This window comes from Coenobita brevimanus, chromosome 70 (genome assembly GCF_032717465.1).
Source record: "Coenobita brevimanus isolate Jiangsu-jjx chromosome 70, ASM3271746v2, whole genome shotgun sequence".
Lineage (NCBI taxonomy): Eukaryota > Metazoa > Arthropoda > Malacostraca > Decapoda > Coenobitidae > Coenobita > Coenobita brevimanus.
Genome location: NC_137023.1, coordinates 37061464 through 37133552, shown reverse-complemented (window position 1 = coordinate 37133552; position 72089 = coordinate 37061464). Strand labels below are relative to the sequence as shown.

At 43.2% G+C, this 72089-nt stretch overlaps 2 protein-coding genes across 2 annotated transcripts; one reads left to right on the top strand and one right to left on the bottom strand.

Annotated features, from left to right (window-relative positions):
- The first annotated feature begins 19781 nt into the window (after nt 1–19781).
- On the top strand, nt 19782–24054 carry LOC145406422 (neuroparsin-A-like). Its single transcript, XM_080277579.1, has 4 exons — nt 19782–19840; nt 20558–20672; nt 22173–22299; nt 23921–24054. Exons 1-4 carry the CDS (start codon nt 19782–19784, stop codon nt 24052–24054), a joined length of 435 nt encoding a protein of 144 aa, XP_080133705.1.
- A 6077-nt stretch (nt 24055–30131) lies between these two features.
- On the bottom strand, nt 30132–71487 carry LOC145406421 (uncharacterized). The gene is made up of 12 exons (XM_080277578.1): nt 71438–71487; nt 59836–60942; nt 58381–59551; nt 57188–58119; nt 49102–49414; nt 45322–45543; nt 43700–44032; nt 36977–37195; nt 35542–35662; nt 34445–34596; nt 30955–31059; nt 30132–30266 (listed from the first exon to the last, which is right to left on the bottom strand). Exons 1-12 carry the CDS (start codon nt 71485–71487, stop codon nt 30132–30134), a joined length of 4860 nt encoding a protein of 1619 aa, XP_080133704.1.
- Between the last annotated feature and the right edge of the window lie 602 nt (nt 71488–72089).

Here is a 72089-nt window from a genome sequence, read left to right as displayed (position 1 = left end):
ACCAATTTGAAAGCAGTCCCTTTCGGGGCTTAATCGTAATCAAATTCATTGGCTGAAACTGGCAAATCTTCCGGGGCTTAATAGTAATTAAATTCATTGTCTGAAACTGGCAAATCTTCGGTGCAACTTATCTGTTGCGATGGCTGCAGTCTCTCTCGTAAAATTTTCTTTTATCTAGGCAAACATAGGTATACAAAGCTTGTTCTTAAATCCTTTTCCATTAGTATTTCACCACAGTCAGGAAAAATCTGCAGTTAAATCAGCAAAATTTTAAATAGTGGGCCAGCTATCCAGTACTGCATGATCACTGGATGAATACAACTGACCAACTAATGCCCATTGAATTCCGCATTGGTGAGAGTGCAGCATTAAATTTCAGGCCTCTCTGTCTTTAAGTTCAAATGTTGCGGAGTTTCTTATATGCAGTGTATAACTGAAAATGAAATTTGTAAATACAAAGTTTCATTTAAATCCGTTCATTAATGGTGGATATTTCTGTCTTAGTGTAGGGCCCTCAGTGGAGTGAATCGCTCTGTATATGCGTAAGGAATTACAAACACAGCAAATGAAGATTATCAGTTACTCTAAGCTTTCAGATATCACTTAACTACTCCAACTCACGTATGCAGTGCGGAAATAAGGGTAAAAAATTTTGACATCTTTGGATAAAGTTTGGTTGGTAACTGTCCCCTCCGCCTTCCTAACATAACGTACCGGTAGTGTTCAGAGATTGAGATAACAAGAGGCTATGTGTTCAGCGGCCGAAAGGAGGAGCAGGAATTCGAAAACAGAATAATGATATATTGAGAAACGTTACCCCAAGTCTGAATTGAGTCACTGTGTAATATCAAATTAAGGCAATAAGTCTGGCGTCACGATCACATTACCTCACAATGCTTCTCTGGCTCCACATTCCATAAACGCGCGACCTCGAGGCAGTGGCAAAAAGCCTTCAGGCATTTACATAATAACTCAGTAATGATCCTTTCAGTCACGACACAAACCACTTGCCCTTGCACAATCTACAGTATATTTATGATTACCGTGGTCAGTGACTTACAAGGGGATATTAAGGGTTAATGATCAGTATACATCACCAAGAAAGAGGTCTTACGAAGTCACCCAAGCCGGCGAAAATACAGCGCAGTGACTCTGGCGACCAGGGCTGCCGCATTTCCTAGTGGCATAATGAAGGCAAGGAAGATTATTAGAGACAATCACGGTCGCTGTGGGGAGTCTGTGTTTATGCCGTGACCACCTTAACTCGCACCACCTTTCACCCTAACACACACGCCTAACACACACTATCCTAACCCACCCTAATACACTACTCTAACCCACCCAAACGCACTCTAACTCACCCAAATCCACTATTTTAACCCACCCTTACACACCCTGCTCTAACCCACTCTTAACATACTGAGACCCTATTCTGTCCACCCTGACTCAAACCATCCTCCATCCTAACTCGCTCTATCCTAACAACTCCGCCTTAACTCACATTGCCCTAACCCACTCCACTCTAACTCACTCCAGTCTAACCCCTTCCACCCTTACTTCATCCTAAACCACTCTAATCCACTCCACCCTAATCCCTCCTAATCCACCCTAAATCATCCTAATTCACCTTAAATCACCCTAATCCACTCTAACTCACTTCATCTTGACACATTCCACCCTTACTCACTCCACCCTAAACCACACTAGCCCACTCCACCCTACCCTTTCCACCCACTTCACCCTAACACACTAACTCTGCCTACTTTATCCCATCCTATTAACCCCAAGGGAGGTACGATAATGCCCACGTGATCACAACCCTTTGTAACATAACTCCTGAACTATTAGAACTGTTATCTTTTATGGGTGTATTTGGGTGTATTTTACGAGCGTGTGTGTTCTCTGTAACGTGTTCTTGTTATGGGGAGACGGACACGCACGAAACCCCTCACAAAGAAAGATCTGGCCTCACAAAAACACTGGGAAGATGTGTGTGTGTGTGTGTGTGTGTGTGTGTGTGTGTGTGTGTGTGTGTGTGTGTGTGTGTGTGTGTGTGTTTAGAGGATCTCAACCCATTCAGCACGAGGAGGTAATCTGCATCCATTTTTACCATTACCAGACGACTTTGTTCACCTTGTAGACACGTATTATTATTCATTTAATTCAAAGAAGAAAGAACCAATGAAAGACGCTAAGGGGAAACTAAGGCTCTATTTAACCTCTCAGTTCTCCAAAAGTATTTTCTTAGCTACTAAACGCTTCACAGAAAATGAGTGTGATTACTACGGTGCAAATAAAATACCGCCGAATAAAATGGTATCCGATAATAATACACCTTTACTGAGCCTTACTTATCATACTGATAAAGATCCGATATGAATACCTAGAAACCTGGGCGATACTTCGAAGGTTTATCATGTACAATCAAAGACACAACAATCTCTCCCGTTCTGTTTGAAGAAGATTTACAACTGCCGAACCACAAAGGAAAACCTGTATCTACAAATGCGCGTCTCACATGGTTAGAAGCTTTCCGTCATATATTCGTTCAACCGTGGGAAAGATATACACTTATTCCTCTGTCTGTAAAGGCTCAAGTTCGATCCCCTCCCTCTTGGACTCTTTCTCATTGTTTGATTAATAGGTGCTTGGAGGAGAGGTGGGCAGCGGACAAAGGTGTATATTTTCACCCACGGATGGATGATAAATAAGCTCCTCAGTGAAGTACGTGTGTGTGTGTGTGTGTGTGTGTGTGTGAGAGAGAGAGAGAGAGAGAGAGAGAGAGAGAATCCAAGCATGTAATTGGGGCAGGAGAGGCCAGTGGAGTTTTGCATTTGACTGTACAAGAGGCGAGAGTAAAATCGCTCCACGTTTAACAGCTCTGAATACTTATGAACTTTGCAAATATTCTGAAAAGTCTGTTGGTCTCTAAGCTTGCACCACTGAATCTCGAATGCCTTTGTTTTCTGTCTCGTTCGTGATCGAAGTGAAGTGGGTCGAAGTCCTTAACTGTACAGGAACGGAAAATAGATACCTTTTAGTCCGAGGTTATAAGAAAAATTGTAAACAGTATTCTGAAAAAGTTCCTGTCTTTCAATATCGCATCATTGGGTTTCAAGTCCTGCTTCGTTGTCTATGTACAGTAAAGAGGTGGATCAATATTTATGTCCCCAACCGCACCTTCTTCACGTCCAAGTCTGTAAAAGACAATAGTTTGCTGGGAATATTTCGTTACCTGAATTACAGCGTGGTTTGGATGTTAAGATTATTTATGAATACTTAGAATCTCTGGTGATATTTCGAGAGAGCATCGCTTACCGTTAGGCAACATTCTCGTAAATGTCATATCTTCACGATAAATAAGGAGACACATATCCTGCCACTTCTTTAAGATAACCAGGGTAAACAGGACATAAATACCGTCACAATTTTACGATACATTTACGAAATGCAAATATCCAGCCACATCTTAATGATAAATAGCCTAAAAGGGACAAAAATATCGTCACTTTTTTACGATAAATTACGAGACATAGATATCCAGCAACTTCTTTACTATTAATAAACGAGACATAAATATCAAGCCACTTCAATGCTATAAATAGCAAGATATAAATATCTGGTCACTACTTTACGATAAATAACGAGACAAATATCGCTACTTTACGTTCGATAAATAACGAGGCAAAAATATTGTTACTCCTTTACGATAAATAACGAGACATCAATATCGTTACTTCTTTACCATAAATAACGATACATAAATATCGTTACTTCTTTATGATAAATTACTAGACAAATATCCAGTCACTTCATTACGATAAATAAAAGAAAGAGAGAACAATGAATTTCGTAATCCAGTTACGTGATATTCCGATCCCAACCAGCTTCTCAGAATATTACGTAAGTGTCTCATATAAATTTGAATAAAAAGAAGTGGATCGATATTTATGTCCGTCACTGCATCCTCTTCGCGTCCAACGTTGTAAAAGGCTCTAGTTTTCTGGAAAGGAGCCGTCACGTAAATACCTGCATAATTAGGTTTAAATAAATACGAATACCTAGAACTTTGGGCGGTATTTCAGGGGTTTATCGCGTTTCCTCTCCACGTCCAACAGCATCGTAAAAGACTGTGGTTTTCCGTAAATGGGTCGTAACGTAAATGAGTGTGCAATTTACAGAGCACTGCAAACGCGCCTCTCGGACACCGTCAGTACCCAGAAGCACTCAAGTTCGCCAATACTTCTCTGCCGACTGAGATGATGGAAGATGTTGCAGGATTGTGTGTGTGTGTGTGTGTGTGTGTGTGTGTGGGTGGGTGTGTGTGTGTGCACAAATATTAACAGCCTATTCCCTGTGGCCCGGCAGTCCTACTCTCTACACACCTTCACACGTTACCACTTCGGCACTTACACCTGCTGACCATACTGAATACATGCTAGGGCTGTATCATTCAGGACTGTGGCACTGATTTAAGTGGGGGTGTTACAATACGAAGCTCGCGCACACACACACACACACACACACACACACACACACACACACACACACACACACACACACACACACACAAATAAAATGATACTGTCGAACGTTCTTGGATGACTGGGAAATATGGAAGGTTGAACACAGCGTTGGGAGGGGTGTCGGCCAACTTTTTTTCAGGATAGTACGCATGGAAAAAAAAAAAAGTAATCGAACAATTCAAAGGTTTTACACTATGACGGACAGACACAACCTACTAAACATGTGAACACAGTCCTTCGAATCTGCCAACACTCGTACATGAAACTAGGATGATTTGGGCTGAAAGTACCATTAGGACAATCTTCATGTACTAAAACACATGTATTTAGGGGTGCATATCGAGGTCTGATATTACCAACCATACCTGATGCTGGAGAGGGACGCCTTCAAGTGGTGACACCAAGGTACCCAGGCGGCTCTACTGTCTGGCTATACAAAGGTCCCTCAGCCCCTCTCCCTATCCCCCAGCAGGAGGATGGTGGCTTGCAGGGGTTCACCGGGTTTCAGATGAGCCAGTGGACACAATAACAACAACCAACCATACCACGATCGCAAAAACGGCAGGGTTCACTCACAAATCTGTCGTACTCAAATTCTCGGGTGTAATTTCGGACGAGAGGAAAGTACCATCACCAGCAAAATTTCGCCGACAATCCCCTGCCAATGTCCTGTGTTCATACTTCTCAGTCTTCTCCAAGCGTTAGAATGTATCCCTTTCTTCTCATATTTTTAGATATTTTATGCTGCTGTAACAAAAAAAAAAAAATCATGTAATGCCTTCGCTCACCACAGTCAGCAGGAAAGTGTAGTGGAATTTATGAGCGTGATAGTCCTTGGGTCTGGTCGTGATGCTGGGTGACAACGTTTCCATACAGTAGTCGAGTTGGGCACTTTTTCCCAGGTTAAGTTAGGTTACGTTAGGGCACATTAGGTAAGATCAGATTAGGCTAGGTTAGATTAGGTCAGGTCAGGTAAGGTCAGGTTATATTAAATTAGGTTAGGTTACGTTTAGATTAGGAGAGGATAGATTAGGTTAGGGTGAAATGGATTAGGTTAGGTAATGTTACAAGGTAGATTATTCGTAGCCCAGCACAGGTAAGCACAGTAGGAGTTCCTTATATAACGCACTGTATATTATTAATCACTGTATAATATTCCGATTATTGAGCGGAGGACGGGCAGTGTTTACGTAAGAGTAGGCTACAACTGCCTGTGGGATATTTGCGTAAGTTAACAAATACACAGATAAGGCGGGCAAACAAAGACTTGAAACAGCAAACAAAAACAGAAATCGACAGATAGACAGAGTTTAGTATAGAAATGCACAGAGAAAAAGAATAGATAAAATACTGTACGTAAGTTATCGATATGACCAACTTATACAAACAGAAAAATGAACAGATAAGTAAATGAGTAAAACGAAAAGGAAAAAATACGACACATGGAGGAAGCGATAAACAAACAGATGAGAGAGAGAGAGAGAGAGAGAGAGAGCGAACACACAGGTGCCGGCTGGCGGAGGTTGGGTGGCAGACTGGTTCATGTGTGTGAGAGGTAAAGCTAGCTCACTCTCACACTGCTCCTGCGCCCTCCCTCACTCATACCCCCACCCTCACCTTCATTCTTGACTCATTCTCACTCACTCTTAAAACTTTCTTCGCTCTCTCCCTCTCTCTCTCTCTCTCTCTCTCTCTCTCTCTCTCTCTCACACTATGCCTGTCGCCCCACTTACTGCTACTGGGAGAACTTTTCGCAGCTCGCTAAGTTATGAATTACCAACGATCTCACCGCTTGGCACAGGCAGATAAATGGTTGGATAGATAGAGACGTAGATGGATGGATGGAAAGTGGATGAATGGATGGAGGGATAGATGTAAGTTGATTAATGCGTGGATGAATGGATGAATGATTGGATGAGTGGATGGATGAATGGATGGGAGGATGGATGTGCACATACATCTCACTCACACACACACACACACACACACACAAACGCCATTCAGCAACACTTGAAGTACCACTGCTACGAGGTATAAAATCAACCCCACGCTGGCACAGCACCTGTCGAGTCCACAATGCGGCAACAACTTCCAGATCTTCAGTATTATTCCTTCAGTGACATCTAAAGGCATAATCGAAAACCATCCTTACTGTTTCCTTCAATGACAACATCAGAAAATATCCATCAGAGACAAAGCCGTAAACACAATTACCTTTTCTTCGCTGACAATCTCCCTCCCTTAAACAAACAAACAAAAAAAATCGTTATTCTTCCAGGGACACCAACCAAAAATATCTGCTAAAAATGAATATATATAAATTCACTCATTTTTTGTGCATATATTGGTGACAAATCCAAAAAATGTCCATCACCATTCCTTCAGCCGAAATTTATACACAAATCCTTAACCCAATAACATGAACCAGTTCACAGCCTAAATTAGCTTAACTTAGGTTTTAGTAAGGTCAGGTTAGAATGTAAAGTGGAAAAGGTAAGGCTAAGTTAGCTGACGCGCTACATGTATGTTAGTTTGTTCGCAAAAATGAAAAAGATAATTTAATTAAGCACTGACTTTGATTCATAAGGATTTTTTTATGGAAAATCAATGCAGACTTTTTTTTTAGCTTTATTATTCATCGTAAGATTGCCTGCAATTTCAAATCTCGCCATTCGTTTCCTTATTTTACTGCTCTGCCCCATCTCGGCAATAAAAAACGGACCTGGATGTAAACCGACACAAAAATAACAAACAGAACTTAGCTACGAGGGGGAATTGGTCGAAGGTTTACTTGTAAAATCAGACTTTGAGAGTTTGTGAATGCAAGTGCCACCCACTTCCCGCCAACCCAACCCCTCTGTGTTTTATTTCTTCCCTACATCCGCAGTGCAGTTAGGGAGGTGGCTGTTAATCTGCATGTAAAAGAAAATAAACTAGATATGAGAGGGAATTTATCGAACACTTACTTATCATTTCGGATCTACAGAATTTATGAATATTTGCGCCACTCACTCCCCTCCAACCCTGTGTGTGCAATCTCCCCATCTCAGCAGCCCCGCCCCGCTGCTATTTTGGGTCAGACTCTTGAGTGGGAGAAGCAAACTTGTGTCACGACTAGACAAACTTTTATCTGAGGTGGCTTGCTTAACTCAGACTCTTCACTCAGAAGGCATATATCAGCTTTAATTTTATTCTTGCTATGTTCTGACCATTTTATTACGATTTTCGTTTTCTAATTCACTGGGTTATCTGTAGCCTTCATAAAACGTGTGGATGCAGAAAGAACAAAGTAAATGGCACTGCGCATGACAAAAGAAATGGCTTTTCAGAGAGATGGTACCTCTTTCAGGGATGTCATGTGCATAGAGAACGACTTGAAACGGTGAGGGAATTTGAGAACCTCGATGCAGTTAACAGACAAGAGGTAAATATGCAAAGGAAGGAAAAGACTGAGTAGTAAAGTCCGTCATATTGATTATATGATAACTGCTTAATTGATACATACGCTGATAAGGAGACGGGTAGATCAAGAATTGGAACAGCAAATAAAACCAGAAATCGATAGAGAGATAGATAAAATTTACCACACAGATGCATTGAGGAAAATGTAAATAAATACTGTTCGTAAGTTATGTAATAGTATACAGGCATTTACAGACAAACAAAGATAATTAACTGGTAACAAAAAAACTAAAATTGAAGCAAATAATGACACATAAAGAAAGCTATAAACAGACAGATAGGCGAATGTGAGTGTGTGTGTGTGTGTGTGTGTGTGTGTGTGTGTGTGTGTGTGTGTGTGTGTGTGTGTGTGTGAGAGAAAGAGAGAGAGAGAGAGAGAGAGAGAGAGAGAGAGATCTACCACCTCCACACCACTCTCTCTCTCTCTCTCCCCTCGCCTTTAAGCTTTACGGCCCTTCCTTTTTCCCCTTGCACACATTTTTATGACACTTTTTTGTAGCAATTTTGAGCATTTTTTCCCGCCCACTCAAAAAAAGGAAGAAAAAAAAAATAAAGATAAGAGTTGTTTTGATAGGAATGTGTTAAGTGTATGCATGGGACTCGCAGCATCTTTCTTTATTTTTTTTTTTCTTTTTTGATGTGTTTTATTCCAAGGGTGAATTTCAGGAAGGCGGATCGATTAATATTCATGTTTTGGTCTCGTTTGCTAATGGAACACAGGTAAACGTTGTCCTGTCCTCAATTCTGAATATCCTTTATGAAATTAGAAACTTTCATTTAGCCTGCAACTCCGTGCATTTATTTCGAAAAACAGCAATAATTCTGTTTTTTTGTTTTTTTTTCACATATATCTGTTCGTATTTTTCAGACATTAATTCACTTGTTTTTATCCAATTTATAGTAAATGCATTAGTAGCCTGGTATGTTATTGAGTTTCTTCACTATGAGGACGGGTGCTGGGGAGGGACGCCTTCACGTGATGGCACTGATATGACTGGGTGGCTCCGCTGCCTGGTTATACAAACATTCTTCATTTCCCTCCCAATCCTCCTAAAGGAAAATGGTGTACTGCAAGAGAAGGATTACAGCCTGCAGTCAGCTGGGTCAGATGAGTCTGGAGATGCAGCTTCTACTATTACTACAACAAGGACTTTTTTTTCGCTTTATTCCTTTTATCTGTAGTAAATTTTATTCAGTGAGATTTTTCGAACTAGAGGATTAGAAGCTTCAAAAGTTATGGTAAAAATAATGCATGTCTTCCTTTCTTAAAACCAGGTCTAAGCACGCGGCCATTCATAGCACCCCATTATTTTTCGCCGTAAAATTATAAATACAACGAACAAGGCACTTCTTCACCCTTGGCCGCTTTCTGTATTAGTCCGCACCTACCCTTCGGAGGAGGAGTTACGGTCACAAAATAACCCTTCACCATCCTGGCCATATAAATACTGCAAATAGGTGTACTGTAAGTAGTGAGGGCAGTGTATTTGGGGGGAGGAAGTGTTGGTTGCTTACTGTATGTGCGTCAGAGTCTGCATACATCATCGGTCTACTAAAGAACGTACAGTACTACTCTGCAAATGTCACCGCCACACAAAAGAACGTACGGTACTATTTACATGTAAGTTGTATGTTTTGATTTCGACTCCGGACTCCAGGAACACGCAGCTGGTGAGTCAAACACGCCAACACTGAACTACACAAAACACGTATAGCCAGCCGGGGCCAGTGAGTCACACCTGGGTATAAATTCTAATACTCGTAACTTTGTAACTGAACCAGCCAGCACGTCTTATACCCCAGAAATGATTTTTTAAAAGATATGTGTACCCCATTTAGGACAACATTTTTTACTACCATTGTTACTGAAGAGGCCAGTGGAGATTTTTTTCAACCTTTTCATCCTAGCCTGACTAAATTCATCGTAAGTACCCGTAATTGTAACAGTTCATAGAGTTCCACTGCAAGACTGAACCATTTCCTCGTGGGAAGCATTACTGACCGTTTCCCATACTGGCGAGGTACGAATGGGGAAAGGGATGTCTCTTGTTGGAGCAATGCATGTGAAAATCAGTGTGTTGGAGTGGCTATGTTTGAGTGTGTCTGAGTCGTATGAGAACCAGGATGAAAAACACACACACACACACACAGATCTACTCACACAAAGATAATTATGAGACCGCAAACTCTCTGGCATTCCCCTCTAGTGTAAGTGTGAAGGGGATGTATTGTACGGTACATGCAGAAAAGCAGGAACAAGAGAGAGAGAGAGAGAGAGAGAGAGAGAGAGAGAGATAACACAACTACATAGAGCACACGACCTAACAGTAGAAAGAAGAGGAGCAGAAGCCTCCGCTCCTCCTCTTCCTTCTACTCCTCGTCCTCCTTCCTCTTCCTATATCAACTCCTCTACTTTCTCTTCGTTTCCTTCTTTTGCTCCTCCTCTTCTTACTCCTCCACATCCTCTTCTTTTTCGTACTCCTCCTCCTCCTCTTCCCTCCTCCTTCTTCAGCTCCTCCTCTTTCATCTTATCCACTTCCTCCTTTCGCTCCACTTCCTCCACTTCCTCCTCTCCCTCCTTCCCTCTTCCGATGCTGCTTCTCCGACAACACTATCTCCCCCTCCCTCCCCCTACCCCCTGTCAGCACCAGCCGCGCCATTGTACCCCTGATGCCCCCTAACTTAATTAATCCCCCCCCCCACGTAGGCCTTCCCCCCCCAGCTACACCCCATCTCCACAGGTTAATATCCCTTAGCTGGGGTCCCTAGCTTTTGTCCAGAGTTCCTAGCTACCGTCTTGGGTTCCTAGCTACCGTCCTGGGTTCCTAGCTACTGTCCTGGGTTCCTATCTACTGTCCTGGGTTCCTAGCTACTGTCCTGGGTTCCTATCTACTGTCCTGGGTTCCTATCTACTGTCCTGGGTTCCTAGCTACTGTCCTGGGTTCCTAGCTACTGTCCTGGGTTCCTAGCTACTGTCCTGGGTTCCTAGTTACTGTCCTGGGTTCCTAGTTACTGTCCTGGGTTCCTAGTTACTGTCCTGGGTTCCCTAACTATTCTCCAACGTCCCTAGCTACTCTTCAAGGTCCCTAATTACTCTCCAAGGTCCTCAACTACTGTCTAAGGGCCATAACTACTGTCAAGTGTATATAACTACTATCTAAGAGTCCCTAATTACTGTCCAGCATCCCTAATCACTATCCATGAGTGTCTAAGAACTTCAAGTGTGCGTACAGTAGAGGGGTAATGGAGTGTAGGACGAGAGGTGCATAGTTACTGAAGTTAATTTTGAGGTGGCTGCGTCTGTGAGAGAGAGTCAATCGGTCGTATAATCAATGCTGAGAGGGGGAAGGGGAAGCCAAACCCTTGAAGTCTCTTTTTGTTCATCTGACGTAACTGGGCCACTCCTACAACATGTATACAAAAGCCTGTGTTCACGTCTGGTAAGGAAGCTCCTCAACACCTCTCTCTCAGCGATTTGTTTCTGAATATGGCTGGTTAATATCCTTTCGTACGTCATTTATGCAGAGTAAGGCGATGTTGAAAAGATTTATGCAACAGAAAAGGACAGCAAGGTGTAATAAGCAAAATAAACAGCTTAGGAAAAGGTGTTAGAGAGCTTCTCCAACCGACGAGAATACGGGCCAAGGTCGTGGTTGCAAGAAATTCTACAAACCTTAGTTGTGGGGTAAGAATGGGTCTCCTTGGTTACTAGTCAAATTTACCCTTCGAGCTACCTGTACACCTGGCCATTAGCTAAACTGGAAGGGGTTAGGGATTCAGGTTACGTTATAGAAATACATGATAGAAAATTTAGGGAGTCTGACCTGTTTTCCTTCTTGGTGATTAAGTTATGTGAAGTGGAATGCAGTTTTACCATTTCCCATCCCACACGTGTTTTAATATTGATAGAGGTAAAAAAAGGGGCTCGCCTACACTAGGGTCTTATTCTAAATCTCTTTGGTTTTCGTAACGCCTCTTCCTTAACGATTTAATTTGTATGTTGCACCTCAGTATCCTCATGCTAATATTATAAATTATGGTGATATTAAAGCTATATAAATAACATATATATCAGGGAGTACTTCGCAAAATAATCTCTAAGGAACGTACCACGAAGCCTCCGATGCCATTTGGAATACAGCCCTACACTGGAAAGCAATCAGCGAGCACCTAACTCCGCCAACGTCAATAAAATTTACGTTTTACGCTATAATTTCTCTTATCTACCAGACAAATACTTTAATGGCATCACATAGTCACTTAATTCTACGGTCTAGTAAGCCCTGTTACACAGTCTCAAAGAGGGCATACCTCCGCCAACGCCAATAAAATTTATGACTTATTCCTGCATCCGGGAGCCACCTCAAAATCTAACAAACTTTTCCTTGACCCACTGCCCACCTGTCCACCACATTTCACTGAAATCCGACTAAACCTCGTTGAGATCTCATTCACACAAACAAACAGATAAGGATGAATACATAACCGCCGTCCACCTTCGTTGGCAAAAGATAATAATGTGGCCGTTCATGACAACCTGGGAAGCTCGACAGGACGCAAACGTTTCAAGATAAACAAGGGTTGCCTATCCTGCCGATCTATTCCATGCTCTTCAGTAACGGGCAAGGGGAAGAAAAAATTAAGATGAGGCTTGAAAAGGGTTGATTAAAAAGTGGAGTCGGGAGGGAAAAGAAGACAAGGAGGCGAAAAGGGAAGACCAGGTGGAGGGAAATGGAAGACAAAGGATGGCCTAATAGCGAGGAAGTGTCCCTTGAGGGCGGTGAAAGGGCTGGGGGAAGGGGGGCGGGCAGCTTTATAGCGGGGCAAGGGCAGGTGGGGCGGGGCGGAAAATGATGCGAGAGAGAGAGAGAGACTGTGTGTGTGTGTGTGTGTGTGTTTGTGTGTGTGTGTTAATTCAAAAGTCTAGTATAATAATAATAATAATAATAATAATAATAATAACAATAATAATAATAATCAGAGAGAGAGAGAGAGAGAATACCGACCCCATCCCCCCAATAAAGTGAGAGAAACATATATGGTGGAATATGAGAGTGAACAATTCCTCCATTTACCTTGGGGAGGCATCAAAGTATCCCCCTCTTTCATCTTCCCTACAATGGCCGCCATATTGCCATCTCCTGCCACAATAAGAGGAAAAATAATAGACCTGGGTATTAGAAAAACACAAAGATCGTTATTGTACTATCAAAATTAGAAGCGAAAACACGGCCAAAAAACTATTATGCAGGAAAGGCCAATCATAGTAAATAACACCGCTCGAGGTGGACCAACACTGATATATTTTCACTGGTCTGTCCATATGCTTACAATACTGCATGTGGATATGACTGAACTTGTCTCTAGCAAATGGTATAATGTATCCTCATGAGGGCAGGACTACTGATGTGGGTTGGGATAAACGGGCATTTTTAGTACGAATCGAGAATGATCTCAGATTTTTTTTTTTTTTTTTCGTACGGAATTTGCACCGTAAACTTTTTAAATTAGATGAACATAACTTTGACTGTCTCACCAGTCTATAAACAGTACATTCTTTTAATCTCTCTCTGTCTCTGTGTGTGTGTCTGTCTGTCTCATATATATATATATATATATATATATATATATATATATATATATATATATATATATATATATATATATATATATATATATATATATATATATAGACAGATAGATAGACAGACAGACAGATAGACAGGTAGACAGATAGATAGATAAATAGATAGAGATAAACAGATATATAGATATAGATATATAGATATTATTGTGTGTGTGTGTGTGTGTGTGTGTGTGTGTGTGTGTGTGTGTGTGTGTGTGTGCAAAAACCTTGAGTGTATGTTTTGGGTCTCAGTACCCACAATACACTACAATTCAAGAATCGTCAGGAGGAAGGAGTGGAGAGGAGGGGGGTTTGCAGAAACAGAAAAAGAACTCATGGCATTGCAAGAGTTAACCCAGCACGTCTCAAGAGGGGGAGCTTTCCTACCACACATAATTTCCCTCGGGTGTGTCTTACAGAGGGGCTAATTTGCATAAGATCATCATTAGCGGTAGTGGTGCTAATGTTGCACTGGCAGGGCGAAAATATCATGTTGAAAAAATATACGGAGATCCCTGGTGCGACAGCGTGACATTGGGTATTTACATATTTTTTCTGTGTGCGCGTGCATGAGAGAGAGAGAGAGAGAGAGAGAGAGAGAGAGAGAGAGAGAGAGAGAGAGAGAGAGAGAGAGAGAGAGAGAACAACTCTGTTATGAACACAGCCGAACGATTCTATTCACCCGGAGGAAACCCTAGGAGTCAAAAGGTAAGTGATCATTATTCCTTCTTACCTTCCTGCACCTCAGAAAGATGGGGTAGCTGTTTTTATCCATCACATTACTAACAAAACACTGTATTCACAAAGCCCCTGTCTGCCGCTACATCGTGCGTCCCTGCTCCGAGGACGACTGATGTGATTCGGAGCATCAGGGGTTCATTTGGTTCGGGTGGGAGAGTATGAGCTGCATGTGAAGGTGCATCCTTGTCACATCATTCGAGTTTCACTTTATTTTGATTATACTGTATTATGTTAACTTCACCACGATTTAGCCTCTGAGCAACTGATCTCTTGTTTGACTTCAATGGCTTATTTCTGTCGTTACTTTGTCGTGATTAAATGTCAAAATCTATATCCTTTCGTTCTCATAATTATTTTTTTTTTCCAAGTATTAGTGTTCAAATCTTATTGGGCGACAAACTACAAGGGTCAGGTTGATTTTTTAAAACCTTTAGATGATGTACCAGAGGCGCTTTATGAACCTTTTTCCAGAATGGCTCTTCTTAATCTGATGTCAGCTTCCTGTTCTAAAGCACTCAAAACTAGTCAGGGGAAACATAAGAGTGATGATGGCTTGCTTATCAGACAGGAGTGGCATACTTACTGCCTCACGTTAAGAAACACGATATCTTTTTGTTGTTTATTCCTGTGAACCCAGTTAACTCTACACGTCTTAGGTGAGATTTCTGGATTTCGATGGGTTACTTAGAGCTTTCATTAAAATTATTCATTACTAGAGGTCTAACTTATGTTGCCAAAAAATCTGTTCGGTAGCCAGAATAAAAGACGTCGCCGGCCTGAAGGGGCTGTCGACTATAACACACACACACACACACACACAATACCATCACCACCACCACCACAAGATGTATCCAGTAACAAAAACTTCGCACGGTGTTTGCAGGAAATGGATAAAAGAGATTAATTTTAGCAAAGGAGGGGAAACAGAGGTCAACTTACTCTTACACTATATATTTTTTTCTTTTAATCTGATGGAATCGTGCCAGTTCCACAACTTGAATTATAAGTTATAATTACTAGAACCTCGATGAGCCTTAACCATGAGGTACGAATGAGTCTCCTTGGTTCCTCATCACATAACCTCACCGGTCTGATTACACTTGGCCATCAAAAAGGCTGAAAGGGGTTTTGGCTCTTCGTTTGATGAGAACAAACGCGCTCTAGTTATTCTTGTGCACATTGGAGTTTTCTTTGGTAACATGAGTGGTCCTCGTAGAAAACGTGCCACGAATAGCTAGGCGACTAATATTTTTTCTCCTGTCCCCTGTTTACGTCGTTACTTCAATCCCTCCTCATCCTTGCCTCCCTCCTTCCCTCATTCACTTCTTTGCCCTCGTTCCCTCTCCACCTGGTTTCTCTCCGCTTCATGCCCCCCCTCTTTATTCTGTCCTCATCCCTAGATGCCCTCTCATTGTTCTTTAAAACTGAGCTAGGCAATCCTTTCCTTAATCCCCGCACTCCTCCCACATTAACACATGTCCCCACATACACATTAACCCTTTCAATCCGATGACGTATTTATCATGTCATTACGTCCATGAGATTTTAGTCAACTTAGAAATGGCCTCCCATGGTTAATTAAGGTGCTACTGAAGGCTACATTTAACTACTGCTGGAAATATTTATCCTGAGCTAACAACAGTCGTCTGAAGATGTCACGAGTAAATACAGAGATGTCCTTTTCAGAAGTGGATAGCCTTCGCACCCACCCTCAAATAAAAAAAATCAATTCAGAGGGTCCCTTTTACGAGTGTAGTTAGCTTAAATGAATAAGGCTTGGAAGTGACTACCGAGTACACGAGGATCATTTATTTATTTACTCACAATCTACCTCTCAAATAAAGCAACAATCGATTTTATATCCAGGTCCCCCAACTTTACTGCCCGGTGAACAGGGATACACAAGGACACAAACTTTGCTCAGAAGTCTGTCCGGCCCTGAAACCGATCTCGGGTCTGTCCAGTTGCAAACTGAATGTACTAACCATTCTTGGTGACAAAGAAAACTTCCTAGCACCATTTCCTTTGCGATTTTTGCTTATTACACTGTCATATTCTCCCGTCTGTCCTTAACATCTTTCCATTATTAACCTTGTGAATATAAACTGCATAATAGCGGATATTAAGATGTAATGTAGTGGATAAATCTCTCAGCAAATGGTATTACGAAACCCACAGAACCAACAACCGTAGTATCGTCCTTTTTTACCTCCCATGTACTCCTGACCCATCCCATTCAACAGTAACCCTCGCCCATTATTTCATCGCGCAGTAGTTAGTCCTCCTGTGACGATCCACTACACACTTTTTACTCTAAACTGACCTAAGCTTGCCATCCCTCTGTTCTGAATGCTGAGTTGGAATAAGAGATTAACACTAGAATATGGTGCTAGTCAAGAAGTGTTATGGGAAGGATGTTAAGTATAATGTTGTCTTTTTCTACTTCTGGGCACCATTAAATAGGCAGCAAAAAGAGGAAAATCTGGGCAAGTTAGTGTGTAGGAAATATAGCCACGCTTGTCTGAACTCTGTCTGTATTCCTTTCCCGTTAAGGAGGTCTCGCAGCATCCGTCTAGCCACACACACTCTCGTCCCTTTTATGTCTAATTCTAATACCACCATTAACCAGTTCTCTCAGTCATTCCTGTGTACAGCGGGTCAACTGTGGATCTGCCTTCCTCTGTTTCTCTCCTTCTGTCTATGACTCTAGCCTGACAAATGTGATAAGCCCAAAAATCACGAAATAAAAGGGTATTGGATACAGCCTTATTTTGCTCAGCTTTCTTTGGTACTTATTTCCCATGAATAAAAGGAGCGAAGGAATGAATGAAAGATGGCGGAGGGGAAGGAGCCGGGGGGGGGGGATGTAAAGGAGGCAGTGGGAGGGAGAGGCAGAGAGGGAGAGAAGAGGATTTCAGTGCTCGAGCCCTCTTACTGATAATGCCAACCGGAAGTTATGAGGGAGGAGATGGTGTGTGTCTCTTTGGGTACGGATTATTGCGTATATACTGTACGTAAGTTGATATAATCGGAAACGTTACCCCACCTAACTCATTCGAATGGTTTTGTGGAAAGCATAACATATATATGTTTGATGGTGTGTCATTGCTGGCAACTGCCCACAGGTCCACTAGAATGAGAGGTTCAATGGAACGTTATTTAAGCAGGGATATGTACATGTACAGGGATGCAGGGATATGTACTGTATATGTGCCTATATCACTGCAGGGTATATGTGTGTGCAAGCATGTACGAATATATCTGCACTGTAAATGCATTTACATGTATATATGTGTTTGTAAGAATGATATACAGTATATATATATATATATATATATATATATATATATATATATATAGATAGATAGATAGATAGATAGATATAGATATAGTATATATATATATATAGATAGATAGATAGATATAGATATAGATATAGATAGATAGATAGATAGATAGATAGATAGATAAATAGATAGATAGATAGATAGATATAGATAGATAGATATAGATAGATAGATATAGATAGATAGATAGATAGATATAGATAGATAGATAGATAGATAGATGTGTGTGTGTGTGTGTGTGTGTGTGTGTGTGTGTGTGTGTGTGTGACGTCATAGGTTATCTCAGTGGAGGCTGGTCGTCTGGTACAACACTGGTATCTTCTTCACTTGCTGCCATATCATTTCATTGTTCAATAGCTTCTCGACATTCGCATGAGAAAGCATCATATTTTATTTTATTTTATTTTTAAGTCAGAGATGAAAATATATGAAAACAGTAGCTTTTTATTGTATATCTCAAGATTTGGCAGCAAATGAGAAATAATAACACATACCAGAAATATTTGTGTGGGCTTCCTATTAGCATGGACATGTAACAAAGAGTAACAAGCTGGAAAAAAAAGTCGTGAGGTATTTTTGGTAACTGGCTGGGGGAGGTGTTGACAGGCGAAGCTGATAGAGGAGGAGGCCTGGTGTTCGCAAGGACCCCAGACCGTCTCCCAGCTGCTAGAGTCAACAGTTTGAGTCTTTGATATCCATTAAAAAGTTATTAATTCTCATCCCTAAGTCCCCTCGACACTTAAAAAAAAAAAAAAAAAAAAAAAACGCCACACTGGGCCTAAGTGACATATCCCTAGTACATCACAATCTAGACAAAGGGTGTTAAAGTAGGCTGTACATTGGCAAACGAGACAACTACCCTTCCCCATACAGAAAGTAAATGTCAGTAATCGTAACTTATGCTAACTAACAGAGTGCAAGCAGGAGTAAGTGCTGAATTTTATTTTTGCTCGTAATAACTGTCTTTTTTGTTGCACAAAGGACTGATGTTAAATGTCTCATGCCAAGAAGGAGATTTTATACGCAGATGCATCAGAAAGGGCAATTAATTATCAGACGTTCCAAAAGTAACAAACAGTGGCAGTTTATGCAAAACAGTTCAGCCTTGCTCATGTAAACAGATGTTCGAGAATCACTTAAGTACGAGTATTTTTCCTATTATTTTTATATGCAAACTGGTATGGTACAACAAGCTCATATATTAACTTTCGTTCACTGTCGATAAACTATGCCATTTACGCCCAGATATAAACAAACAATGAGGCCTCGAGTCCTTCCAGCCTTGACCTCCAGACTGAATGCGCTGTCGATGCGTCTCAATTGTTTTATTACATCCTCACTCCGACGGCTTTCATTTAATTCGTACCATTTATATATATATATATATATATATATATATATATATATATATATATATATATATATATATGAATAACCTCTGTACGTGGAGAAAGTTAACTAGAGCTACCTTTATATCTTACCTTTTCAATTTGAAGTCTTTCCAGTACTAAGTAAATTATAAAAAAGGTCCTCAGACTGAATAGATAATGGACCGGGGCGTAATACTATGCCAGTGATCTGCAAAAGTGTTCATATTAAGTTCTGCGACTTACAAACGCATACACGTAACTAAAAAATACACTACAGTACAGTTATTTGCGACAAAATCACTGGACTCCATGCCCTCTTTGCAAGCGCGCGAGCGCGCACACACACACACACACACACCGCGTGCATGTAACAGATGAGGCCGAAAAAAAAAAAAAAAAAACACGTTTGTTTGGCTTAAGGGATGCTCCCTATATTCAGGCTTGAGAGGACGGAAGGAAGGTGAGAGATGGAATGGTAAGAGAGAGAGAGAGAGAGAGACCTGCGAGTTACAATCGTGAGAAAACATGGCGCGTTTGTTTGCCTTAGTGAATGTCCTCTGTATATTACGGTGTAAAAGAAAGACGGCGAGAGGAAGAAGTAGATACGAGAGAGAGAGAGAGAGAGAGAGAGAGAGAGAGAGAGAGAGAGAGAGAGAGAGCAGCGTATGCAACAGAACAACTCAGTACCCGTGACCACAGACAACTCAAGATGGCCTCCACTTGTACCCTCTTACCGTTGCTTCTGTCCACCCTCGCCGCCCTCCCATGGTCAGTTCATGACGAGAATGTTTGCCCAGTTAACCCGAGGATGTGTTTTTCGTTTTATATTTGCCATTTCTTGACGATTTTTTTCAGCTTTGCGCCACAAACTCCTACGCCACCTAGTAAAATTCTCTGACGTTAGCTTGAACAGAATTGAATCATGACAGCGTTAATTACAGAAACGTTATTACTGCATTCTTCCACTTCATTTGCATATTATTTAATTTCCGGAAAATTAATGCCATATCCTGACACTCTCCTCTGTATTAAAACCTAGGAAAGGATGGGGCTTGTTTTCCCCTCTGTGATCTGGTTTAACTTCAGAGGGTCCTCAGACGGCACACCGACACCGGGCCTGAATTTTGACCTTGACTCGTGACTTTGACCTTCAATCGATCTACACTAAAATCCAATCATCTCTTCCCATTCCCCCATGCAATCTATATACCGGAATGAATTTTGGTCCAAATAGGATCTGGCATTCCTGAGATAATCCCGCACTCTGAACGTTGACCTCGACGCATGACCTTTAACCTTCGATCGGGCTACACCTAAATCAAATAACTTCCTTCCAGACCTACAGACAGTGCATGAGCCAATTTTGATCCAAATCGGATTAGACATTGATGAGATACTTCGTTGACATACAAACATACATATACAGAAGCCAAAACAACGTCAAGTTTCGTCTTTGTCGTCAATAATCCGGCCGTCCGTCCCCAGGGCGGTGTCAATCCACTGCAACTGTGAACACGCAAAGTGCACCGCCCTGAGTGAGGAGGCCTGTCCTGCCGGCACCACCCAGGACCTGTGTGGCTGCTGTACCGTCTGTGCTGGGGTCTGTACCTGTGTGCCGGAGTATACCGTGTGTGTACTGTGTGTGTTGGATCTGTATCTGTGTGTTGAAGTATACTGTGTGAATACTGTGTGTGCTGGGTCTGTACATGAGTGTCGGGGTGCACCTGTGTTGTCTGTGCATCCATGCTGGTGTGTACCTAAGTGTTGTGTCTGTGTATCGGTGTGTTGGTGTGTGTTTGTGTATCGGTGTGTTGGTGTGTGTTTGTGTAACAGTGTGTTGGTGTGTGTTTGTTTATCAGTGCGTTGGTGTGCACCTCCGTTTTGTGTGCGTATTGGTGTGAACCTGTGTACTGTGTGTGTATGTGTGTTGGACTGTATTTGTGTATTAGGGTGTACTTGTGTTTGTATCTGTGTGTGGGATGTAGCCGTGTGTTTGGGTGTACTAGTGTGCTGTGTTGGGATGTACAGTGTGTTATGTTTGCATCAGTGTGTTGGAATGTAACGTGTGTCCACCGTGAGTGTTGGAATTTGTACCTGTTTCTTAAGGTGCAATCAGGGATAACGTAGGCCTAGCACTCCACTGTGTTTACTTCACGCTTGGGTCCTTCTCACTGATATCTTCTCAGGCGCGTAATATCAAAGAGGATCATCTATTGACAGAGAAATATGCCATGCCTCTTGCAGCTTAGGAATTTTAAACAGAAATAAACAGCTACAGATGACCTTCCAGGCAAATTAGGTCTCCCTTGCAATTCACCCATAATATAATCAGCAACTTTAGCTCCTTAACAGTTGAAAGTTACACCTCTATTTGTGCAGCATTGTTACACTTTTCCCGAGACACTGAATATGAACTCAAGTGGAGAAACAGCAGTACTTGAGATCAAAGACTAAATGGTCAATTAATAGCATATATATATATATATATATATATATATATATATATATATATATATATACACACACACACACACACATACTCGAAACACACACGCACTCACACAGAATTTATGGTATGCAACACTACTCCCACACTGGAACACAAGCTATTATTGCCACGAGTCTGCTGTTCACTATTAGGGTATTAAATTTGTGAGTTCACTTGTTAATGCTCATAATTCCGACCCTGAACACACACACACACACACACACACAAATAGCTACTTCGTACAGTATGCATATGCTCATAAAACTTCACGTATCAACCACACGTACTGTACACACACACAAGCGAGAGCAAAAGCATACTAACACAAACATGCATACTGTTTAATATACACACGAATACAAACACACACACACACACACACACACACACACACACACACACACACACACATTCATACAGGGTTTGAACTTTGATGGTTGTATTTCTATAAATTCTATACCTGGATGTGGTGACATTTGGGGCATACACTATTTTTTACCTTCACTCAAATGACAGTATTCAGGGTCGGCCTCTCTCTCTCTCTCTCTCTCTCTGTATGTGTATTTGTATGTATGAATGCATGTATTTCACTGCCCCTTCCCACTTCCCCAGGCTGAAGGTGAGGAGTGTGGAGGGCCCTGGGGTATCTACGGTGATTGTGGTGTGGGACTCGAGTGTCAACAGGAACACTGCCCACCAGGAGACGAGACCCTTGAGTGCTACCACTACTATCTTACAGGTCAGTATTAACTTAGCCCAGCGTACCCTAGCCTAACCTAACCTACCACTAGAATCTCACAGGTCAGTACTACCTATCCCTGCGTATCCTATCCTAATCCAACCTACCTTACAGGCTGATACTAACCTAACTAACCCTACCAACTATAAACTAACCTGAACTGAAGAGAGACATCCTCGACTGCTACCACTGATGTTTTTAAGGTCAGTACTATAACCTAGCTAATGGTACCTAACCTGAACTACTTTAATCAACAACATGCCCCGTGAAATGAACCCGACAGGCATCCACCTATCATTTAAACCCTTGGAAGCCTGGCTCCATCTCACAGATGTAAACATCTGTGTATATTTTATTTTTATGAACAGATGTGCTTCGTACGCATCTGCTAGATCGTATAATAATACACCCAACTGTCTTTTTTTTTTTTTTTTGCCACCAGACACCGATTATTTTTCCTTTCTTTTTTAAATATCAGTCAGGTCTCGTTGTGTAGAATGTATGGGTGTTGATAATTCTGCTGAGGGCCTTACAGATTGGATAAGGGGTGAATAATAGGGTGAAAGATGGCGAAAGGGCAGAATCCTCATGAACACCGCTGTCGACAGTTCACTCTCATTCATTCTGGCACTCTGACATTTACTCATACTTTCTCATTCACTCACTCTCGGTCATATTCACTCTCACACTCACTTTCTGAAATTTTCATATTGTTTCACTGACTTTCACACTCACTCACTCACTTTCATTCACTCTCTCATCCTCTCAAAGATACTCATTTGTTGACACCCCTTCATGATCTCATTCACATTCATACACCATCTCCATTACCCTCCTGCTCATTCTCATTTCCACACATTTTCACATTTTCTCTCACTCCTCGTACTATTTACACACTCTCACACCCCTGCTTCTTCATTTACTCATTCCTACACTGCCACAGACTCTAATCTGTTCTATAATACCTACATTATTGCAGACTCTATTCTTATGAAAGTGTGGGTATACTTTTACGAATATGTCGTGTAGCCTACAGTATATACAGTATATTATACTACATTTCTATTTGCTGTAGAGCATTATATCATACAGTACATTCATAAAGATACAATACTTAGTCAGTTGTTCTACCTATGAAAGCTAATGAATATTGCTCCATACGTTAAATAATATTGTCGCAACTGGATACGAAGAGTTGATCTGAGTTCAGATTTTAGTTTCTGCATCTGTTATACTATAAACCCTCTAGGAGTTCGAAGGTCAGCCGATTCTCCCTGGAGCCTGGGATATTAATTTGCCTCACTTGGTACCCTCCCTCACCTCCTCCATCCTTTTCAACAGAATCAACACTGTCCTAATGACTCACTTCTGCACAAACCGTATTTCATGCCCTAGGTTTTAACAGATTTATAGAACGGTAGACTTCATACGAGTATAATAACGAGAATGTAAAACGGAAGGGTTAATACATACGGGTATCATGCACAGGAAAACACCGAGAGGGTAACTTTATGATCATCTTCATTATTAATTTTCATGTTAATTTTGCCTTCTTGTATCACGGAACCATTTGCATTCATAATAATCACGAACCGTTATCCTCCTTCGTCCTGCCCCCCAGAGCCAGGAAAGTGCATACCGCGGCGCCATCGGTCTGTGATCCTGGACGTGCTGGCCGGACCCGATAAGACTGAGAGCATGAAGCAGCGTCATCGCCAGCGTCTCCTGCGGCAGCTGGAGTTGTTGATGAAGTGAACCAAATGCACACCACGTCACGCCAGACCATGCAACACCACACCACAACACGCGCCTTTCCGTTACCCTACACAGCACTACACAACTGCCCAGACCACACCACACAGCACACCATCACACCTCTACCATACATGGCACCACACTACTACACAGCACTACACAATTGCCCACACCACACCACACAGCACACCACCGCACCTCTACCATACACGGCACCACACTACTACACAGCACTACACAATTGCCCACACCACACCACACAGCACACCACCGCACCTCTACCATACACGGCACCACACTACTACACAGCACTACACAATTGCCCACACCACACCACACAGCACACCACCACACCTCCACCCTACACGGCACCACACTACTTCATCCGAGGGTCAAGAAGGGGACGTACAGGCATTACTGTCTCTACTCATTACCGGAACTTCCTCCAGCTTACCTCTTTTTTCCTTATTCATCCACATTGCTCTCGGTCTTCCTCTGCTTCTTCTTACAGCTGTCCTTTTCGCATGCAGGAGTCTGACCTCAAAAACACATAAAAACATAAATAAAACAGCAAACAACAAAGTTGTTGAAAAAATAAGAACTCTAAAAGAAAATATGTAATTGAAAATGATTATAAACATTTTTCGTTACCTGACTATTCAAGGCTGTGAAATGAAATGCCGAGAATATCGTGACAAATCGCCAAAAAAAAGGAAATGAAAATCCCTGGAACCAAGAAACAAAGAAATATGAAAATCCTGGAAATTTTTTAAAACGGAAATGGAAAACATGGATAATAGTGAAATATCTGAAAAAAAAAAAAAAAAAAAAAAGGGAAACCCTTTTAAAAAAAAAAAAAAAAAAAAAAAAAAAAGGAAATAAAAAGATTCGAAAATGAAAAACCCTGGAAATGGAACAAAACAATCCTGGAAATGAAAAGAGACGAAAATTAAAAAGTCTGGAAGCGGAAAGACAATGAACAAAATAACAATAACAACAACATTACGACAAAATCATGAAGAAAAGATGTTGACTTTTTACATGATTAATCCTTCCATTCGATGACGCATTTTCCAATAAATTCAGACTACCTCCAAGCGTCCTGATGCAACCCCTCCTGCTCGAAGTCTCGGCTGGATTGAATAAAATCGTCTGGTGGCAGCAAGAATTATAAGAAAAAAGACGTCCTCGGACTAAAGGAGTTAAGGCATACATGTACAGTTGCGGACAAAAATACTGTTCCACCTTTTAGTTGTTCCTAAAAATGGATGAAATCTACCCATCCGAGGGGAAAAATTGTTTGTTGACATACAACAGTTTAGACCCGACTTGGACTCACGTATGAAAAACTATGAAACCTTTATATCTTCTGAAAAGTCTAATGGGTCTTGAACAGCGGGATTCGAAAGTCATTGCTCATTGTCTCCTTGTGTTTCGGAATGAGGTGGATTAGGATTTATGTCAGCCACTGTTCAATGGACTTAACTGCCATCATGTACTGTACAATATTAAAAACATGAAACTGATTTGCTATGCTGTTCATTTACCCTCTATAGAGTGAAGCATGAAGAGTTTTGTGGTGTGTGTGTGTGTGTGTGTGTGTGTGTGTGTGTGTGTGTGTGTGTGTGTGTGTGTGTGTGTGTGTGTGTGTGTGTGCATAAGTATTTGTACTTATTCATTTATATATAAATCTATTTAAACAACAACTATAGTAACAATAACGATACAACTACTGCTGCTTCTACTACTACTACAACTACTACAACAACAATAATAATAATAATAATAATAATAATAATAATAATAATAGTAATAATAATAATAATAATGTCTGACCTCTCCTGGAGTTCATAAAAACACCATATTATCACCACCTTTATTATTTAACATCACAGTCAACATTTAAGACACGACAAAACCTATCATTTTCCCATTCAATTTTTCCCATACAATTCTCTGATAATAGTTCTCTTGATGATGATGATGACGATGTGGAAAACCCAAGATAATCATACCGAACTTCAGGTTATTATTCGACTAATTTTGAGCTATAATTGCTGATGATCTTGAGGGTGATTTAAGAGGGAGATTATTTTCGTCCATAAAGTTATCAATAAACACTAACTCAAATACGGCTGAGAATTGGATCCATGACGATATTGCAACATTAACTCAGAATTAGGCCAAAAAGAGCCTCTTGTATTTCGGCACAATTTTTTCTTATACTTCCTGAATATCTTAGACTGATGGGTATTCAGGAACTGAGGTGCTACTGGTGCTGAAGACAGTGATGATAGTGATAATTAAGCTTACGTATCACTCTGTTATTACTGATGATGATGATGATCATGATGATGATTTATGAGGTACGAGAAAAATATAGTGGATTCAAGCTGAGTTCTTGCCATACATATACTGCTTTGATGGCGACAATATTAATAATGATGACGATTATTATGATTGTTATTAGTATTATTATTTGGTTAACTATCCATAATAACGATAGTGATGATTATTTTCTGATCAATAATTGGGTTCAGCTGCCGTTGACGATGATGATGATGATGATGATGATGATTGGAAAAAATACTATGACATCTTTGTGAAATCTAAAATAGGCTATCAGTCTGTTATTTTGCTTAGCACCTAAATTAGTGGATTTAAATAGCTGATGTAATACAATGATAGGTCCAAGCAGTCTGAGTCAATGGTAAAACACACACACACACACACACACACACACACACACACACACACACACACACACACACACACACAAGTAACTTCCACCTATTAATATTGCTATCCCTCAACCAGTAGTAAGTATACGTAGACTATTCCTCTCTACACACAGGAATGCGCACACGAAAATAACTTCAAATACACAATTTCTAAGCAGCCTAACAAAATTACAACACACACACACACACACACACACACACACACACACATTTCCATCCATCTTTCTACCCTCTAATACCACATCCCAAGACATTATTCTAATTTAACTGCAGCCTTTCATTCTGTCTCTAGGATCCTTATTATTTCTCATCTGCAGTTCTACATTCTAACCAAATCCCCTTTTCAGCATACACAGTTCACTCTATTTTTGACCTAATGTAATCTTCCATTCCACTTCAAGCAGCCTTCCAGAATGTGATCCTACTCTTCCACCCACTCTAGACTCAGCCAAAGTCCCTCATTTCATCTCGAGTCACCTTCTAGCACATACAGCACAATCACATACACTTTCACCTTGTTAACAGTAGTCTTTCATAACATCAAAATTCGTTTTCACCAATTGTCGTTCACTACATTCTATTTCATGCACCTTCAAAAATATACTCTTTCACATTATTCTGACTCTTCTATGCTTCTTCATTCCATCCTAATTCAATGTTTGATTATGCTATACAGTCTAATCCAGGCTCAACTTCTGTCTTTCATCTCATCCATACCCACCCTCTACCATTTTCTATTTCGTGCGTGCTCCTTCTTTTCCATCCAAATCTGCCAAGCAACCTTTAGCTAAGAAGTATGGAGGTGATCTGAATAATGAAGCCAACGAAATCAGTCTCTCCTCGACATGAATAACATAACACAGAGTAACAGCCTAGAACTAAGCTAACAGACAGACAGAAACACACACTCAACACACAGACTAACACCGTCCTTCAGTATAGCACCGTGCTGGACAAATCAGATGAGGTACAGCCGCGTGCCATTGTTTCTCTTCCCCTTCTGCACCTGTCCTGGCTGAAAAAAAGTCGAAGCCAGACATCATGCTTCGACCTGGTGTTGGTAGTTCGGGTTTTTTTCTGTGCTTCACGAGTAAGGCCGCGTCCAGATCAACGTCTGCCGGCGTGGGCGGGAGTTCAGCATCACTGTACCCCTGGAAGTTCTGGCCAACACCCGCAAATGATGCAAAACTCCCGTGCCAGCAAGGTTTTGGTGTGGACGCGACCTAACAGTGTCATCGCCAACTGTTCCTCAAGCACTAAAAAATCTTCGAAACATCACCTTAGTATTTAACAAAAGGCCTTCGGTATGAGATCCTGGCTACCAATTCCCTCCAGCTGAGGGTAGGAAAACAGAAACCATAGCTCAGGAGTGTACTTGGACAGTATATCTAACTCTTGCCAGACACCTAATCCCGGAGTGCATCCAGGGTGGCGGTGACAAGATCTCATTCTCGTTCTGTTGAGAGTTTTCGCCAAGCCCCTTCGTCAGCGATTTATAAACCCTGTTACACCTGCAGTACACTCGTATGTTACCAATATCCAGTATGCTGATATTGGGAAGATATACATAAGATACTGTACAAAAGTAAGATGTAATACGCAAAACAAATCGCTTCAAATGGAGTTACAAATCCTCCCATGCCAACGAGAAATGAGGCCACAGACTCTCTTAGTTCTCTCTATCCCAACTGCCTTATTATACGCGCTACTACAAGTTAACAAAATCTATCTATCTATCTATCCATCCATTTGTATTAATTTATTGATACCTAAACCCAGAAGTCATCCACAGTTGTTCCAACAAGAACATTTTCCTATTATTACATCGTGACACACTCAGGTACTATCCCATTTTAACATTTACCTATCTAACTACGGTACATTATTTATTGTCAATCGCCTAATCCCAGAGTTAACCCAGGGTGATTATTGTAAAATCGCCTGAAAGCTTCTACCACAATTCATGACTACTCCCTGCCACCACTCGAAGCAACCTTGCCTCAAGTAATCCTTCACTTCAACATTTGCCTACCTAATTATGTTTATCTATTGTCAGATGCCAGTACCTAGACTGACCCAGTATGGCACCAAAAGAACTTCAAGTCTCTCTAAGGGCCTGTCCACACGATCACAGAGCATCTGTGGTGTCCGTGCACGCTTCTCAGCAGTTTTGAAGCATGGTGACGAAAAACTATATAATCACTGGATCAAATCAGGGATGGCGCGTCGCTTCATCACGTCTAGATGTTCAGTTTTCATGCAATCTTCACTGTCCGATTTTCACGCATACTTCACTATTGTATTCCAACATCCCAGCGGCCCGCTGGTCGTGTGGATGGGTCAAACATCTACACCAGTTGGACAGGCATCCTGTAGCCTACCCACTTCCCTCTCCCTCCCCTCTCTTCATCCATTCATAACAGCCATTACAGCACTCCTTCCCATCCTCATAACAGCACCACAGCACTCCTTCCCATCCTCCCCCCCCGCCATCTCAACACACACAAGGCAAGGGAGCAAACAGGTACGGTATTCACCGGTCGGACAAAGAAATAAGGTCAGTTTCGGTTCAGTGAGATGACGATACATGTACACTATGACCAGGATATTAAAGAAGAAAGGGTCATCCGCCACTACCCCTTCCCTGACTACCAGTCCATCCAGTAGGAAAAGCAAGATGGAACAATCTGTCGTGTAGTAAAAGCTAATTTGAAAGTTTTATAGAAAGAGGCATTTCTCGATGGTCTCTAACAATTCAAAAATGAGAAATTCTGACGCCCACCCGTCTAATGTGAGTTCTGGCATAAATTCTGGTATTATACAAAAAAAAAATAATAACTTAAAACCTTTACTTCGTCCACCTTAACTTGGCGGAGATTTTCTCTATTTTGCAGCTTACTTTCCGTAGGTCAGTTGCAGAATAAGACATGTGACGACACTGCATACTTTTCATAAACTTTTTTATGGTCAGCGCTATACACTACGAGTTAATCTCCTTTATTCAACTCAGATTCAAAATGGAGAGATGGCATTTTTAGATCAAGTTATAATGGGCGGAATATAGGTGTAAGTATAAACACTGCTTGGATATGACCAGGAGGCAAAAAGCTCCCTGTCAGAATCAGAATCTTAATGCCTAGTAAATGTAGAGAGGATTTTGTTGCAGTTACAAAAAAATAGGTGTATTTCAATGTCTGGAGGTCCCTACGGATATACGCTGGTCCCTTTATGTCTCTGCGGATCTATCCATACCTCCACAGGTTCCTACAGGTATTTTCTGATCTCTACAGTACTCTACAGAAATCCCTACAGGTCTCTCCAATCCCTTACAGGTGTCTACAGGTCCCGGGTCATGGCCACGAGGAGTAGGTCATGCGGCAGGTCAGCGAAGGGACGGACGCCACGGTGCAGGAAAGAGTTGACCCTCACAGCCCCACGTCTCTCGTAGCCCAAGTAGTTCTCACACAGCACCTGGGGGAGTACACCCGGTTAAGGCTGAATGATATGGCTCGGATTTAGCCGGAATACTTGCGCTGTCCCGAATATGAGAGAGCTAAACCACCAAAACAGGCCAAGCAGTTCTCACACAGCACCTGGGGAAGTACACCCTGTAAAGTCAGCCTGCCTCTCATAGCCCTGGAAAAATACTCCTGACTTGATTATGGCGGTGTCATACGAGCGGATTTTCTGGCTACATTTTTTCAGGAAACTCGATCATGAGGGCGACTTTCTCGAGGCTGCTGGTGACTTTCCCGGGCGACTGTGACTGCCAAGGCCCGTAAGACAGTATTTCATTTAAAGTTGCCAAGAGAATCTCACGAGGGAAAAATGCCATGGAAGATATGACGGAAGAAAGAGCTCTTGTGACACAGCCGTTAACCCTTGAGTCTATTCTCATCGGTAAGGATAAGAGTATTAACAAGCAAACTTATACACACAAAGCCTCATGGAAGTGAACAACACGGCACCTGAACGCAATATAGGGACGGAAAAACCAAACTTTTGGAAATCGCTGAAGTCATACTGACAGTATTTGAGGAACGTGTTTGCTAAGCACACATTTACACATGCGCCAGCGCATGTAAACGCACGCGCACTTATCACACACACACACACACAATGAAAATACCAACATAACCTCTCTCTCTCTCTCTCTCACCTGATTCAGTGGATTGGAGTTAAGGGTGACGACGCCATGGTAGTGACGGGACTGGCTCACCCTTATGACTTCTTTCTCCAAGTGCAGGGCCAGACGAACGTTGTCCTGAGAGAGAGAGAGAGAGAGAGAGAGAGAGAGAGAGGGGAACAAGATTAGCTTCCTTCAGTTTCAGTTTAGGTGTAGCAAAGTTAGATTTGGTTATATTTAAGTTATTTTGGTTAAGTTACGCTATGTTAAGTTAGGTAAGTTATGGACAAGTTTAGCTTACGTTAGATTAGGTGACTGAGACGGTCCTGTTATGATGAGGTAAGTGTGGTCAGCGGTCCGCCTGGGTCGGCTAAGTTAGGTAAGGTTAGCTGTAGACATGCTTAGGCTAGGTTAGGTTAGGTCACAGAGTATTATTGTGACCAGGACTCGCATTCCCGTTGGTTAAGGAAGCTTCCGAACACCTCCCCTTAAGCGATTTATTTTGCTAATTATCTTACTATCATGTTTTGTGTTGCTTAAATCATTCTATTATCGCCATACTCAGCATAAGTAAGGTAAAATTTATATTACCCAGCCGGATCCAAAAATAAGTCGCTGAGAGAGAGTGTTAGGGAGCTTCCTTAAATGACGAGATTATGGGTCCAGATATAGGAGTGGCCAGCTGTCCCCCTACCTTTCCGCTTCCATCCCTCCACCTCGCCTCTCCATCCCACCTCCACCCCAACACATTTCCCCCCAAGTTGTTTCCTTTCTGTCCACATCCCGGTTCCACGAAATCCGCAGTTCTCTCTCTCTCTCTCTCTCATTTTCTTAGGTTTCTCCTTGGCAGCATTTTCCGGCACCATCCACTCACAACATTCACCATTTCCCAGCCTGAAAATAGTCGGATTCTGCCTCTGGATTTGGCAAGGATCTTAACCCCTTCAACCTGAGGACGTATTTTTTGAGCCAGTCTCTCTGCTATCTGATTTTTGTTGCTTAAAAGGACTCCATAGGAGAGAGAGAGAGAGAGAGAGAGAGAGAGAGAGAGAGAGAGAGAATCTAATATCTCCCGTTCGCGAATCTGTCAGGTGAATTAAATCATCTGGAGACGCTGAAATAACAAAGATACGTCATCATATTCAAATGTATAAAATAAATTTCAGGACAAACAAGAGACCCAGTAGTTTAGTGTCATCAGAAAGCACTTTATTTTCCAATTCCCTTTTTTAGTTTTACATTCACTCTAGTTTGGTTGCGAAGTGTAAGGTGGGTGTATGTGTGGGGAAAAATAAAGTATTAACACTCAATCTTAGTCACAACTTAACCCTTTTAATCGATTTCGTCTTCTTCCTATTAATCAAGTCAACGCCAGACGATTTTACTCAGCTCGTAGTTAATGGGTTAGACCTTTTCTGTTCGGTGACGTATATTTTGTTGCTGTTGCTGTTATTTTTGTATTTTGTTGTGATTTTTTTTTTTTTTGGTAGTCTTCTTATCTTCAGAAAATTATACTCGCCTTTGAAGATTTTTTTTTTTTTTTTTTTTTATGTACAGAATTCACGTGAAGTATTATTGACCCTTTCACTATCAGTTTTTTCTATCATTTTTTTTTTTCCAAAGTTGAATAAAATAAACTGATCCCAGGAAGAAAATGAGAAAAATAACGTGACCAGATCGATGGAGACAGTGAAGGCTATATGTGAATCATCCAGTTAAATGCGTCTCCCCTGAGCGAATTACGAATGTCTGGAGGTGGCATGTATAAAGCTGTAAAATAAGTCACTGAATTCAAGACGCCAAGCTCGAGAAAGTTGGTAAATCTGGAACCGATTCGTCTCTCGTCCCAAAGCAAACACCGACAGCTGTGGGGCAGGGTGGCAGGATGAAGGGATGAAGAGGAAAAATACTGAAGAATGCATGAGGGAGGGCGGCTTGAAGAGGGAAGGGAGTTGTGGTGGATCTTGAATTTGCCTCACTGTTATCTTTTTTGTTTTTTCTTGGAGGGGACAGTCTTGAAGGTTTCTGGTCTTTGGTTCATTCTTCCTTGTACAAAAAAAAAAAAGAAAAGAAAAGAGGATAGGGGCTATTTTTACCACGAGGATCAGGGATATTTTCACCACCCTGGGTAAACTCTGGGATTAGGTTATGGCAACTGACAGTATACTTTTTTTTTTTTTCCTGTGATGCGGTACAGGGTAAATTTAGGATGGTTTAGGATTTACGAAGCTCAGGGCAATGTTCTAGGTGCCGTGGGAGGCTTCGTGGCACATCATACTAAGAGATTTATCCTGTGTATTACATTTTAACACTGAAATTTATGTTACCTTTCTCTCTCTCTCTCTCTCTCTGCGCTCCTGGTAGTTAATTAACTGGCCTCTGACGCCGCAGTAATATCACTCTAGTCGCGAGACAAATTAACAATAGACCATTAAAGGCCAAATTTCTCACTATATATAATTAAAAATTATTAGCCATATTTTAGTCTTCTTAGGACGCTTTCTATCCCATCTTGGTTAGCGACCCACTTTACATATTACATCTTGTAGTTTTCCCGTCTGAGTTATCGATATTGTATTTATATCTGTATAGATTGCGTAAACAATATATAATGGTATATTAACGTGCCACATGGACATATAAAGTTATAAAGGTGCTGCTAAGGGATCTCCTTATCTGCCGAAAATACTGGGTTGTATCTCTCCAGGTGTCTTATCCCCGAGTTCATTTCTAGTGGTCTGAGCACAGGTTCCCAAACTTTTCTTGGTCATTCCTCACATGTCAGAAAATATCCGATGATTTCCCCTCTTCAACTCCCAAAAGAGTGGAATTCCCCCCTCCCTCTTACAGTTACTTTCTAAGAGTTATTCGCCTCCAACCAGAGTGGTTTTCGTGTTGCAGTACAGGAAGAAAGCTAGCAGTATTATGGAGATCTGTGCAAAGTTTTGGAAAGATTATAGAGATTCTGTACTTTTCTGTCGCATGATAATTATCTGAAAACCAAAATTCTTACTTTACAGCTATATAGCACAAAGTACAAGCCAAAAAGCATTTGGCTATAAAATATATCAAAACTAAAACAAGCAACAAGTCAAAAATGCTACTTTGGCAAGTTTGGCTTCATCTGTTTATTGCCCCTCTGGAATGTCCAAAATTCCAGGAGGGAGGGGGGATTCCCTCCCTCACCCTTTCGGGAACCTAGGTGTTAGAAGCATCCGTAAGCTGTCTTTGCTGAACAATATATGAAGGCAGACAACACTTGACGCTACGACCCGGGAGGCTACTGTGATCGTGAGTGCCCTATATATCGCCCACCTTAACCTGTCGAAGGTCCCCATTCTTTTGCAGCTATTCTCCGCACGCTGACGTCAGAATAGAGCAATACTACGGATTTATATCTTTCTCAGAGCTCTTTTTCATGATCGGCACCATATTTCATTGTTAATATCTTGCTACAGTTCAGCATTCAAGATGGAGGGACGGCAATTTCAGACAAAGTTAAAGTGAACAGAGTATACCCTACCTGTGGCGAGAGACTGACGCTGGTGGCCAAGAAGAGATTGTGCACCCAGCGAGATGGCGACACAATACTTGGGTCCCGACTGTCTCTTCGGTCCCGGCTGTCTCTCCGCCCTGTACTGCTGTCTCTCCGTCCCACGCTGCTGTCCCTCCTGCCTACGCTGCTATCTCTCCTGCCTACGCTGCTGTCTCTCCGGCTGCAGTTGCTGTCTCTCCTGTGAACCGCACTGTCCATCCAGCTGGCAGTGCTACTCCGCCTGGCCATGCAGCTGTCGACAATATTATCAAAACTGGGTGTACGAAGGAGTAGGAAGGCCTCTTAATCCTTTCAGCCCTAGGAAGTAACTGTATATTATCACAGCCGCAGCTAAACTATTTAATTTAAGGGACCCTCTCTGAAGTGAAGAAATTAATGACGGCTGTATCTAACTCCTCAAATTCGGAAAGTAACTCCTAAGATAAATACAAACCTTTGCAAAGAAGAGTAACACTGTATATAGAAAATACATAAGCTTACTGAAGGGGTTAATTATGCCTATCAAGCCCATGAATCAGAAAGTGTCTTACAATATACTCCATTTCTACTACCAGACGATTTTATGCAGCTAAGAAGAGTCCTTAAATAGCGGAGGGGTTAACGGAGGCTGTACCTAACCGATATATATATATAAATATATATAAAAAAAAAAAACGCATCCTAATGTCACACAATCGTCTGGAGGTAACAGGAGTAGAAAATACATCCCAACCTGATGAAATTGGGACCGTATGCAAGGTGGTATTCAACAGCAAAACTATACTATATAAATAACATAATAAAGAATATCCACGCGTAATGTTCAAACAGCTGACAAAAATAACACTGCCATACATTGGCATATGCTACCTGGACAAAATCGATTCCCTCTTGTAACAACGATTATTATTATTATCATTATTTTTTAAAGGAGATACAAGGGATACAGCAATGAGGAGACGAATGTGCTCTCCTCTCCTTGTCATTAATGTTAAAGTAAATCACAGTTACGAAGGAGAATCAACCATAAGTGTGCCTGTGATTCTAGCCCCAGGTAACTACTACGGACCTGTCTCTTCTGGCGCTGAAACTCTCCCTCCTGCTGCCGCCCCCCTCGCTGGCCTCCTGACGCAGCTGTTGACGCACTTGTTCCTCCAGCGGGTGGTGAATGGCGGCGATCACCTCCATACTGGCCGGAGTCTCAACCTGGGCAAGATAAACACACATTATGACGTAACTTTTCCACGTCCATGTTATCTCAAACTTAACCTAACCTAGCCTAACCTAACGTATTGTATTCTAACCCGACATATCTATATATCCACCTATCTTTATCTATTTCTATCTATCTATCACACTAGAGAGAGAGGGAGAGAGAATGAAGCTAATGAGAAAAGTGAGAAGGTTAAGAGCGGATGAGGAAAGTGATCAAAGGAATATTCTGGAACGAGAGAGAGAGAGAGAGAGAGAGAGAGAGAGAGAGAGAGAGAGAGAGAGTAAGGATATTCTAACTCAATTACTGTGGCTAACTACCCGGGCTGAGCAATTTCCTGTGGCTCGTTAAAGGGGTTAAAGAAGTCGGTGTTAATGACGCACCCCAGGAGGCAATTTAACCGGGAAAATTACCCTCATTATCTCTGTCTCTCTAAGTGTCTGTCTGGCTGTCTCTCTTCGTCTGTCTGCCTGTTTATTTCTCTAGCTCCCTGAGTGTGTGTCTATATATATATATTTTTTTTCAACGTCTTTCAATTCTCTTTATAATGCATCTGTTTTTCTGTCTGTCTGTCTTTACAAGGCTACTATCGATACATCTGCCTGTCTCTGTTCGCCTATCCATCTATATACCCTATCTATGGGTATTTCTTTGTCAGTCTCTATATTCATCCATGTCTGTTTATCTATCTTTGTCTATCTACCCCTCAGTCAGTCTTTCTCGATATCTATCTATCAATCTATCAAAGTATCTCCCTGTTCGTTGACGCTGTATCGTGTCAGAGCTGGCCATTTCGAAAAGAAATCCATATAATTTTGTTCCCTACTCACCAACGATCCCCTCATCCCATTACTTACTGCTCTCCCTCATATAACCCTTTCATCTTACCCTTCCACCTCACTCTCGGTCTCCCTTTGCTTCCTCCTCTAATCATCCACTCTCATACACTTTCCCTCACGCATTCATCCTCCCTGTCCAGCCACCTGATGATGTTAATTTTCCCTTGCAGATGAAGATAGTGTACCACATATTTTCCTGTCACCCTTACAAATGAAATTCTCATTGGAGTTTCTCCATCCTTTACAGCAGACTTTCCTACCTTTTCCTGCCGACTTCTGCTGTAGGGATTGGTGGGTGCATGAAGTCGTCCTGCTCCTATCCCTGATTTACAATGACAGATTAGATGCTTTAGCTATGACCTCCCCAATAAAAACGAACTCGAAAGACTGTTTGCATTCCTCCACACTTTTTACTTCCAATGGCTCCATATAATTCTTTTATTTTAACAAGTACCCCGTCTGTCCAACCTGAGGTTCATTGAAGAAGTCCGTGTTGATGACGACCCCCAGTATGCCCCGCTGTGGGTCCTTCACCACGAAGCTAAGGTCGTCGTGCACGAGTCGGGGCCAGAGGGCGGACAGCAGGCGGAAGTGTGCGTCGGGGGGCACTCCTGCGGCCACGTCAAGTGGGTTCCTCTTGGTGAAGCTCTCGGCAACCATCTCCATCACCGTCACTTTGTCCACGCCCTTGTGAAGACAGCGTTAAGCATATTTGCATATCACACAGAGATTACTCTCCTCTCTAGGCGACGACCTCAAAATTAATGGAAAAATCATTTAACTAGAAAGCACTTAGAAAGTGCATACCTCCGTCCATGCCAATAAATTTATGATTTATTCCTGCATCCCGGATCGGATCCACCTCAAAATCTAATAAGCTCTTCCTTGACCCACTGCCCACATATCCAGCAGATATCATTGAAATTCGATTACAACTTTTTAAACATCTTGTTCACAAACTGACAGACAGACACTGGTAAATACATAATCTCCTCCAACGTCGCTGCCGGAGGTAGATGCAAAAAATGGACCTAACATCAAAGCAAGAGTGACTGGCAGCGGAAACAGAGGACTGGAGGTTTAGCTCGTTAACATGGTAACAAAAATCAGCAACTGTTGGCGGAAACAGAAGTGAAGGATTCATTGGCATGCATCGTAACAAAATGCAACTGTGCAGCCGTCCTTTACATGTTATGATTTTAGTGTTCGGTGTTGGTGGTGTTTCAGGCTCAGGATATCTCTTACGTAAAATTGTTGTGCCCTTTCCTCGTCCGGAAATTCGACCTTTATTAAAAACATTTTGTAATTGGTATTCGATGACGAAATCAATGTTTTGTGTACGTATCTATCTGTGTGTCTATCTACACAAACACATACACACAATGCACACACACATACACATACTCACATACATACAAAGAGAGAGAGAGAGAGAGAGAGAGAGAGAGAGAGAGAATACCGAGACAGGGTGAGTGAGTGGCAGGGCTTCGGTTATTGCTAATATATTTTCCGCTCTCGCTGCCCTCTCTCTCTCTCTCTCTCTCTCTTGTTTGACGGCAAGCACAGAGTTAGGCCAGAGGTCGGAGCAAGCTTTAAATTCCTAGAACTGAGAAACTGAAGGGAGGCAGACGGATAGCCATTGGTGACGTGTGTTTGAGGTTGGGCTAGGTTAGGTCAGATTGGATTAGGTAAAGTTAGGGTAGGTTAGCGTTGGTCAGAGAGGTCGTAGTACGTAAGGAAAGACAAGGTAGGTCAGACCAAGTTCGGCTGCGTAGGGTTAAGGTGGGTTAGGGTTAGTCAGGAAGGCTATATCACGTTACGGTAGGTTTGATTTGATGAAGCGAAGGTAGATTAGGTTATGTTAGGGTAGGGTAAGGTACGTCAGCGGAAGTTGGATTTGGGTAGGTTAAGTTAGGTTTGATTAGGTTATGGTAATTTTGGTTAGAGTAAAGCAGGGTAGGTTAAGGTGCGTTAAGTTAGGCTCTAAGTTAGGGTGGAGCGCAAAGGAACACGATAGGTTAGGTTAGGTTAAGTTGTATTAGCTTAGGTTAGGTTAAGCTGGATTAGGTTAGATTAACTTAGAGCTTTCCTGAACAAACTCTCCTGCTCTCACTCAGCTCCCTTCAGTCTCTCCCTTTCTTCACCACAGTACTGTATCACTCTCTCTTTTCTGTTGCTTCTTCCTAAAAATGCATTGGTGTTCGTACCCCAGTAACGAATTCTTCTCCCACACCACACCACCCTCCCTCATGGACTCCCCAACCACATTTTTCCACTTACAAAACCAATATCCTGGAATCTCACAGGCCAGCACCGGGGCGGATCCAGCAGAGAGTAAGAAGTGGGGAGAGGGGGGAAGTCACTGTTTCTTTACCTAAGGCTGTCAAGGCCGTAACCCCTTCGCTCTGTGTGTGTGTGTGTGTGTGTGTGTGTGTGTGTGTGTGTGTGTGTGTGTGTGTGTGTGTGTGTGTGTTATTATCTCCCGACGACTCTATTTAACCTTCATTAGGCCTTTCATTAACAGAGTTCCTTTCGAAGTTGGATTATAAAGTCTGGAGGTAACAAGAATACAGTATATAAACACACCATCGGAATGAAGTAAGGCCAAATGTATGAGAAAAGTGAAAATCATTAATTACTTATTCATTTCAATCACTTTACCTATTTCGTGTTATATGCGAGCTGTCTACGCATAAATGGCAGAAGACAGTCCACAGTCCCTTCTTCTCGACTGGGAAATAATACACTGCACGCGATCATAATAGTATCGCTCAGGAAGGCTCCAATGATACCCTACTGTACATGATCAATAAAGGTCGTGATGGTACAAGATGATGAATCCGGCGTCCGATGATATCCCAATACAAATAATCAATATAGCTAGTGATGCCCCATTAAAATCATTCACTTATCTGAATGTGGATACTGATTAGAGAATATAACAAGCAAGCAATATAAGGCATCCTCATGAAGGCAGGTTTATCATCAAGGGATAGAATCATCAGGCACATCGTCATAACCATCGGTTGTATAATGAGACTCGTCTGCGTAAAGTGTGCTCTGTGTTCCGGGAAGTTTTTAGAGTATCAAGCTGAACAAGTGTTTTCGTCAATCTCGTGACATGCGTTGCCCCATGAAACCGTCAAAGGAAGGGTAAAGAAAAAGGTGTAGCTAGAAAATAAATGAGGGGATGGGATTGAAATGTGGTGGGCGATGCGGGTGGGGAAGGAGAGTATACCCTGTAGAAGTGGGTGTAGTGGTTCTGGTGGTTTGAATGCACTGGAGGTTTATCTCAAAATATGCTCTAACAATGAGAGTATCAGGGCGTAGAAAAATATTTGCAAGGGACAAACAAAAAAAAGTGGGAGAGATGAACAAGAAATGTGGTGGAAAGTGGAGAGGGGCCATGACAATATCCTAAGAAAATGGAAGCAACAGGAAAGTTTGTTTAAAGTATTATCCAATATGAACATAATACGCTCGCATAACTCTCACTGACCTGGCGTCTTCCGAGATAGTTAAAGAGAGAGAGAGAGACAGACAGACAGACAGACAGACAGACAGAGAGGAGACCCAAACCACAGGAAATCCCTTCCCTGCAGATCCGCCACCGAGCACCACCTATTACCCCAACCCACCACTTCCCCAGCAGCGTTTCCGAATTTGCAGAGTGAAAGTTGAGACCTTCCCTCCCCCCCTCCTCACCACCATCACCACCACCACCATCACCACCACCACACCACCACCACTTCCTCCCAGGCAAGCCAACTCTAGGGGCCTTCCATCGATTTCTTTGCACGGGTCGATGTTTCCGCCACACCATTACTTGCTCACCAACCTTTCCCGCTAGCAAGGACGGACCGCAGGGCATCGATTCTTTACCACAGGGACACCGCAGAGACACTTCATCTTAAAAATCTCAGGATGAATAATAATAATAATAATAATAATACTGTAAATGGATATATATATGCGTTCCATTTTACTGCAAACCCTTGTACCGTCTATGGTGCAGGGGAAGAGGGGATGGTACCGTGGGCTTTATTTTTATTCTTAATTTTGTCCCCAAAGGCATCAAAGAACCTTAATTTAGCCTCTCCCCACCCCACGGCAACAGGGAAACTTTATATAAGATGATGGAGGTGATGGTGATGATGGTGGTGATGAAAGTTACAGTATGATTATTTCTATTAAAATAGAAATTATTATTATTTTTTATTACTATTATTATTATTTCCATCATTATTATGAAAGATAAAAATGGTAGGTTACTAGTGGAGAAGGGAGAAAAAGTGAGCAGATGGAGAGAACACTTTAAGGAATTGTTGAACGTAGAGGATGGAAGTAATGCGAGTATAAGTGGCTGGGGAATGGCTAGGAGAAGGAGGGAGGTGAGAAGACAGGAAGAAATCAGTAGGATAGAAGTTGTGGAAGCAATGAAGAAAGTTAAATCGGGGACAGCCCCAGGAATTGATGGAGTGTGTGGTGAAATGCTGAAGCATGGGGGAGAGATAGTAGTAGAATGGATGTGGAAGATGTGCAGATTGGCCTGGGAGGAAGGTAGAGTCCCGGGGGATTGGAAGTCAGGTATAATTATTCCCTTGTACAAAGGAAAAGGGGAAAAAGAAGTGTGTGGTAATCATAGGGGCATTTGTCTTCTTAGTATAATAGGAAAAGTGTATGGTAGGATACTTATAGACAGAGTTAGAGAAAGAACAGAGAAATTAGTTGGAGAAGAACAGGGAGGCTTTAGGAAGGGAAGAGGTTGTGTAGATCAGATATTCATTCTTAGATCTTTAGTGGAAAAGTTTCTAGAGAAGGGAAAGAAGTTGTATGCGGCTTTCATGGATTTGGAGAAAGCATATGACAGGGTGGATAGACAAGGATTGTGGAAAGTGTTAAGAATATATGGAGTAGATGGGAAGTTGTTGAATGCTGTGAAGAGTATGTATGATGGTGCGAAGGCTGCAGTGCGTGTGGATGGTGAACTAAGTGAATTTTTCTCTTTGAAAGTTGGTTTGAAACAAGGATGTGTCATGTCTCCATGGTTGTTCAATCTGTACATGGATGGGGTAATAAAAGAGGTACAAGGTAGGGTAGTGGATGTTGGAGTGGCCCTGGTGAGAGAGGATAGTGTTTGGAAACTCCCTGTACTGTTGTTTGCAGATGATACTGTGTTGTTGAGTGAAGACGAAGGGGAGCTGCAAAGGCTTGGTGGATGAGTTTGAGAGAGTGTGTAAGAAACGGAATCTAAAGGTGAATGTAGGGAAGAGTAAAGTGATGGTCTTTGAGAGAGGTGAAGTCAGTGAATGTACAGCGAGGTTGGATGGTGAGGAATTGGAAAATGTGAGTACGTTTAAGTACTTGGGTAGTGTGATGAGTAAGGATGGAGGTTTGGAGGGTGAAGTGCTTGAAAGGGTACAGCAGGGAAGAAAGGTTGCTGGTTCTTTGAAAGCAGTGATAAGAAACAGGGAAGTGAGCATGGAAGTGAAAAAGTTACTACATGACAGTATTGTGATACCAACTCTAACGTACGGAAGTGAAGCTTGGACATTGTTGGAAGGACACAAGTCAAGAGTGAGAGCAGTGGAAATGAGTTATTTAAGAGGAGCCTGTGGAGTCACGTGGAGAGACAGGCTGACGAATGAGGATATAAAGGAGCGTTGTGGTGTGGATGTGGATGTGATAGGAAGCGTTATGAGGAACACACTGAGGTGGTTTGGCCATGTGGAGAGGATGGAGGGTGAAAGACTGACGAAGAGAGTGTATGTGAGTGAGGTGGAGGGGGGAAGAGGGAGGGGGAGGCCGAGGATGAGATGGAGGGATGGGGTGGAGAGGTATATGAGAGAGGGGGGTGTGAGTTGGGAGCAGGGCAGTGAAATGGCGGGGGACAGGGCGACTTGGAGGCGATTTGTTTGTGGCCACCCCAAACGGGATTGAGGCGTCTGGCAATAGATTGATAGATAGATAGATTATCCCTTCAGTCAGAGTTTTTTTTTTTTTCATATCACTAGGGGAATTCATTCAGCTTCAGCTTTTCTTTAAATCTAATCTAACTCAGCTCAGCCTACACCAACCCAACCCAACCCATCCTGACCTAACCTAACCCATCCCAGCCAAGCTTAACCCAATCCAATCCAACCCATCCCTCCTACTCCAGCCACACCTCCCCCACACAATCAGTAATAATGGAGGGTGACGAGGTGTGGTGAAGATGATGCAAGTGAAGTGTATGTGTTCAGGAGGGCCTAACCTAACCCAACTTAATACCAACTAGTCGAACCTAACCTATCTTTACCTAACACAAACTAACCTAACCTAACCCAACTCTACCTCCACTACCCCTCCAGTAATGATGCAGGGTGACGTGGTGCGGTGAAGGGGATACAAAGTGAAGTGGGTATTCAGGGGGAGTATCAATGGAGGACCGGGTCCTCTGGCTGTGGACATCCAGACACCACACAATCCTAGCGACATGGGAATCCTCTCTCATCCTACCTCTCTCTCTCTTACATCTCTCGGCCTTTCACTCTTTCTTACATACCTCATCCTCTCTCGCATCTCTTTTACACCTCTCTTTCTCTCTTACATCTCTTACATCTTACATTTCCCATAACTTTTATTTACATTTCACTCATCTGTCATATCTCTCTTCTACCTCTCACCCTTACCCTATGTCATCTCTCTTCCTCACTGCCTCTTACATGTCTCACCCTCTTCCACATCTCTGCACCATATTTTAGCGAGACGACCCGAGAATTGTGAGATTTTTCCATAAAAGTATCACCAAGCAATGCTACGTGTGTATACAGTTAAGATCCCCAGTATGGAATGAGTTATTACTGTTACTGGTCATTAAGAATTCTCAATGTGGGTTTAAATACAGAGACTAACAAAAGATAATATTCCTCTCCTGATAAATATTCATCTTTGCGGGGAGACCAAGAGACACTGGATGATTCTCCTTTCTCCATTCTCTGCTTTTCCTGAAAAAATAAATCTCTCATAGTAGGGATTCTGTGGGCGTCGTATCCTCACTGGCAATGGACTCGTCGTGGCAATTTCTTCTTATCGATTTAGCCGTCATATTACAATTTATGACCTCTTGCATGTTATTTATTTTTGCTTTATATCGATAAAATTAAAAAGAAACAAAAGAGCAAAAGCTACAAGAAGATGTGCTAGACTGACCTGCGATATGGGCAGGGTGTGGAGTTGTGCCAGTCGGATGCCCTTGCCACCCCTTCCCCCCTTCTGCCCCCCACCTGCCACCCCTGGGCACACGGGGAGGTCAGGATGCAGGGCGGGAATCCCAAGGTCAGGCACGGCTATGTCCTCCTCCAGTTCCCCCTCCTCCTCCAGATCCTCCACGTAACCTCCCCCTCGGACGCAAACGGGGCTCTCCTCCACGAAGCTGCTCCTCCTCCCGCCGCTCCTCCCAGCCGAGGAAGGGGAGAGGGAGGAGGGGGAGGGAGTAGGGGCAGGAGAGCAGAACAAGGTCATCACTTCTGCCATCGTCTTGGCCTGTACACAGCAAAAGAAACGGGTGAGAAAGCAAACTATGTGATGTTTGGTTAGGGTGGAGTAGGTCTGGTAAAATCTGGTTAAGGTAGGGTAGACCAGATTTGGGTACAACTGGTTAATGTACTTTTGGGCAAGTTAGGGTAGAGTAGGGAGGAGTGCGAAACCTGGATTAGGTTTGCCTAGTAAATTGGTCTCAACCTCGTTTGGCCGCGACCCAACAACTTACACTGAGGTTTGTTAACCCACACATTCTGTCCGTGGCCAGTCACCAGGAAAGTCTGTACTTGCATAAAGTTTTTCTTGCATAAGCCTCAGCAACGAAGGTAGCCAGACGAACGCTTGCAGGCGGAAACCCTGTTATATGAACTGGTACTTATAATGAGGCAAAAAGTAGGGCATATTATAACTGCACCTACATTTAACACAGTTCCAATATCAAGTCAAGAAACCGAGCACGTCAAGATACAAAACGGCGTCCACACTTCCTCACCAAACCTGTTATGCAATAGGTGCAGTATAGAGCATTCAGTCATAGAGTGTGCAAATTTGATCATGTTAAAAATAACAGATTTCAACCATAGATTTAGATCCAATAAGAACTTTATTCTGCAAGAGGTCAGTAAATATGTGGTAAGGAATAAGATCTTGAACTGGTGTGTGAACAAGCGACAGAGAAAAAATAACTTGGCCTTTGTCGACCCGCTCCAAATGACTTGACCATCCAATTTTGTGTCGCGACCAAGGGGTTAAGAACTACTTGTCTAGGATGTACTGAGTCGATGAGCGAAACAAAGCAAAAATGAGGGGACAAAAATTCGTAATATGGGAAAATGTGGCAAATGATAATTAAGCAAGACATACCTAGAGAAAGCTTACATTCCTTTTGTTTTGCACTCCCCATTCAGCTTGACCTCTCACTTACACACTCATTCTCTATAACTCTCATCAGTTTTATCCTTACCTTCATCTTTCTCAGCCTCGTTCCCCATCCTCTCTCACCTCACTCACTCTCATTCTCACCTTTACCCTCAGTATACTCTCACCAACCCCTCTTCTCTGCCAGTCCGTCTGTATGTCTTCATCTAACTGGCTATCAGTTTACCCATCCATCCATTTATCAATCCATCTATCTCTCCACCTATCCGTCCATCCATCCATCTGTTTATCATCTATCCATTCATACATCTATATATCTATCTCATTATCAGTTAACTGTATACATCTGCCTATCTGTCAACGTATCTATGTATATATCTATCTCACACTCCTCTTCCCCCACTCCCACCCACCTTCAGTATATCATTCACCACGTCGCCAATGGTGGTGGCCTTCAGGAAGCTCTCCAGGGTCAGGTCCAAGCCCAGCTCCCTGAGACGCACCACCACGCTGACGGAGGTGATGCTTGTGCCCCCCAGCTGAAAGAAGTTCCGCTGCAAGACGTCGTGAGAGCGGGCCACTCCAAGGGCGCCGCAGATGATACGAAGGACGCGGGTTTCTATGGGTTCCTCTTTCTGAAGAAATGAAATAAAGAAGATAAGTTAAATGAATGATGTAAGGTGATATGGATGTGTGTGTGTGTGTGTGTGTGTGTGTGTGTGTGTGTGTGTGTGTGTGTGTGTGTGTGTGTGTGTGTGTGTGTGTGTGTGTGTGTGAGAGAGAGAGAGAGAGAGAGAGAGAGAGAGGTTAAGGCTAGACAAAAGTACTAACAATTCAGTATTTACACAGATAAACGCTGAAAGGCCAAACCCTCCAAGTTTAATTCTCGGTCAGGCTAACAAATATTCTATCTATGTATTGACAGAACTACACTGAGAGAAATAATGCAGGATAGCCATGACAAAACACCTTCCAGATCCAATATCGCAAAGCATTCAGTCACTCCTGGCCGTCTTCCCTTGGGTATTCCTTAATTTCATCCTTCCACCTCGTTCATGGTCTTTCTTTTTCATCATCCGATCAAATTCACTTCTGTACACTCTTAACGTTGATTAATATTCTCCACACATTCCCAGATCACCTTACCACACTCCTCTTAACTACACTTATAACCAACTCCACTTCATTCCTCTCTGTGCTCACACTATTTCATATCTAACCCTGTCTCTTCAGCTAACTCCACGTACTCAGGTAATCCCGTATGCACTCCAAAGTAAGCCCACATGCACTCCTCAGGTAAACCCACATGCACTCCTCAGGTAAACCCACATGCACTCCTCACGTAACTCCACTTGCACTTCTCAGGTAACCCCATACACTCCTCAGGTAACCCCACATGCACTCCTCAGGTAACCACATGCACTCCTCAGATAACCCCACACACACTCCTCAGGTAAACCCACATGCACTCCTCAGGTAACCCCACATGCACTCCTCAGGAAAACCCAAATGCACTCCTCAGGTAAACCCGAATGCACTCCTCAGGTAACCCCACATACACTCCTCAGGTAAACCCACATGCACTCCTCAGGTAACCCCACACGCACTCCTCAGGTAACCCCACACGCACTCCTCAGGTAACCCCACACGCACTCCTCAGGTAACCCCACATACACTCCTCCAATAACTCATCCCCACTGCCCTCGGGTCTGAAAATGCGTCCCAGAATCTTTCCCGGCTGGAGGTGTCACTTAGGCCACTCCGCTCTCCATCTCGTGGTAATTTACAGGTGGGACGACTCCAGTGGCCGAATATTAGGTGGCATGGCAGATTTCGTGACTCCTCTTCCTTAGCGAATTATTTTACACAGTTCGCCTCCCTTTCCTTGGGGGAAGCAGCCTAGGTATATAGATAGATAGACGCCACAATTTTCTCGCCTATTTATATCATTTTAATATCGACACAGTTTGGATCAACAATAAACATGAGGATAATGAGATGTAATGAGCAGAATAAATCGCTTAGGAACAGGTGCTTAGAATCTCCAAAGCCATTTAGGGTACGACGATGTCAATGATCATGGATATTTCATCCTGTAAGTGCCTGTTTGTATTTACTTACTGTATTCTGTTCACTGATACTTGGCCTTCACTGACATCGTTCCCCAGAGTGACGGGACTTGTATTAAATGGTAAATAATCGAAATAGAAATAAATTACTCTAGTACTCGATATGTAATAATGTAAACCTCCTTCTCCTCCTCCTCCTCCTGCTTTTCCTTCTCCCCTCCTTTCTTCCCCCTCCTCCTCCTCCTTCTCCACCTTCCAGTAACACATCTCGCCGTAACCACCCTGACAGCACCATTACCCCTCGTCCTACACCTCTTCCGCCCAGCCCATTAACTCATTACACCCAGCCCCTTTACCCTCTCACACTCGCGTCTTATCCCCTCTTCACACGATTTTATTCCGCTGAGAACAGCAAACCTCCTGACATTCTCGTGCTCGCGGCTTCTCTACTATTCCAGCTAATGCCAGACGATTTTATTCAGCTGAGAGAGAGAGAGAGAGAGAGAGAGAGAGAGAGAGAGAGTCACGGAAGCCCGACATTGTTTATACTGGCACTATTAAATCCCTCAAAGTCGCGCCTTTTCTTTCATTTTATTTCACCGACAGACAATTTTATGCATCAAAATAACTCACGGAAGCCTGACATTATTATCACCCCTACTACCACGGCGTCTGGTTTAATTTTGATCTCAGTATCTCCAGATTATTTTCCCGAGTTTACATATAATCTTACGAACCAAATACTCCTCACTTACCTAATCTTATCACGTCTTATTTCAGTCTGATTACGCTACGATACTGAAGCCTTAACCTCTTCAGTCCGGGTGACGTATTATATAGTTCACTTTTGCTGCTACCAGACGATTTTCCTTAGCTTGGGAAAGGCCGCTCATACTGAGGGGATTTACTAAGGCTATATCTAACCCCTCCAGTTCGAAAAAATCTATCACAAGTTGAACAAAATCGCCAGAAAACAGGAATAAAATAAAGGGATTTACAAAGGCCATATAAAAACCCTCTAGTTCGAAAAGTCTAGCCTGAACAAAAATAAAATCGTCAGGCAAAATAAAAAATAAAATATAGAGCATATCCCTGGCTCAGTGGGTCAAGAAAATTACCCTGATATCTATGCATATCGACTGCTCGAAGGTTACTGATTCATTTGCAAGTCAAACTCTTCCCCTTGAATATGACTCGTAGTACTCGGTTCACATCCACGGCGGTATTCATAAAGGCTCTTAAGTTTAGCGATAAGTTCCGTAAGTCACACAGTCATTTATTATCAAGACTAATTTACCTTTTGCGTATTTTTCACTTCATTATTCACTGTCAGGATGTGACGCCTTTGGAAGCTGTATGGGTTAAGATAAACGTATACAAAAACAATCTTATAGGCAACTTAGGCTGATAAAAGTTTATGGATGTTGCCGGAAGGTCCCAATTATACTGGTGCGGATACAAACTGGGGCAGATGCTAGATGCTGGATGGAGAGGCACTGGCTGATCCGATTGTAACTACCAAGCCTTGTAACTGTGAGGGATAGAGATAGATAGATAGACAGACTGAAATAAATATATATATATATATATACAGAGAGAGAGAGAGAGAGAGAGAGAGAGAGAGAGAGAGAGAGAGACCTGCAGCTGATGGGTGAAACATAAAGAGAATAGACACCCAAGTTTACTGGACGTACTTCTTTCCATCTTCAGACGATTTTCTTCAACTCAGGAAACTTCTAGCGAACTGCAGGGGTTAGATACAACCTTTATCAACCCTTTCAAACTCGATGAAAGTACAAACAAGCAGTCTTACACACAGCTCAGGGATCGAGAATATGAACACTACCCCCTGCAGATCATACTCTGAGAATAAGGATGCTGGTCACGAAGAAGTGCCGTGGAAGGGGATATAGACCCAGAGTATTGTCTTTTTTACGATCTATCTTCCGGGAATAAGCTGCAAGAGGACGAAAATCTGGGCCAAGTTCAGGTGGAAAGAGTATTATTCAGAACACAGCGCAGGTCACATGAAGTGGCCATGGGAGGGAGGTATATCTACGGGAAATAAGCTGCAAATGAACGAAATTCTGTGCCAAGTTAAGGTGGAAGAAATATATTTCTTACCCTGAGAATAAGGACCCCATCCCTGGAGTCCCTCTGGTGTGCGACCCTCCTCTGGTGAAGCCGAAGCAGCGCCATCCGATCCACCTTCCCGCTGGCCAGGTGAGGAATCGAACCCAGGACCACGACGCGGGGGACTACGGCGTGCGGCAGGTAGGCTCGCAGGCAGCGTGTGAGGTCCTCGCTGACGGAGGTGTCGCGGTCATGGAACTCCGGGCGAAGCGACACGAAAGCCACCAGCACTTTGTCGTCTTCGTCTTCCGTGTCCTCGCCCTCCCCCTCACCTGTCGCCACCACGCACTGCTCGCTGACATATCTGCACAGGAGAGGTACAGTATATTATCGTTGTCATCATCACTATCGAAATCATCATCACCAAACATGTCACCACCAAACACTGGTTGTAACTGCACAGGGGATATCATCATCATCATCACCATCATCATCATCATAACCTCAGTGTCCCCGCCTTCGCCTTCATCTGTCACCACGGCATCAGCCCCTAACTAGCAAACAATAAAATTCATGATAAACAATATATAAAAATGTGCCAGACAGTTCGGCGGTAGAGTCATGCTCCCTCAGTCACTCCAGAAAGTTAGTGTATTTTACGACTGAGTATAAATATGCCACAGACTTATTTTTTCAATTAAGAGCACGAAGCGATCGTTAGGCAGGGGTGTGGATCTACTAGGAGGGAGAGGGAGAGAGAGAGAGAGAGAGAGAGAGAGAGAGAGAGAGAGAGAGAGAGTAAAAAAAAAAAAAGAGAGAGAGAGGGAGAGATACCGGCAGGGGAAGTGAGACAGCCAAGGTAAGACAATATTCATCTGAAACCCGAAAGATATACGTAAAAAACCTGCTTAATTGCTCAGAGTTTCAACAAGTCATTAAAAAATATTCCTTCCTCGAATAAACCATTAACCGAACCCACTCTGCTATACTGTGATAAGCTTAGCCTGTCTAACGAAAAGCTAACTTCACCAGATAACATTCCATGACCTTCGCAACTAAATTTTTTCCTGCAGGAAGAATAAGAGCTATGGGGGGATTCTGAACATGCCTTCCTTTGACTATACTGCTGAAACAAATTCTACCGTTCTCTCATCAAAACTTGGTACGGATTTTTGACCTTTTGACGCTTACGAGTATTTCACGTAACTCAGTGGCAAAAACAGACAATGCTACGGCTCCGCAACCTTTCCATATCACTTTTTCGTGATTAAAATCATAATCTAGCGTTAATCTGTTGTTGCAACTCAACGCTGAAAAAGGAGAAACGACAATTTTAGGCCAAGTTAGAATAAAAATTAGCGTAGTTACGGTAGGGGCTGGGCAAGAGCTGAGACTGAACAAATACTTTACCAGTATTTGTTACTCTAATAGCTAAGAGTTTTATCTTTATTTATTTATTTTTGCGGGAAAAGCAAGACTGGAATGAACAAGAGGACCTGAACTGAAGCAGAAGTAGGAAGGAAAAAAAAAGGGGGGAGTAATGAAGGGTGATGGAACAATGGATCACAATTGTACCAAGACATATAAAGAACTGAATGGGATAAAAAAAATCAACTGCGGTGAAATAAAGATCTGTAGCTGAACCAGGAAGAGTATGAGATATTAAAGAAAGTGCAATAAAGATCGGTAGAAGGGCAAGTTAAAGTATGAGAAATGAAAGTGTGTTCAATAAAGATCTGTAGCTGAACCAGGAAAAGTATGAGAAATTAAAGGAAGCGCAATAAAGCTCTGTGGCTGAACCAAGAAAAGTATAAGAAAGTGCAACAAAGATCTACAGCTGAACAAGGAAAAGTATGGGAAATTAAAGGACATATTAACTCCCTCGCTGGATGACGTATTTTGTGATGTATTATCACGACCACCAGACGATTTTACTGAGTTCAGGAGAGACCTTTCGAACAGCAAGAGGCCTTTCAGAGTTGAATAAAATCGTCCGGAGGTAGCGAGAATGAAATACAATTCACCTGATGAAAAAGGTATTAGACTGGAAAGGAACAAAAGACCGCCGTGGAATCAGGGTAAGTCTGAGAAATTACAAAAGGAAACCATCTGATTGGGATGGAATTCTGTAAAAATATTATCGTACCCCAAAAGATTAAAATTTTCAAACATATCTTGGAGTCAGTGGGTGAAGATTTACGTCACCTTTTCCGGCCAAACAGCTTCATTATTGAGAAAGGCAGACCTACAGGGTGTTAGGTCAGAGGTCAAACGGTGGGCTGAGGAAGGGGGATGCACTGACAACCCAGGTAGGTTTACGTCAGGCCTGGAAATATTTAAAGGTCAAGAGAGCCGGAAGGTTTGGAGACAGAGAAGAGATAGTTCAAGTGTGTTTTGGAGATGGTGGATGAGAGGAGACAAGGAAGAAACAGTTCAAGAGCAACATGGAGGAGGGTATGAGGAAAGGTGGATGACAGGACATAAGGAATAGTTCGAGAGCATGGTAGTGGACAGTATGAGGAACAGTGGATGAGATGGGACATGGAAGAAATAGTTCAAGAGCATTTTGAGGGAGAGTACGAGGGAGGGTGGATGAGAGGGGAAAAAAAAAAAGAAAAAAAAAGAAAAAAAAAAAAAAAAAAGATATTTCAAGAGCAAGGAGGGGTAGTGAACGTGGAAGGATGGTTAAGAGGCGACAAAGCTATGTGATAATTCAAGATCAAGGTTGGATAGTGTGTAAGGGAGGGTAGATGAGAGGGTAAAGACAATGACGAGTAAGAGTGAGGTAAAGGGACAAGTGGGAGTAAGGTTGGGTACAGAAGATCCTGGTACAGAGGCTTGAACTATCAGCCTATGCAGACAGGGAGGAAAAGGTTTAAGTAATTACCACAGTTTGACCGCTGCTGGGAGGCTGTTTCAGGCCATTAAGCTACATGTCCAATGATACAAACTTTTAGATGATGCTAAATCCTTCTCAGAGTGCCATCCTCTCTATCACAAACTGTGCATTCAGTCTTACCTGAGGGAGGGTACTTAAAAGAAGAAAAGGTAAACCATGATCGAGGCGAGGGCAAATGATACAAGAAATAAGGATGTTGGATGAAAAGGTACACCACGAATGAAATGTGGAAATCTGGGGAACTAAGACCTCGCTAAAGGAGACGACACACTTTGAACCCAAGCAAATGCAAACTGAAATTTTACTTTAAGAAATCGTACTAATTACTTTTTCAGCTACATCACAAACCGCCAAATAAATGCGATCAGTGAGCGTTTATTTTTCCATTCTTGTTCCATTCCAAAGCGAGGATATTTGATGCATGCACGGCTCAAGCAATAATGGGTTTCTTCTATATACCGTCTATAAGAAACGGGATTACAAAATGTGCACAGAAAAGCATTTGGTGGTTTTTTAAGAGGAGCGCACAAAATAGTTACAGGAACGATATACAGTACTGTACATCCCAATAACGAACCCAGGAATGACGGCGTGGGGAGGCGAGGAAGGAATTTACATATATCTACGTTGTTGAGGAGGGGGAGGGGAGGGAAGAGGAGGGGAGGAGAAGGAAAGAGAGAGAGAGAGAGAGAGAGAGAGAGAGAGAGAGAGACAGACAGACAGACAGACTGACTGAGAGAGAGAGAGAGAGAGAGAGAGAGAGAGAGAAGGAATGGAGTGACTTTTGCTGTACCAGGATGGAGAGTAAATTTTTTAGAAGCTAACTACAGAACATTTTCACTATGTTCCCAATGTTATGCCATCTTCTACAACTACACCCACCAGTTTAGAAACACTGCTTATTAAAATTCCGCTGCTGCCTATAAAGCTGTTTTAGTTTTGGTATTCGTGGAGAAGAGGAACGCCTTCCCGTGGTGGCACCTATGTAACCGTGGGGAGGGGGGATTCACTACCCAGTTAAACACCGTCTCTCATCTCCCTCCCTATGCTCCCAAAATAGGATGGTGGAATGTTGTCGGGGAAAGGCATCGTCAACCTGCGGTCCACTGGGTTCACGTTAATGTACCCAGGGCTGCTGCTATTACTATCTATCTATCTATTATCAGACGCCTTAATCCCGTAAGGGGTGGCTACAAGCAAATTACTGCTATTACTACTATTGGTTATTTCCCTGCTTTACATTAGTGGCCTTATGGGAAAGCAAATAACAAGAAAGGCTTTCTTGATGTATAACACACGCAGACAATAATCAAAATAATGATGCATATTACGACGGACTCTGTTTCTCTGATGTCGTATACATGATGTTTATCAAATAACACGAGAAAAGTGCCCCCTGTGGTCTCTCTCCTCTCTCTCTCTCTCTCTCTCTCTCTCTCACACACACACACACACACACACACACACACACACACACACACACACACACACAAAGGTGGAAGGACAAAACAGAGGAGTATAAGATAAAGTATGCATGAGACTGTGAAGGCTGGAAGTAAAATCAGATAAGGAGAAGGTGTAGGAACAAGGTGGGGATGTAGCTTAGGAGTGTGAATGCAGTGTTTAGAGGCAGATCAGGAGGAAGACCGAGGACGAGGTGGAAGGATAAGTATGTGAGGGAGGGCACAGTCAGCATCAGAATTTGTGTCACCTCTACTGTTTATCAGTGTACTGAATCCGCGACAATTGACACAGATGACACTGAGGATAAAGTCCTCAGTGTCAGTTGCTGCGATTCACCACCCTGATTTTCAAAGTCCATGGAGAGAAATACAGAGAAGCGGCAGAAACTTAGATGGCGACTGTACAAAATAACAAGGCGAGTGAAGTAGGAAGCAGACCAAGAGGAGGTGCAGGATCAAGATACGGGATCATCAAGGGAAGGCTGGTCGTTGGAGGATCGGTCGTTGCTGAGTAGGGGCAAAAATACTTGGAGTTCCGTATCCTAAGGCCATCCAACACATCATCTTTCCATCATCTATTCTTCTACTATTCCTTAAGAAGCGTAGGGGGCTGCGGCTAGGCTACTCAATCCGGGCATTTAACCAGAGTGACCAGTTGTTTATCCTCTGAGCGGCATTATATGAGCACTTAACCCCATCTACCCCTTAGATTAAACCCTAATGACCCACATCACGTTGGGGCGCCGTAACCCACTAGACCACTAAGCCGCCCTCCCAAGTGTAGTCTCCATCTCATCCCATCTACCTCGTTCTCGCTCATCCTCTCCTCAGCCTTCCATCAAATTTCGAAGAGGAGATTAGAGATGCAGGGTGAAGATGGAGAATTGAGACGGGATGATGAGGCAGGGACGGTGACCAAGGGAGGCAGGGTGATGCAGGGGAGTGAGGGAGGCAGGGTGATGCAGGGGAGTGAGAGAGGTAGGGTGATGCAGGGGAGTGAGAAAGGAATGGTGAGGCAGGCAAGTGAAGGGGGGAAGGTTGAGGTAAGGGAGGTAAGGGGGCTGGGTGAGGCAGACGAGGTAAGGGGGCAGGGTGAGACGGGGGAGGTAAGGGAAGCAGCGTGAGGTAGGGGAGGTGAGAAAGGTAGGGTGAGACAAGGGAGATGATGAAGGTAGGGTGGGGAAGGGAAAGTGAGAGGGCAGGGTGAGATAGGGGATGTGAGGAGGCAGAGTGAGGCTGGGGAGATGACCGGCAGGGTGAGGCAGGGGAGTGAGGGAGGCTGGGTGGTGCAGGGGATGTGAGGGAGGGTGATGGGGCAGGGTGAGGCAGAGGGAGGTGAAGGGGCAGGGCGAGGCAAAGGGGGGTTGGGTAAGGCAGACGGAAGTGAGGGGGCAGGGTGAGGCAAGGATAATGAGGGAGGCAGGGTAAGGCAGAGGAAGTGGGGAAGGCAGGGGAAGGCATCGGTAGTGAGGACGGCAGGGTAAGGCAGGGGTAGGGAGGGAGGCAAGGCAAGGCAAGCATTAAGGGAGGCAGGGAGAAAAAGAAGCTGAGAGGGCGAGGTGATGAGAAAGGCAGAGTGAGGAAGGAGGAAAAAGACTGAAAGAGACTGGGAGTAAGAGTGGGCGCGATATAAATAGCAAGTGATATAGATAGATAGATAGATAGATAGATAGATAAAGAGAGAGAGAGAGAGAGAGAGAGAGAACGAAGATGTGCAGGAGAGAACAAAGGTACGGAAAGAGAGTGAGAGAAGAAAGGAGAGGGAGGTAGGAAAGGAGGGAGAAAGGGGGAGGAAGGGAGGTAGGGAAAGAGGGAGAGAGGGGGAGGAAGGGAGGTAGGGAAAGAGGGAGAGAGGGGGAGGAAGGGAGGTAGGGAGAACATGGAGGTAATTAACGTGTTTCTCAAAGTTGATTATTATGGGAGGCAAAGGAGAGAGAGAGAGAGAGAGAGAGAGAGAGAGAGAGAGAGAGAGAGAGAGAGAGAAGGTGGGAAGGGAAAGAAAGCAGGGAGGAAAGAAAAAAACAAAACAAAACAAAAAAGTGGAGAAGGTAAACGAGGCAGGAGGGAGGGAGAAAATGATGAAGGAGAGAAAGGTTGAGAATAAAGGAGCGATGGAGGAAAGATGGAGGGAAATATGGAGAGAAGGAGAAGAGAAAAGAATAAGGATAGAAGGAGGAGGAATGGAAGGAAAGAGGGAGAAAGAGGAGGACAGGGAGAGGGAAAAATATACAAGAGGAGGGAAGAAGAGATGAAGGGAGAGGATGGGAGGGAAGGAAAGAAGGAAGAAAGGAGAAACAATAAGGAAGAAAGGAGGGAAGGAGGGAGGGAGAGACTAGGTGTGGGAGGCAGAATATGTAAGACTGATTGGTGAGTGAAGGGAATGGAGGAATTAGAGAGAGAGAGAGAGAGAGAGAGAGAGAGAGAGAGAGACAGACAGACAGACAGACAGACAGACAAACAGAGGGGAGGGGGGGAGGGAGGGAGGCATAGAAGGAAGGGCATGATTAGGAGGAGGAGGAAGGAAGGATAAAGTGAAGGGAAAGGCAGGGAGGGAAGAGAAAGAGAGGTAGGGAGAGAAGGGAGAAGGAGGGAGGGAGGGAGGGAGAGATTAGGGGACCGCCTTGGTGTCAACAAAGACGAGGAACCCAACTTCGCCAGAGACTGAAAGGGGGAGAGAGAGAGAGAGAGAGAGAGAGAGAGAGAGAGAGAGGATAATCTGGAACAAGTTGAGAAGTCAAAGTTGAAGGCGGTACTTAAGTGCTTACCCTATCAAGTCCGGCCAAATCTTTTTTATAATATTATCCATTCCATCGCCAGACGACTTTATTGAACTTGGAGACGAGTTCAGGATATACAGGATGGTTCATATACTGCACGCCCATTCCCCACTGCTCGATCTGTAGGTGTTTGCGTGGGCGGCCCAGTCAGCGTATCAGTGTTTATCCTGCATCAATTATTCATTTCCTACTCTCACAGCCACACCCGCGCCCACACCTGTATCAATGTCTGTCCTGCATCATTCATTCATTTCCTGCTCTCACTGCCGCACCCGCGCCCACACCTGTATCAGTATACATCTTGCATCATCTATTTCATTTTCTATTCCCACTGCCACATTCGCGCGCATCATTCATCCATTTCCTACACCCGCTGCCACACTCGAGCCCCCACCTGTATCAGTGTCTATCCTGTATCATTTATGCATTTCCTACTCCCACTACCACACTTGCACTCACACCTGCGCAGAAAGCCGTCAACGCAATATGTAAGATACTATCAGGTGATTTTCCAGTGAAGCGCTGTTCACGGACCACCCTGCTTATGAAGCGGTAAAATTCTTCCATCTCTTCCACTACTACGTACATAAATAAAACGAGTACAGTACCAGCTCCATCCATATTATACTCCTTTTGCTCTAACTTGGCCCATGTTTTCGTCCTTTTTCAACTCATTTCACATACCTCAGTGGTTGAAAAAGACAATAATACAGCTCTATATCCATTCCCCAGCACTTCTTCTTGACAAGCATCATATTCTACTGTTCATCTATTATTACAAAGCAGCTTTCTAGGTTGAGAGATGGATGATGAGGCCAAGTTAGAGTAAAAAGGATATATCAAAAACCATCTTTTACCCCTCCACCTCCACATCTTCTTCAGGCTTGTTACAGTCCTTTATGTAACACTTTCGCAGTAGCTAGTTATTCCTCCACGCCCTCCCTTTTCCTTTATCTACTGTCCTCCTACATCACACCCATTACAGTCTCAGATCTTACCCTGAACGCTGCACGGCGTCCTCCAGTTCGTTCAGATGCACCCTCACGCCGCGCACCTTCACTTGGGAGTCGGCTCGCCCCTCCAACACCAGCTCACCGCGACCTACACGCCCCAGATCCCCCGTCAGGTACACCATCACTCCCAACTCACTCAGAAGGTCCTCCAAGTCTTGATCATCGGATTTATCAACCTTATCTTTATGTTGATGAGACTTTGCTTGCGGTTCCTTTGACTCAGCCTTTTCTCTTTGTCGATCTGTCTCTTCTTGTACTTCTTTCATCTCCTCCACGGCTTTTACAACATTTTTTCTCGACTGTTTGGTCTCTATGTGCCTCTTTTCATTATCTTTTTCAGTCTGCTTGCCCTTTTCTTGACACTTTACAAGATCACCGTTGGTTTGATGTTCTAATTTCTCGACCATGTCTCTACTTTGATTACTCTCTTCACAAGCCTCACTTTGACCGGTCTGCTCCAGATTTTTGTCCCTTCTTGTTTCCCTCTCAGTCTCGTGGTCTTCGGATATCTCAGCCTTTTTCCCACTCTGTTTGGTCGTCTCGCAAATCTCCTCCACTTTGACATCTTTATTTTCAGAATTCTCTATCTTTTCTATGCTTGTATCAGTCTTTTCTCGATTTATTCCCAGTGCTTCCTTAGTGTGCTCTTCAGACGCATCAATTCTCTTTATATGCTGACTGCTATTTTCGTGTGGCTTTTTCTTGGTTTCCTGGTCACTGGAATTTTCACACTTTTCTATAGGAGGATCTACCCTTTCGCATCTCTTCCCCTGTTCCCCCGTGAGCTCCTGGCTTGGTGCCTTTTTACTGTTTTCTCTCAGGTAATCAGTCTCCTGCTGTTTCTCGCCCTTCCTTGGTCGACTTTCGCTGCCACCTTCTTGTTTTTCCCTTCTTTCTACATTATTGTTTCTCTCTGGCTCTTGGACATTCTTGCTCTGCTGAATTTCTGCTTCTGTGTCTGCCTTTTCTTTTTCCTCCTCCCACTTTTTCTGTTGTTCTATTTTATTTTCATCGATTTTAATTTGTATTTGTGTGTTTTCCAGGGTTTTAATTTTGTTTTCAGTCAGCTGCTGTTTCTCCTTCTTTGACTTTTCCTCACTTGTACTCTGTGTGTCATTCTTGCTCTGCTGGTTATCTGTTACTATCCCATTTTTGTGCTCTTCTTTATAATAATTTACCCTCTTCCTTTCCTCCTCTTTCATATTATGTTGTTCCCTCCTGTGCTGCTCTTCTGTATTAAGTTGTGACTGCTGTTGTTTTTTATATGCTTGAGTATGGTTTTGTAATTGCTGAGTCTCTTGAGATTCATTTTGTTTTCCGGATGTCTCGAGCAATGATGAAGTTGTTGATGATGAGGTTGTTGTCTTGTCTGCCAGAGGCGACTGTGTTCGACGTGGGACTCGCGGGGGTGTCCTGGGTGGTACTGGTGGAGGGGGACCTATGGCTCGAACTCTTGGCGGGGTTGCGGGTCTCGCTCTGGTCTTTGCTGCTGAAACCACAGGAGACGGTGGGAGAATACTTGTCGTTGAGGAGGGTAAGTTTGTGGGTATCTGGGCAGCTGCAGGTGGAATGGGTGCTTGGGTAGCTGGAGGTGGAGTAGATGTTTGGGTAGCTGGTGGTGGAGTAGATGTTTGGGTAGCTGGAGGTGGTGTAGCTGGAGTTGGGCTAGTTGTTTGGGTAGATGAAGGTGGAGTGGTATTCTTCAATGGACGGCCATTTTGAGAAGCGACAACATTGCCCATATGACCTGGAGAAGAGATTCTGCAGGTCTGTGATAGTGTATTTTTGTGCTTCTCCTCCTTTGTTTCTTGGTAAACTTTCCTTAAAAAGTCTTGGAGCTGCTTCTTTTTATCATCTTTCATAGATATGGACGAAATGTGGACGAATGAAGACAAGGCAGACTGATACCTTGTCTTAGACAAGACATTGCCCCTGAGGTAGCCTGGAGACACATTCCTTCCCAACACAGCAACCTCCCCCACCTGACCATTCTCCGCCAGCTTGAGTTTTCCATCCTCTCGCCTCACCACCAGGATAGCTGTGTTGTCCAGTGGTCGTCCCACTGGTACCCTCACGCCAGCCTTCCAGTTGCTCTCCTCCACGTGGCCCCACGTGACATCTCCAGTCACCTCCGTTGACCCGTACAGGTTCAGGAAGCGCCGGCCAGGGAACATGGCGTAGAAGTCATTGACAAGCCAAGCCGGCAGTGTCTCTCCTGATGTCACCCAGATGCGGATGTGTTGGTGCAGTAGTCGGATGGCCTCTTTGGTGGTGTTGAGGTACAGCAGCAGCAACTTCAGTAGCGATGGTACAAGTACCAGCCGTGTCACACCATAACGACATACATACCTGCAAGGACAAAACTTGCTTATATTATTTGTGTTTTAGGGGCAATAACAAGGAACTAAAGGTGCAAACCCCTTCAAAATTTGCTCCACTCGAAAAACGAAAAACGAAATAGAACTAAAATAATTATGATATCTGTTTTTCATTTCCATAAATACAGTATGAATAAAGTGATAGCAATGTTGAAGTGGCACTTCAAAATATTGCCTCTAATACACTAATTAACAGGAAACTAAAATATGATATGAGCAACAAGTATAATAAATACTGAAGAAGCATACCGGTACCTTATGAGTATCTCTGGGTTGACAGTCTCCTCCTGCACCACCACCACCGGCGTCCCTCCCAGCAGAGGCACCATCGCCTCCGTCAGCGAGTCCACAAAGGTCAAAGACTTGGACATAAGGCAAACTTCCCCCTCTTGAAATGGCAGCTCCTCCCACTGCCAACAGAAGCGATTCATGAGGTTCCCCATGGTCAGCTGTGCGCCCTTTGGATCACCAGTGCTTCCAGAGGTGTAGAGGATGCACGCCACTGTCTTCTCATTATAGTCATACTTTTCCATCTCTTCATGTTTATATGTATCATTTTTTCCAAACTCAGTCCTATCTTTAGTTTCCATGTTTGCAGTCACACTCACTTCCATTCCATCTTCACCCTCAACTGCCTCTCGCTCTCCTGTATCATTCTCACCTTCCTGATCTGCCTCACATGTCTTCCATTCGTCTATGTCAAGGATTCTCTCTGCCAAGGAGAACCTCTGGGGCAACTCAGATCGCGAGGTTTGCTTAGACACCTCGTACGTATTGCTGGACGTTGGAGAAAGAGCAGCGTCGGATTCAAGGTTCCTAATTTTAATGGCGGTGTGTGAGTTAGCAACAATGCAGGCTGGCTCGGCATCTCGCAGGACATAAAGGGAACGCAAACCAGGTACGCTTGGGTCCAGGGGAACGTAAGCCCAGCCCATCTTCCATATCGCCAGGATGAGTGCGACTAGAGTGGGGCTCCGGGAAAGACAAATTGCAATGGTGGTTACCTGGGATACTTCTAGGGGTGAGGCATCAGAACTCTTAGCACCACTATCACAGCCAAGTTTATCATCACTCTCTCCATTGTCGGTCCTCTTACTACATTCCACTTCTTCCCCGTGTGTAGCTGATTCCTTATGAGTTGCTCCCTCTGTGACAATTTGGCTCTTGCCCTGCTGCAACCAAGAGCACAGTGAGTCCACCATGGTGTGCAGCTGTGCGTAGGTGAGTGAGGTGTTTTCCGCCATGATAGCCACTTTGCCGCGGGTGCCAGGGTCAGTGGCCAGACGGTGGAAAACACAATAGGCGTTGATGGCATCCGAGGAGGGACCCCGCACTCTGCCCACCAATAACGCCATCCTTCCTCTGAAAGACACAATATTCAAGTTAATAATCCATTGTTTAGATGAGGCTGAAACTGCCACTCCAATCTAACTTCTTAAAACTAAAAGCATCAGATATAGCTTTCAGTGACCCCTCCACAACAAACGGTATCCCCTGACATGAATAAAATCGTCTGGAGGTAGCAACTAAAAACCAATATAATACGTTACCTGATTCAAGAGGTTAAAGAACAGAAATGATGGGTAGGTTATGTTTGGATACAACTTCTCATAAAGTAATAAAATGACAACCCAGAGAAAGTGCAAGAAAAAGAGGTAGCACAAATTCAAATGTAGGGGTGAAGTTCATCTTTTTTCTGGGCTGTGATGGAACAGGCTAACACTCAATATGCCAGTGAAAAGAAAGATATAATTTGTTCTCCAGTGCACTATCACAAGCTAATAACGATGATCATGCATATATTTTTTTTTTATGATTCATATTAAATCTATAATATACTACTTTAAGTAACTTCTCATGGTCTATGAATACTGGCATGGTGTTCATTATAGACTTATTACCATATACTCAAAATACAACACGCTGTATAAGAAAGTACAGCAGGATAAAAATTAATATTGTATATATATACATAGGGAAGTATGCATGGAAGATAGATTGCTTGGAGTGCTAATGGAGGTCCACCTTAGTCTTAAGGGAAAAGCATTTTGTTGCTTTTCCGTTAAGACTTATCGAAACCAGATAAAAAACATGTACACTATAATTCCTGTTCTCACTGACGCATTTATGGCATATAGCAGTGAAGATGGTGAGTATTAGGAACGCTGCATTAACAGCATTATAAAGCAAGACATAAACTATTATTTCGACATTACAGCAATTATATACAGTGCTTATGAATCTCTGCGTCAGTTGCAATCATCTATGTGACTTCCTTAATCCCGTTAGCAATTTATGAACAAATTTTGGCTGTTGCAGTATTCACTGACATTGTTTCAGAAGAGACTTTTATCCAGGGAGATTATCCTGTGGAATGGGACCGCGAATTACGAAAGGATCAACTCGAAACTGTGGTCCACTTCACTGGATACACCGTTGACAGTTACTCGTGCGTCTCTATTTCTTTTCTAGTTTCTATTTTACATCCTGCCAATTACCGACATGGAAAGCTGGGAAGAGAAAGGCGAGGAAAATGATGAAAAGATGTATAAAGAAGATGCCATGGACCATAAAAACTTTGGTGTGCTCTACATCCGGCTTCGTTAAATTTTCTCCCACTGGATGACGTCGGAAGAAAATCAAGTTTAAATTTCCCACGAGAACCTAGACAATTCTACCAAAGTTGGGGAGAAAAAATACCCTCTGTGGGGACAGGTGTCGTGCTGTATGAGGGGAGAGATTGGTGAGGGAGAGGGGAGGAAAGAGTATGACATCTATCTGCCTGTCTATCTACCAACCCTTCTATATATGTATCTCTGTATCTATATGCCTATGTCTGTCTATCTACCTATCTGTCTATCTATCTATCTATCGGTAACTTAAGGTTGTTTTGACATTATTAAATTATACACACTGAAGGAACGTGCAGAAAGATTTTTTTAAATGAATATAAATACAGTATTTACAGGGACTTGATGATAATGAATAAAAGATGTTCAGAGAGTTCAGGTCAACTGGAGTTAATTTCTACTGTACTCCCACCTGAAGACTCCACCGCCTGAACACCCCTACCGGAATACTCCACCACCTGAATACTACACCACCTGAACACTCACCTGAAGACTCCACCACCTGAACACTCACCTGAACATTCCACTACCAGAGCATTCCATCACTTGAACACTCCACCACCTGAATACTCCACCACCTAAATACTCCACGCCGGAACACTCCACCACCTGAACACTTCCCTAGCTCAACACCCCTTTCTGAACACTCCCTCACGGAACATCACCACCTGAGCACCCCACCACCTGAACACTCCCCCACTTGAACACTCTACCACTTAAATACTCCACCACCTGAACACTCCACCACCTGAACATTCCACCACCTGAACACTCTACCACCTAAACACCCCTTTTTGAACACTTCCTCACTGAACACTCCTCTACCCAAGCACCCTCGCCCGAACACCTGTACATAACACACCTCCCCTGAACACTCCACGACCTGAACACCCCACCACCAGAACACTCTCCCCTGAACACCCCACTCCCTGAACACCCCTAATTGAACACTCGATCCCCACCACTCCGCCGGCACGTGTTAATAATTCAGGTAGGCTAAATCCCAATGGAGCCTAAGTGATTAAGCTTCGATTGAGGCTGGAGGGTGCAGAGACTGGTGGTGCTGGAGGTAGAGACAGGTGATGGTGGTGGTGGTGATGGTGGTGGTAGTGGTGATGGAGTGTATAGAGACTGGTGAAGGTCGAGATTGGTGGTAGTGGTAGAGACAGGTGGTGGTGGCAGAGACTGGTGATGGTGACAGAGGCTGGTGAAGGGTACCGAGACTGGTGGTGAAGGGTACAAAGACCAATGGTGGAGGTTACAGCGACTGGAGGGTACAGAGTGGTGGTGGTAGGGACTGATGAAGGAGGGTACAGTGACTGGTGGTGATGGTGGAGGGTAGAGACTGATGATAAAGGGTACAGAGTCAGATGGTGGAGATACAGACTAGTGGTGATGTAAGCTAGTCAGGTGGTGGAGACGGAGACTGGTGATGATGGAGGCTACAGAGTCAGGTGGTGAAGGGACAAAGACTAGTACTGGTGGAGAGTTCAGTGGCTGGTGATGGTTGTGGCTACAGAGACTGGTGCTGGTGGAGGGTACAGAGCTACGTGTGGAGGGTACAGAGCTAGAGGGTGGTGGGTACAAAGCTAGGGGGTGGGGTACAGAGCTAGGGGGTGGAGGGTACAGAGGTAGGTGCTGGAGGGTACAGAGCTAAGGGGTGGAAGGTACAGAGCTAGGGGATGGAGGGTTCAGGGTACAGAGCTAGGGGGTGGAGCGTACAGATGTAGGGGGTGGAGGGTACAGAGCTAGGGGGGTGGAGGGTACAGAGCTAGGGGTGGGGTACAGACTGGTCGTGGTGGAGGGTACAGAGCTAGTGGGTGGAAATTACATAAACCCTCTTGTGGTCGGAACAACTCTAGTATTCTATTCCACCTGACGACGACTATTTCATTCACCTGATTAAGCCATAAGCGCCTTAGAGTGTGAAGTGTCTTTTCGCCTACAAGTTAATTACGCTGGTGACATGGAAAAGGAGAAATATCTACAGTACAGAGTAACGCCAATTTTCATCGCCTCTTAAACAACTTCCCCGATAAACACCTCTCCATAGCATTGGGAAATCAGGAAATCATTTAGTTTTGTCGTACTTTTTCTTTCTAGTTGTGATGTTTTTGGTAGCCGTTTAGATGAAGATATAAGCAAACAATCGGGAACACAAGCTCATAGAAAATTTATGCACACAGCCCCTGAAACTATGTCAATACCTGTCCAGTAAGATCTTGTAGTTAATGTGTTGGGATCTCGCTTCGTAAGTTGAGAGCCCCAGAAGTGCAAGGCAATTACTGACTGAGAATGTATACTATCACCTATATTCACACTCAGTAAGATAAAAGCTTACCTAGGGAAAATACATATCATACAAGCTTTTCACAGTCTGTGATAAAAGTTCGCCTACTATTTCACTCATCCTTCACACTTAGAGTATGTCCGTCGCTCTCCTCCCTGCATCATATCAAAGAAAATCACCTATGGGCAAAGACACATACTAAGCCTCTCTCAGCACAGGAATATTAGCAAGCAGAATGAGTGAGAAACAAAAGAGATGAAATATTAGCCGGCATTTTGTCCCCGACTATACAATGAGTGGCGTGCTTATTCATAAAATCTGAGCACTGAAAATGTATCCTCCCTGAGTTTGGACTTCCGTTACATCTCTTCCTGAACGACTTATCCTGCCGCACATACTACTCTTTGATGTTGCCCAGCACGTTATCTACAGAAGCATACTAAGAGGATATCAAAGTACAATGGGGAAAACAGATCCCTAAGCAGGTGTGAAGAAGCTTCCTATGTCAACAAGAATTCCACCCTGAGACACAGCTATCAGGCATGTGAAAGAGAAGGATGGTTGTGACGACAACCCAAGACTGCGCCACCAGCCCGGCTCATCTCTTCCCGAATCAATCTGAAGTATAAAGAGCCAATTATCTCCCAGGTAAAAGCTGGCCGTGATGAACACAGCAGGAAAGATATTAACCAAGTCCCGCTGCCAGCCAATCTCTCCCCTCCAATGAAAGGAAATGAAAGGAGGGGAATTTAAAAAAGCAATAAAATGCTGAGCTGCTCTGATGATGGACATGGGAAGAGTAGAGGGTGAGGTGGAGTGTTTGCATTTCAGGGAGCCTTAATCATATCTCGCCCATCCCCCTGCGTCGTTCTGATTTATTACAGTATATGAAAAACGAGAGAGGCAAAAGATTAAAGCCTACAAACTTGGTCCCTCGCAACAAAATAATATAATAACATAATTCCGTGGGCAATGACCGGTAAATTTCAAACATAGCCATGAATGTAATCGTAATACTTAGAACAAGAAAAAATGTACTGACAGACCAGTCCCCCCCCCCACACACACACACGCACAAACATAAGTGATTCGTCAAAAGTTGAGTCTGTAATCAAGTGTTGCCTTTTAAGTAACGTCATGGGGGAATACAGTAATCATCTACGTACTTTTCGCGTGGTGTCTTGATGAAAAGAATTAATCACATATATGATAAACATCGAAACACTCTACTGGATCAACCACTGACCACGAGACGAACCTCCCCAAGTGCATAATACTGCCCGACGGTAATGAGAATTTATTAAACAAAGAGACATCGTAAATATGGGAGTTGCTTGGAAATCCAGTTCATCAATTTCACCACATTAGTTTTCATAATAATCCTTGCACATAAACTGAAGATTTCCAGTGTCAATTCAGCAAACCTCATGCAAATCAGTTGTGCTGTGTGGGTTCTCGTGCTCAACAATGATGTGAAATGACTTACAATAAAAAAAAAAAAAATCTTTAGACTTAATACACAGAGAACTGACTATGAAAAATACCGTATAGGCTAATCAGCACAAATGAAAAGCAGAATATGAACAGGTAACTATTTTTGCTGAACACACCACTGGTGGATACATTGGGGTCTGCAATAACAGTGGCTACCCAGAGATGAAGTGATAGGAAGAAGGATACAGAAAGCAATACGTAGGGATGACATCCGCATATAAGAACACTTGGTGTGGAACAGGCTAATAACCATTAAGCGAGAGCGAAGAAAGGACTGACAGATCTTTGATGATGATGATGATGATGATGATGATGATGATGATCTGCAAATGTCTGTACTAGTACGTTTACAGGGTGGATTTTAAAAGTATCATATTTTGTTTGCATATAGGCTTTACTTTTTTCTTTTTAGCATCATAGCTACTGAAATCTCAGGGAAGTTGAGGCATTAGAATCTCAGACGCGAATGATGTACCGGTATCCAGTCCCTCCTCCTTGCTTTCGGATGATACCGGCAACTGTAACACCGAAGTTTTCCACGATATTTTCTGAAAACGTCCGGGGACATGCGTCCAACTTGCCTAATGATGTTTGTCTTGAGTTTTTGCAGCGTTTGGGGACGGTTCTGACAGAAGTTTTCTTGTCTGGAACTCTGAGAGGGGAAAAACCAAATCAGCCGATGGCAAGTCCGGGGCGTTTCGTGGCCAAGGGATGTCTTCATCTCTCGAAAGTGTCTCCTTAAAAATTCATATGAGGTATCTGAAGTGCGATTTAGAACAACATGTTGCTGAAAAGACCTGCATTCAAACGCACTCCAGTCTTTCTCTCCTCAGCCTATGAAAGAATACAGTCTTCAGTATTTCCCAGGTATATTTCAGCATTGGTTGTGATGGTGACTGAGTCGTTTCATAGGACCTTAATACAAAACTGGGAGACTTCCAACCACACACGCTGCCTTTTTAATCGCCATTTACGACAGACAGGGAAAAGAAAATTCAAGTGTGATAAATTCTCGCCGCCTTTCCTCGGGCCAACAAGTGGAGGGAAATGAGTGGAGAGCGACTTCCAGGGCGGCACCGGAAGCGGCCATCTTGACGGAAACAACTTGAAGGCCTGACTTCCTCTCACGGCATTCCCTTCCCTTATTTTTCTTCCTTCTGCTCCTTCCCCCTTCTTTTCGCTTCTTTTCATCCAACATTCTTTTCCTACTTTCTTTTTTTCCATCCTTTTTTTTTTTGTTCTCCTTTCACTTCTTTCTCTGTCTTTCTTTCCTTACTTTCCTTCATTTCTTTTCCTCTTTTCCTTCTCTCTCCTACAGATACTGTCTTCTGTTTCCTTTCATTTCCCCTTTCCTTTCTCTTCTATTTCTCTCACTCTCTTCCCTTTTCAGTCTTTCATGTACACAGGTCGTTTCTGGAATACCTGATCTCAGTCTACCATTCCTTTTGCCTATTACCTCCAATATTTGAAACGAAGGGCGACTTAGTATACAAAAAAAAAAAAAAAAAAATCTTTGTTCTCTTGTTCTTTAAAAAAAAATCAAGTAACTAGCTTTTCGTTACCAATCCTGAATTAAAGACAAAAATCAGCACTAAAAGTTTAGAGCATCATAGAAAAGTTTATACGGTACCACGTGGAGTGCCCTGTCATTGCCCCTCCCTCACTAAAACACCTTCATTTACTATTTTTGTCATTATAATTATTTTGGCCTCAGGTAAATTTGAAACGTGAACCCGGTGGAGTTCAGGCTTAAACTGCCCTTCTGCAGTCCAATATTCTCTTTTCGGGAGATAAAGGAGTAAGTGAGGGACATTTGCATAACTAAACAGCTGAATTGACCTGTTATATCGATGCCATCGCATAAAGGCGTCCCTCTCCAGCACCATTTACTGCAAAACAATTATCAGTTTACTAATGAAATTACGCGAGTTTCCCCTGCCTCACTCACACACCAAGGGCTGGCACACTTCCTCACCTGTCACGACTTTGAATACAGTTTTGACTCATACTGACACTTTAGAAAGCCTCCAGACAGTGCTGACATATTTCTGACATGACACCACCTCCTGACAAACCCCTTGACACTACAGTCGGCTTGTTTTCACCTGACGGAACTACATCACTTCCACAACTTGAACTTCGATGAGCCTTAGTTGTGAGGGAGAAAATTAGAGTCTCCCTGGTTACTAGTCAAGTCAACCCTACACTCTAACTACATCTGACCAACAACTGAGCTGGGAGGTGTCTGGTATTCTTGTCAGATGAGTAAAATCACTACAGCAGACGTTTTTATTTACTTTATTATATCACATTGTTCCTACCCCAACTTCCCATTTATTTCACGTTATTCACACTATTATTCACGTTCTTATTTCACGTCAATATTTCAGTTTATTATCCTAACTTAGATTTCCATTTCCACGTACGTTTACGAAATTTAAAGGAAGGTTTATGAAAGGGTTAGAAATTGCTTGATGTTACCGTAGTATGGCACCTGTTAGTAAAAATGACACTTGTTGACACCGATGACACTCTCTGACACAAATGATACGGCTAATTTGAGATATGTACAGTGTGTTCTTATGACTACTGTACACGGGAGGGGAGTGGTAAAAGCAGCTGGTGATTGACCCCTGAACGCATACACACACGCCCATACACACGCTCGCGCACGTACACACAAATACATACCCGGTACACAAAAACGTTATTTTCTCCTCTCAAAACACACACACACACACACACACACACACACACACACACACACACACACCTGTTGATGCTTCCAGGTGATGACGTCACTCACCGCTCGATAATACTCTCCCTTCCTCCCTCCCTCCCTCCTTTCCATACCTCCCTTCATCCTTCCATACCTCCCTCCCATACCTTCCTTATTTCCATACCTCTCTTCTTCCCAACATTCCTCTTTCCCATACATCCCTTCTCGCCTTCGTATCTCCCTCCCATACCTCCCGTCTTCCCTCCATACCTCCCATCTTCTTTCCATTTCTCCCTCCCATATCCCCTACAACCCCCCATGCTCCCTCCCTCCCTCCCTCCCTCCCCTAATGTATTTATCTTTCTCTCACCTTCTCCCTTCCTCAGCCCCTCCATCGCTTCCTCCCTCCTTTAACCATCCTCTCCTTCTTTCCCTCCCCCCGTTCCTCTTGCCTTCCTTCCCTCCCTTCCTATATCTCTTCATCCTCCCTCCTCTCTCCCTTCCTCTCCCCCTTTTTCCCTCTCCTATACCAACCTCCCTCCCTCCCCCTCTCTATTCCTTTCCCCCTTTCTCTCCACCCCCCTCACTCCCTCTCTCTATCCATCCACTCATCCCTTCCTCCCTTTCCCAATTGCTCTCTCCCTCTACCCATTTCTTCTTCTTATACCTCCCTTCCTCCTTACTTTTCTTCTCTTTTCCTCCATTCATCCATCTCTTCATCCTTCCCTCCATACCTCATCTGCCAACCATATCCTTCCCTTCCTCTTCCATCTCTTTTTTTTCTTCCTCCCTCTCTCCCTTCCTGCTTCCTTCTCCTCCTATCCTCTCTTTTTTCCTCTCCATATCTCTCATTTTTCCTCCCTTCTCTCCCTTCTTCTCCTTCTATCCTCTCTTTTCCTCCCCATCGCTCTCTCCATCCTCTCTTTCTTTCATCTTCTCTTATTCCTCCCTCCTTCCCAATCTTCAGTTTATTTCCTCCCTCCCTCACCCAATCCCCTCTTTTTTTCCTCATTCCCTTCCTCTTCCCCTGTATTCTCTTCTTCCCTCCCCCCCTCCATCCTCTCTTCCCGTACCATCCCTTTTCCTCTCCCTCTGCGCCGCCTTCACTGACGCTCTAATTACCTGCCTCCCTTTACAACTCTCTCTCTCTCTCTCTCTCTCTCTCTCTAACAATCATCATATATCTCTGGGAACAATAGGCTTAACAACCACTGAATGGAGTACATCAACAAAGCGTCTCCACAACAGATCCCACTCTAAGTACTTTGGATTCACGACTCAGTATGATCCCTTTCGAACACACAGGATCAACTATAAATAGCACTCTACTCTGTGTTGGGGGATGGCTCAGTCTGCAGGTGTGGGTGCTGTGTGGCGGTGGTAAATGACTCTATATGACGCTGGGTGAATACTGATAAAGCTGACCAGGCCGTCCTCGCAACACAAAAAAAATCTCCCAGCGTGGTGGAACAGGAGCGTTACATATGGACTACCCTGTACATGAGGGTCTTATACTTATTCCGTGCGAGATGCTAATGTGCCGTTGAATTTTTTCCAACTAACGAAAAAAAAAAAAAAAACACGTCCATGCCACAAGGTCAAACACAAAACAGCCACAACCATGATCTGCTCATTTCGAGGTGGGTGATGGGATTGTGATACAAAGGCTGGATGCTATAAGCAAAGAGAAAGACTAAGAAAGAAGGATGAGAAAAAGTCTGGAGGTCGTGAGCGGAGGAAAAGACTACAAAAGACTGATAATATAAAAGATGGAGACGGAAAACTGCATTTTATATCCAGTATAAAGATATACAACTGACTTTCACTACTCGCTAACCTAACATTATCTGAACTGAACATGTAAACTGATCCAATGGTTTCTGTTAGGAAATCCTAGCACAGGGAAGGATATGATACAGCAGATGTTTTTAACTGCTTCCTAGGAGTTGCTAAATAATAAATAAAACAAGAAATATCGGCTTTTTTTTTTATAAGATCTGGAATAATGTTAGAGTTCCGGCTTCAGCTTAAACGGGTCTACATTTGGTTCAGTTACCTGCCTAGGAGCAGTAACGTAGACCGAGGGGTTGTCTGGCCGGCACTGGTTATCACCCCTGGAATACAGTCTAGCTACTTGGCCACTCCATGGCTACTCAAAAATTCCGTGGAATAACTCCAGATCCCTAAAAGGTTCCTCCTTGGGCCACCCCATAATTCCGCTTGGCCACCCCTAGGCCATTCCATTTTCCAAATTTCAGATACGCCTTCATCTAAGCAACTAGTCATCACAAGAGCCGTTTCCCCCAGTCAGTACTTCCTGCTAGCTATGACATCCGCTCTAAGAAACGCAATGTGTTCAGGCATCTCGAGATGAACGAATCTCGATTTTGGTTATTTTATTTATTTATTTATTTATATGGAAGAGAATCTGCAGGCTTCCATAATCTCAGTTCTTTGTCTCGGCATTAAAAAAAATAATTTGTTGATCACAAGAGTAAGACATAAAAGACGTTATTATAGTGAAGGACTTAGCTAACCCATTTCGCTCGATGACGAGTTATGCATTTGTACTTCTTGTATCCAGACGTTTTTATTCACCTCAGGATAGGCTTTTCGAACTAAAGGGTTAGATATAGCCTTCATTAACTTATAGACTGTAAGACGAATTCAGTAAGGTGAACGTAGGAACAGTGGAATAAAAAAATGTAGTGGTAGTAGTTGTACCTGGTCTCATCGGTGCCACCACGTGAAGGCGTCCTCTCCAGCATCGTCATCGCAGTCAAGGAATTAATTCAAGATGGTGGGTGTCCCAGGATCAGCGTCAATATAACAGGATGGGCAACTAATTCAGGTCTATTACCCCGCCAGGCAGCTCCACCATCCGTAATCACGCCTCTCAATATCCTCTCTCCGTTAAGCCAGGTCTGGTATTGTGGGGGGCTGGGCGAGCGGTGATGGATTGATTTTTTTTTTTTTTCGAAGTTAGGTCTTTTTTTTGGCGGGAGATGGTGACGGTGGCATTAACAACCTCGCGGATCCTCATCTTCTCTCTCCTTGTCGCCCTTCCTACTTCCTTATGCCCTTTTCTCTCCCCGTACCGTACCTCCCGTTTTATTTCCTTACCTTCCTTCTCTCCTTCTATACCTCTGTTCTTCTACTCCCATTTCTCCTCCCTCTAAACCTTCTTCCTTTCTCCTCTCCTACCTGCCTCATGCCTCCGCTCTTTTTTCCCTGCTTCCCCCTTCACTCCCTCCATACCTCCTCCTTCCCATTCTATATCCCTTACCTCCTTCCTTCCTTACCTCCTCTTTTTGTATTCTCCCTCTTCCTGCTCCTCATACCTATTCCTCTGCAGTTCCCCTTCCAGCTTCCTATT

What these genes read in the sequence shown, in the direction of transcription:
- LOC145406422 (XM_080277579.1), top strand. Translation starts at nt 19,782, where the DNA reads ATGGCCTCCACTTGTACCCTCTTACCGTTGCTTCTGTCCACCCTCGCC. An exon ending in ACCCTCGCCGCCCTCCCATG is followed by an intron (nt 19,841 to 20,557) that starts GTCAGTTCATGA and finishes GTCCGTCCCCAG; the next exon opens with GGCGGTGTCAATCCACTGCA. An exon ending in GCTGTACCGTCTGTGCTGGG is followed by an intron (nt 20,673 to 22,172) that starts GTCTGTACCTGT and finishes CCACTTCCCCAG; the next exon opens with GCTGAAGGTGAGGAGTGTGG.
- LOC145406421 (XM_080277578.1), bottom strand. Translation starts at nt 71,487, where the DNA reads ATGACGATGCTGGAGAGGACGCCTTCACGTGGTGGCACCGATGAGACC. An exon ending in GGTGGCACCGATGAGACCAG is followed by an intron (nt 60,943 to 71,437) that starts GTACAACTACTA and finishes TGTGTCTTTCAG; the next exon opens with AGGAAGGATGGCGTTATTGG. An exon ending in ACACCCTGCCCATATCGCAG is followed by an intron (nt 37,196 to 43,699) that starts GTCAGTCTAGCA and finishes TGTCTTCACAAG; the next exon opens with GGCGTGGACAAAGTGACGGT.